The sequence below is a fragment of the Platichthys flesus genome, chromosome 3 (assembly GCF_949316205.1).
Source record: "Platichthys flesus chromosome 3, fPlaFle2.1, whole genome shotgun sequence".
NCBI lineage: Eukaryota > Metazoa > Chordata > Actinopteri > Pleuronectiformes > Pleuronectidae > Platichthys > Platichthys flesus.
The window spans coordinates 26,709,158-26,781,246 of NC_084947.1; the positions used below are offsets into that span (position 1 = coordinate 26,709,158).

Sequence of the window (72,089 nt, forward strand, 5' to 3'; positions counted from 1 at the left end):
CACTCTATTGAAAGAGAGCGGTTTACAATATTAATCATGGAAGGCCAGTTCAGTTAAAATCGAACATAACCCTGAGAAGTCAAATGAGTGCAAGGCTCCGGACCATCTCCTGCCAGCCCCTGGATTATGGATTATGTCCACATGAGTCCAGGTGAGAACACAGCAAGATATCTTTTGGAGGATCCACTGGGAGCCTGATTGCATGTTGATGATGTTTCTAATACAGGAAAAATGCAACAAAAGAAACAAAAAAACAAGAACAAAAGAAAACAAATATCTCATGATGAAGTAGCGGTGCCATGGACATAGAAGAAACCAACAAAGATGTCAAGAGAACTTTTGGTTATAAGTGCCGATTCCGGTATTGATGCGCTGTAAACAAAAACTAAAACTGCTCTCTACTATGGAATCAATATGTTACATTCTGCCTGCTGTGCCACCCCTTACTTGAATGCTCCAGAGATTTGGTTTCTGTGGTGAATCTCCTGCTGTGTTATTTATGTGTGAAAGGCAAACTCTTGTAAGTCTGGACCCCATTGTATAAATATTCTCCGGAGTTCATGTCTGACAACAGATTGTGAAAGTTTCAGATGTCCTTAAAGGGCTGCAATAGCGTCTGTTTAGAGATAATAAAAGAAGCTGTAAATAAAAGTGGGAGTGTCTGGGGCACAGAGATCTGCGTCCATTGGAAAATCTGGAACAACCAATTAAAGAGCAGCCTAAGGTCCTGTGGTTGCCAAAACTTTCAGGAGCAACAATCACAAATATTTGGCCGGCGCCCCGGACGTGGAAGCTATATTTTAGATGCAGTATTTAGACATAAATTAACCGCATACAATTTGAAACAAACTCATATTGAATGCTCACAGGCGATCACAGTCAACCAGGAGCATTGTACGAGATATTATTAAATATTTAAGTTGTGTTTAGCATTTTTGTACAGGCTTTTTTGTCTGGTATTGACCTGCCGCCACTGGCAGCCACTGGCAAAGAAGACAGCATAGTTGATAGCCTATGCATAACGAGACTGAAGGATATTTCTTGCTGGAGGGTATTAGATTAGAGAAGTAAGAGGATCACTCAGCTTTCACCATGTCATTAAGGGAGTCCACACATTCTCTGAAATACAGGCTTTCCACATTTGGGTCTAAAACTCCAGGTATTTTCAATGACCCATTAATAGTTTTTTTTGGAGGAGATTTAAGTAGGCCATTTTATCCAGGACTGTTGATTGTCAAATTTTTTGATGGACTTATTATTTCTTTACAACTTTTAAAACAATCTTGCTATCAAACAGTGGCAGCAAATATCCTGATTTCCATATGTGAGGTTTAACAGAGCTACAGCAGCTTATGCTATTTCTCACTTGGCAAAGACTAATTATAAAACTAGATTAAAGATGTATTCAAGAGGTTTTCCACACACGATAAAATGTGGTTTGTGGCTTAATGAAAGCATTGTTGTTGGCACAAATCTATTTTTAAAGTAGGTCAAATTAGACCATTCGCTTATGATATTTACCTAGGTTAATAGACTTAATTTTGGTTATATATATTGACAATAACATGAGCTATGTATGTTGTCAAGAGGAGTCATGCGAATGTAATAATATAAAAATGAAAGGGAAGACTTCAAGTTTTCTCAGAGAACCAAATTTGTAACATTTCGCTGTTTGCCTACCTTTGCTATTCGTCAGAGGAACTTTGCTACACATTCATGCTTATTCATGTTTTTATCAACGGCTTTTAAAGTGATACTCTTGCTGTAGAGGTGACCTTGTGATTAGATTCAAATGAATGTTTGACTGTATCGCTGCTTTCAGACAGCTGGATTCACCGTGAGGGAGTGGGGGAGTGGAAGCCTCCTACAAAGATGTCAAGAGATTTTGTGGCGATAAGAGCTGTTGACGGTGTTGGGGTGCTGCTAACAAATCCCATGATCTACCCAGCAAAGTTAATTCGTCACCTTCTGCCTCCGCCTGCTGCACCCATAAGCTCCACTACTCCACTGAATAATGCAGAGGATTTCTTGCTGTTGTAAACGTGTCTGTGCAGAGAACCTCCCGCTTTGGTTGCACATGTGTGAAAGTCAAACTCTCTGTAAACTCTGTAGCCAATTCTCTCGGTTTTTATCCAGTAGGTCATGTCTGAAAACGACTTATGTATTATCCCTACAAATTTTCTCTCCGCCTTCACTACAACTATAGAAAGACGCATAACGCTTGTCTCATGAGAGTAGGCTCAAAACCTTCCTTTTTGATAAAGCTTATAGTTAGAGCTAATTAGTGCGGCAGAATGTTACTTGTTCTATTTTATGACACATGACACACAGAGCTTCTTTTTCCAGCTTCTCCTTCCTCTTCTCCATCCCTGTCCCCCTTCCCCGGAATCCCTTTGCTTTATCACCCGCAGATCCAGGGCCTCTGTGGCCGCACCATGGATGTTGATCGCGCACCGGAGGTCGCGTTGGTGGATCCAGTGTGGCGGATTCTGTGTCGTGTGGTCTGATCGTGGTGGTGGTGGCAGACCCTGTGTGGCGGATTCTGTGTTGTGTGGGCTGATCGTGGTGGTGGTGGCGGACCCTGTGTCGCGTTGGTATCGGGTACGGGCATTGGACCAGGACCGCGGCGGCGGCTTGTGGTGGGTGGCGGTGGACGGTGACTGAGGACTGGAGTGGCGTTCTGGTCTGGATGGTGGATCGTGGTCCTGCTGGTTGCTGACCATGGACTGTGATTGCAGCGGGACTGCTTGGCATGTCATGTTGGGGTTGTCCTTCGGGATGCTTACCCTCATAAAATGCTGCTAGAGACTTTAATCTTTAATCTTGAAGACTTTAATCTTGATGATGTTTTCCTGCACTTGGCATCTATTGCACTTCTGTCCGTCCTGGGAGAGGGATCCCTCACATGTGGCTCTCTCTGAGGTTTCTACGTATTTTTACCCTGTTAAAAGGGTTTTTAGTAGTTTTGCCTTACTCTTGCTGAGGGTTAAGGACAGAGGATGTCACACCCTGTTAAAGCCCTATGAGATGAATTGTAATTTGTGAATATGGGCTATCCAAATAAAATTTGATTGATTGATATGCTAACATGGAGGGGTTGTGAATTATGACATGTTCTGCACCCAGCAGCCAAGGGGGGAATCGGGCCCCTTTAGCGTCACTTTTGGGGAGGAGTCCCATTATCTTTGTATACAGGCTATAGTTAAATGACTCACATTACAAAATTGAATCCTTCCTATTATGCGATAAAGCATGATCTTTTATTAGTACCTTTTATCTCAGGTTGATTGATGTCCTTGTCTTTCAACTGCACCTCCCCAGCTTGTAAAAAAGTGTATATCATAATAATCTGTATTCTCTAAACACAAGCCAACATAACTATGGTGACATCCTCAGGTTATTGTCTCATCCATGAAAAAAGCTCCCCCAGTGCCACATTGGACGTGAAAAAACTGTTTTCACAGACGACGGCAAGAAGAGTCAACTACAAGCAGAAAAGCACCCTTATAATTCCATTGACAATACATGTCCTCTTCCATTATCAGTCATTAGGGCCTCATTTAGATCTGTTTTTACATTTTTCATATCTGCATTTAGTTTAGCCTAGTAACCTTCAGTTTAGCTTAGTTGTTATGCTCGTTTGTTCTGTGTTAAATGGAGTTTGAATGCCTCCCCATCTGAGCACTGCAGCATTCTTTGTTGCCAGTTTTTTTTTAAAGGAGAAGGAGGGGGTGAGGTTACTCGCAAGGCAATTGGAGGTCTTTTGAAATGCCATTGTTGAGACGTGGAGCGATTGTGTGCAGGGGAGAGTGGGAGAGGGATTGGGTGAGATGGAGTGCCCAAAGCAAATCTCCTGTCTGGAACTTTATAAGGAGACATAAATTATAAACAGCCCTATCCCCCCTTTCACTAGAGAAGGTGGGAAATGTTATCTGGTAGTTTTTACAAAGAAAACAGAAAAGGCCTACTAGTGGTCAGACTGATAATAGAGTCACATCAGTGGGCAGTGATTGGCTGTTGTAAACTTCACTTTCTCTTCAATAGCAGAATTAGTACAGATGGCCCATTAGCTGCCAGCTGCTGCTCTTCCCACAACTTGTTAAATACCACCAACAGTGTTTCTTCTTTAACTGCTTTGTACCAGCGGAAACCTAAACAGCAGCGAGTGCATCTTACATCTGATGGATTAAAAGTACAACGTGTAAACATCTTTCAGTATAATTTAAAACACACATGGTCTGTGTATGGACTAAATCATTCTTAAATGGAATAGTATGTTCACACACACACACACACACACACACACACAAACACACAAACACACACACACACACACACATTTGTAAATTACCAGATACAAGGTATCAAATTTCCTGATGATTTACAGAACATATTTGCAAATTAATGAACCCTGACTTTCCCTTACAAGTTCAAAGTGTGGAGTAACTCCTTTCATGGTCCACGAAGAGAAAGTATCAGTGCATACAGTGGAATGGAGCATGCAGTGATTCAGTGTTTAATAGTTTAAAAATGCATCTCAAAAATTGTGATTAATTACTTTTCAAAAAAAACACAGAGAAAGATTGTGCAGATTCACTCACCGGTCAGAATACAAAAGTCCATGTTCCTGCTCTTACTGTAAACACACTCTTAGATGTTTGTTGATCTGTGAATCTTCCTGCTACACTTATTATAAGTCTCCCTCTAATACCATACTGTGCAGATGTAAAAGGAGAATATAAGTTAACATCTAATAGCTGTCATTTTTCAGGCATGACATCTATCATCGCTTGTGATTGAATTGTGTATTGTAAGCATGTTTGTTTCCCCACAGACCACTGCTCCATATGGTGCCATGTATAAGCTGAAAATACTCACTCAGAGGGACAGATTGTGTTGCTGTGAGTTAATCTGGACAGTATTTGTTTCCAGTGAAGATGACCCCCTGTCATGGTTTGTCTGTGCCCTGGAGGAAACTGGATTGAGAGAATACACCACGTTTGCATGGTTGCCCAACTGGTTAGGTGAAGCAAACCTAGTTTATCATCATGCACCTTGCAGACACATTATTCACATTATCAGTTCCTCAAAATGCCATTTTTAATGCATTAATAATAGAAACAAACATCAACGTTAAAATAGAACTCCATCCATCACTGCTTATGCTTTAGGGTTGGGGACAGGAGGCAGGGTTCAGCCTGTTCACTCCTGCTATGAACATCTGTCTCGCAAGATCTGATCACAAGTGGACGTGCAAGTGCTGCCAATGCCAGGTCAACAACCATTCGCTCCAGCTTCTAATGCATCATACAGGTCAGTCGGTGGGAGGTGGGTGGGAGTATACAAATAACTTTCTGAGAAGTTTTGACATTCTCTTTCTCTCTCTCTCTCTCTCTCTCTCTCTCTCTCTCACATGTTTTTGTGGATAGTGCAGATTGACTCCCAAATCGGTTGGGTTGTGTATTATTTTTGGGACTGTGCAGGAGCAAATTTTGTTTGTTCAAAAAGACATTGACTGACTTTAAAAGAGAAAACATTCAATTTGTTGCAATTACTATTTGATTTCCAATCAATTGTTTAACTGTTACGTTTCCAGTGTTGAGATGGATGGTTCCTGGCTGTGTTGTCTGTGTGTGGTTCCCCACAATAAATCATCCTGCCCACACACAGAGCGAGGACAGTTTTCACCTCAATAAACTTTAAACAATGTTGGTCTGTAGGGTCTGAAATGAGGTAACGACAGAATTTGGTGAGGAGTCACCTCTCTAGATGGATTGTCGGACTTTGTAGTTGTAACATAAAATTGATGACTAAATATTATAGAATATGCCATTTAAAGGGCTGATAGAATTTTTTTTTTAGTAGTTTTTCCTTATCCTTGTTGAGGGTTAAGGGCAGAGGATGCTACACCCAGTTAAAGCCCTATAAGACAAATTGTGATTTGTGAATATGGGCTATACAAATACTGCTTACCGATGCAGGTCTTTCTTTAATTATTTAGTTTTCTTCTTCGCGTTAGCTGCCTATTCTGTGGTGCTACAGCAGTTAGCTCTCAGGGCTCACACAGAATTTACAGATCAGCAGATCTTGGCAGAATGGGTAAATCAATTTATTTATGCTAACCCCACTTATAAGTAAAGTACAAATAATAGATAAATGTGCTAAACTAAAAGTACCACATTAATCTTTACCTGAGAAAGATGATTTTATATATAGCCTTCTTAAAGTATATTTAAGTGTTCTGTGCCCTAATGCAATAGGTAACTACATCAGTACGATTGCGTTTCAGTCGTGGTCTCTTCTGGGTTTCTGCACCGGTGATGCTGCTGCTGCAGATGCACTTTGCTCTTATCGAAGGAGGCGGGGTCTAATGTTCCCTGCCAGATCTGATTGGATCAGTAAACTAATTCCCCTCAGTTTGGATTACTTTGAAATATGTATATATAGTTTATATATATGAAAAACAATATAAACCAGTAATCAATGCAGTATATATATGTGGAGTAATTTTGAAAAAGAAATAAATGGAATTGAGTGAATGTTACATCCCACCATTTTTCTACTACGTGTCGACTCCCTTTTAGCAAGCAATACTGTCAGTCATGTGACCCTCACTTTGCAAATCACAGTGGTCGCTTGAGAGTCTAACAAATTTGAGGTGGTTATGAAGAGGTCTGATCCCTTCCCCTCTGTAAACTTTTTGTTTCTGTCATGTGTGCCTGATGAGTGTGAAGTGTGAGTCACAAATCTAAAATAAGAATTAAACTACAGTGAATATTAACCAAATGTGGCCCCTCATATTCCCTGACATACATACAAACTTGGGGCAGTTCTTTGTGTTGCAGACTGGTATGAGACTCTGTGTGAGCCGGCTGTCTATTTCTCTATTGTGTGGCAGCTTTAATGAAGGCAGCAGCCCGTCACTGAGGAATGTGGAGCTGTGGAGATGCTGTGAATCACCACTTTACACATTAGCATGTTGGTTGCTGAGGCGCTGAAGTGAGAGGGCCTGTCTCTCCTGAACGTGTCTGCTCCCTCCTCAGCACAGCTTTTTTTTAAATTAAACTTTTGTTGTTGATCGCAGCAGGTTGCAGTTAAGCCTTATGCTGTGCTCAGGACATAGGTTTGGGGTTGGACTGGGGTTTGGGGTTGGGGGTAGTGAGTGGGAGTGGGAATGGTAGTGGGAGTGAGGCATCATAGCTGGATAAGCTCCCTCCACATCTTTCCCCAAAGGTGGGGGTGGGAGGGACTGGGGATAAACAATTCATACACTCATACTAATGTTAGACCGGACTCAGAGGCAATGTTGCGGAGAAGTCATGACGAGGCTTGTTAAATATTAGTCCCAAACACATACACATGCACACTCATGCAGGTAGGGAAATGTAACCTCTGCTTTTGACCCATCTGGTGCAGGACACACAGAGCAGTGAGCGACCATGTACAGCGCTCGGGGAGCAGTTGTTGGGGGGGGTAAGGTGCCTTGCTCAGGGGCACTGGACAGGGTAGGGAGAATCCTCTTGGATTTTTGGACAGATCAATCCAGGTTCGTCTTTTGTTGTCTCTCTGTGGAGTCGAACCAGAGACAAACCAGAGACCTTCTCTGCCCATAGTCCAAGTTTCTGCCACTAGACCACCGCCTCTCTGAGGACAGGTGGTGGTGCCTGCTGTTGATAGTTAAGAGTCACAGAGTTGCTCATTTGCTGTGGAAGCTTTTCTTATTTTCTTAAGTTTAATAACAAATATCAAGATTTATTTAGGCACTCCATGCCTGAGATATTTTACTTATATCAAAATCACATGAAATTAGGCAAAATGGCTGAACTTGCACATTTACAAAACGATTATTAATGATCATTGTCCCTGTAATTTTAAAAACAAATAAAACATTACAAAAAATACAATACATTTATAAGCAACATAGACAATAAAGTATTAAAACGGATGAATTGGTATAAATTGAGTTTAAAAGTAAGTTCAAGTTGAAAAATAATACAAATAAAGTAAACAAAAATGTGTGTAACAATAAAATAAATACAATGATGGTATGAAGCTGAAGTAGTGAATATAAAAAAATCAAACTAGTTTTAAAAACAGCATAAAGATGAGGTGTGTCTGCTCTGAGAAATGTGGATGTGAAAATCTGTGAACAGTGTGTTCAGTTTTTGTTACAGAGTGAGAAAGATGCCATAAAATCAAACCAGTGGATGAATCAGTCTAATCCAGTTATCCATCCCATGTTTTCCTTCCCTCACCCTCTGCTGGGGTGATTACTATGCTTTACTCCAGCCAAGCTTGGTCCCCAGAGAGACTCACTCACTCTCCAAAACACACATTCACAATCATACACAGGGTCCCAGTGGTCCGGCATGAGGTGCTACCACTCACTCTGAGCAGCTAAGGTGAAGCCGCCTGGATGGAGAGCTGCAGTGTGCTGGATGGAGAACCTGTGGATTGATAGTGTTGTTCTGTACTGACTGGAAACAAACGGCTTTACTATGGAGTTGGGAAGAGTTTGGTCCCGACATCAGAGGACGTTGCTGATCACTGTGATGATGTTCAAACTGGGTAAGTCATTCTCTTCGGTGGAGCAGTTCACTGCAGCTCTTAAGATGGAAACAGCTTCTCTTAATACAAAACTTTGTAAATCAAAGTAGGAACACATTCAAACGTCATCCACAATCTTAAAGTGCATGTGTGCAGCCCTGTATGTTTATGTGTACACACTTCGTTTATACTGTGTGTTGAGAACCACTTCTCAGTCCATTCTTTCAAAGGGTGTTTAAGTCAATGAATAGCAAGTTAGAAATTGGCCAGTAACATGTGTGGAGAATAATAGAAAGGCAAAATATAAATGAACACTGAAATAGTTTATTCCCCTTGTGATTTTAAAAGTCCTTTTCATAAAACATCCTCTTAACTTATCGGTAAAAGATAGAACCAGAGGATGCATATTATTTATTTAAACAAAAGCAAATGCTATTGACTGAAAAGCAAGAACATGATCTTTAAAGGGAAGCTTCAGTGTCATTATTTTTGCAATAATTGTAATTATGTATCGGTAACTTAGAATCAAATGTTCGCAATCCTAAGGATTTCTGGGTAGGTAGGTCTTATCTCAAGCACAGCACATGTCTAAATGTTTGTGTTTACAACTCGTTAAACCAAGTTAACAGGCTCTAATCGGTTTGTTTCCTCACAGCTCCCTCATGTGTGATGAATGTGCAGCCAGTGCAGCCCCATTTGTTGGGTGTGTCTGAGCTGTGGGGGTTGCACGACCCCCATTACCTCATGAAACTCGGTTGACCCATTTTTCCCGCGACCTTCATTTATGTTAAGCGTCTGAACCTCATTTAAAAGGTGGTGGGCCGGCACCGTGGATTGGCTGGAGGATGGCATTGTTAAAGGTCACTATGGTAACGAGCTGAGTGTTCGGCTGCTCTGCTGCACAGCTTTTTTGTCTCATGTTTGAAAGGAGGGGGAGATGGGTATTAAGGAGCGTGGCAAGAGACCTGGCAATCTGAGCGCTTAAGGATTTAAAGAAAAAGGCTGCAGCTGAAAACAGGAATGGGAAGCAGAGTGCATTTGTTGATGAAGATGAGTGACAGGGATTCTGAGATGAAGGAAAAGGTTCCGACAAATACAGATTATTTTAATTTATTTTTTATCTTTGAACACATCAAGTCTGAACAACAGCAGTTTCAACAAAAGAGGAAAACACCAAAGGAACCATCCTCCTTCCCCGTCACAACTGCCATCTGCAGATGACAAACACAGACGAGTCAAGTGCTTTCATCCTCCAGTGGAAAACTGTGGCTAAATCAAGGAGAATTTGCTCTAATAGTTGTTTAGCGACAGAGAGATCTGGGGTCGAAATGGTCTCAGCTCATTAGTGAGGTATTTTACTCTTCAATGAAAAAATAACTCACTGGGATCACTAACCCTACTTTGTATGGATCAGTCAACTGATAATTATTTTGCTATGACTCTTTATTCTGAATACATGTACCAGAAACCCCAGCGATTTGAACTGTTAACTCTAATAATTTGCCTTATAATACGTCAAAGTAAAAGATAGAAGTGGTTTGACCGTAAAACACCTGTTTTGTCAGGTTTGCCCCCAAACTAGACACAGACAACGTGTTAGAAGTAACGCAGCCTTTGCAGCAGGAGACAAAAAGATATGTGTCTCAGACTTTTACTGATTCAAGGGGGTTTTGTGCTTATTTCTCCAAAACAAAGCAACCCACTGCTGTGGAGCCTTTGGAGCACAGGAAGAGCTGCCAGTCTCTTGTGGTGAATCAATAAAATTCCTCTGAGCTCAACTTGTGCGTTAGCCAGGGGCTTCCCTTCCTCTATGACTCACCCTGCAGTGTCTACCCTGCAGTGTGTTTCTCTACTGACTTTGTGTTGCTGTTGCCGTGATTATGAGCAAATACTCCCCCCCCCCCCCCCCCCAGACTGCCTTTTGCACCTGCAAAGACTGCAACAAAATAAAACATCTTGAATAGGAAGCATGGGCATTTCTCATTGATTTGCAGTCTATGCGAGTTGACATCTATCACAACACTCACAACACTCAAAGGTGAAACATGTTTTCACCTTTTATAAAATATTCTATATCATAATTTTTCTCTAAGCCCAAACTGTTCCAGAAAAAAATTCACCGCATCATCACACCACCAGCAGCAGGCTGGACTATTGACTCAAAGCAGGTTGTCACGAATTCATGCTGTTGACTTCAGATTGTGACTTCTCCATCTGCAGCCTCAGAAATTGTGTCCTGGCTGACAGGAGTGAACCTGACCTGTTCTCAGCTGTTATAGACCATCCTAACCTTAATTTCAAGGTTGGACACCTTCACTCTGACATGTTTTTCTGCTCAACACGGTTTTAAAGAGTAATTATCTGATAGACTGCAGCCTTTTTTTTTACTACAACCATTCTGACCATTCTCCTCTGACTTCTCTCATCAACACTGAACTGCTGCTCACTGGATGGTTTATGTTGTTTGGCTCCATTCTGAGTAAAAACTCTAGAGACTGTTGTGTGTGAAAATCTCAGAGGGTCAACAATTTCTGAATCAAACAACAATAGCGTCAGAGTGAAAGTCACTGAGTTCACATGTTTTCATCATATGGATGCTTGATGTGAACATTAACTGAAGCTCCTGACCTGTGTCTGCAGGTACACTGAGCTGCTGATCAGGTTATGTGTTAATAAGCAGTGTAGCCAGGTGTTCTCTATAAAGCGCTCACTGAGTGTAGATGAACAAATGGCGGGAATTCCTGCTTCACATCCATATAGGTTTATTGGGTCTTAAGACTTGTGTTCGATGTAGTTTTTGGAAATCCTGTTAATACAGATTCAAATAAAAGACTTCTCAATCAGAGGGTGCAGTAATATGTCTTATTGAACTAACCCCCTCTTGAAGAGATGCTTAAGTCTCTGGATAGTGTCATTGGTTTGATCAGTCAGATCTGCTCAGTGTTATTTTCTTGGCCTCAGATGCTGGTACCAGTCACTGCAGGGATCGGCCCTGTCCAGTAATAACCATGATCTATGAAGTGCTCTGAAGCTGGGGGTTGGGCTTTGTGTTGGAGGAGCGGTTATCAGCTCCCTGGAATGTGTGAGGGGTTGATTGGGTTTGGACAGAGGGGTGAAGAGTGAGGAGACCCTTGCTGCCCCTGTCAGCCTGCAGGACCCATGAGATTACCGTTAGTAGAGGTTTAAAGTGCGGCGTTTAGCTGGACAGACCAGGCCTGGAGAGGATCTAGGTTATCTTCGACAAGACAAAGAGGGAGACTTTTACAAAAAGATAAACAAAACATTCAGAAAAATGTCAGTACAAGTTAGAGCCAACAGAGGGAGATAAAACATAGAGGGATTCATATGAAGGTGATGTAAGACAGAGGAAATGACTATGAAAAAGAGATCACAGCTGGAGATGCAAAAAACACCACATTTATCCACAAATTAACAACTTCTTTATCATTTATCTTATCTGCTTTACTTCCTATTCTAACTTCAGGGTTCTAAGAAAAAACACCCATTGAGATTATTCACGTCTGTCTGTTTAGGTTGATATAGATACTAGTTAAATGTACCTTTGGAATAATCAAATACTCTTTGATTATAATTAATAATTAAAGAATATATGAATGAGTTATCTAATTTGCATTTAAATGTGCTCCTACTTGTTCCTGCTCAGGAAAAGATGAGTCAAAGGCAAATATGTTTATTGGTTGCTTTATCATTTTTGACAACACCTAATTATCTCATCAACTGTTGTTTGGATTTGTCCTATTAATGTCGTTTTGAGGATGAATCTAAATGTTAGATTTCTCCAGTAGTTTGGTTTACACTAATTTTAAACTAAGATCTGGACTCTTAGCTGCATTGTGAGCATTGTCATTTTGAACATTTTAGCAATTGGATGAGAAAGCCATGCTCAGAGTTCAATACATGATTTTAACATGAATCTTATTTGGTAAATAATTTATTTTTCCATAGTAGATTTTAAAACAACTTAAATTTGTAATGAAAAAACAACAGCAACAGAAAAACTACTTCAATGCACATCAGTGTACCTGTCAGCTTCGGTTATAAACACTATGCTGTTACCTCAGCATTTAAATATAACCAGAGCAAGCAGAAACAACACGGTACCTCTCAGGATGTAGCAGGTACGATGGTGGTGGTGGGAGGAGAAGTGAGACTGAAGAGGAAAGATCAGGTAAAAGGTGTGACAACAGATGCGTGTGAAAGGAACTGGAATTGTAATGAGTGGATGCAGAGGGAACACATTGTTAGTGCAAAGTTGTTTCTGACGAGTTGCCAGCAGAGAAACACATTAGAAATCACCCTAATTTCTAGAGGGGGGGGGGGGGGGGGGGGGGGACATTTCATCAAGAATAAAAGAAGGGGCTAACAAAACTTTCCTCCTAATGGCTGAATATATAAGACCTTAAATTCACCATTGCTCAGGTCAACACAGTTTTGTGCTGTAGCCTTACTTGGTTTTGCCTGAGAGCTCACAGCTATCAATCAATAAACGACATTAAACTTGTTTCTGGCCAATAACCAGGATTTCAGCTTGTGTGTAATGAAAACATGTTCACTCAACCTAATTAGTACAATTCACAATGTGATTCTTTGTTCAGATGCTAAACTATACATACTTCTATGTACTTGACAAATATTTTGGTACATAAACCTGATCTAGTAACAAGTCTTCCCTCTGAAAGTGATAATAAAGAAAAAAGTACAATAAGAAGTAACTCGATACTGACCCTTATCTTCTGGGTGAAAATACTCTGACCTCTGACCCCTTCACCCATCCGATCTTGAAAAAGATATGTACTGTCTCTTATCGTAACCCTCAACAAACCCTAAAACAAAAAATGAGTGAAAAATAATAGTGAACATAACAAAGCCATTGCATTTTTAAGTACTTTAATTTTCACGTCCATTCACCTTTTAAACAGTAGTGAGTTAAACGTTCACTGACAACCCTGACAGCTGCTTCCTCAGTCATATAATAGGTGTACTTCTTACACCATCTGCTGTGATCTTAAGTCCAGGGGAAAGAGGGGCTTCATCTCCTGAAGCACCTATAGCCTTTGAGTTGTAGGTAGCCCACTCTATAAGCCCTAATAGCCAATCTTACAGAGGTACAATGTACTGAGTTAGCCATACATTTTCACTTTAACCTTATATGTATTTCAGGCTCTTTAATTAATTCTTTGAAATATGTTTCATTATATTTATTTCTGGGTGCATAACAGAAAATAGATTTGTCTGTTTTTTTGAAAATTAGCACCCATGGATTCGGTGTTCAAATAGCGAATGCAGAGATTTGTTTTCACAGGGTGTTGTGATGTCTTTTTCCTTCATGTCAGATAACTCAAAAACAATTGTATCCATTGTCATACTGTGACAAAATATAAATTTGACTGAAGACTCATACGAATAGACAGCAAAAAAAATGGTCCATCCTGCTCAAACTCAAGTTAATATGCATTACAGCATGCAATCACAAGATGAACACAGTACAACTTGCACATGTACCTGCACCTGATTGTTTGTTTGGCATGAGGAAAGAACATTTGAAAGACTTACAACTTAATTACAAAGAAATCCCAACATCACAGAGTTGACTTCTACTGGAAACCAGAGGAACTGAGGAATCAAGATTTACTTTTGGTCAGACAAGAGACTTTGTTTTCTGGGCAAAATGCGCACTTTCATATGTTTAAGAAACTAGTTTGTATTTAATTAGCCGTTGCAATGGGAAACAATTGCACTGCATTCTAGTTTGGGAATTGTCAGGCGTGTTGGTTTATCCTAAATATGAGAAGATGAGCCGAACTCGGTTTGTTCAATCAAATATTTATTTAGAAAGCTATGACAGGGTATGAAAAGATCAGCAAAGCAATGGGCCTCCAACACACTACCCCAGAACTCTAGCAGCCCTGGGGAAGCCTCGAGTCGCATACCTGCACGAGACCAATTAGAACGCATCAAACAGCCGGCATCTGTATATCTTATAAGTAGGTAGAATCTTCCTCCTCGAAAGTGCGCACGCGGAGTCCATCCTAGTGGCATTGGAATAAGGAAGTGAACAGGAGACACTCCCAAGGCCTTGACACAGCTGATGCCATGAGGGCCAAACTGTTGTTGTTGGAGAAAATATATTATTGTGTTCCTGCTATATCGGCTGTACGTTCCGTTTGTACAGACATTCACAACAACTTAACCAAACAATGTCAACGTGAGTTTGCCCCAGATGGGACAAGGGAATTATGCTTTAATATCAGAAGTTAAAATTTAGAACAATTAATAGATTCATTACATTACATTACGCAGCAAGGGTTATTTATAAATCATTTGTGTGAAGGCCTTATCTGGGTCAAACTGCTTCTATCTTTATTGTTAAGAGTTCTGTCAGACAGAGACTATAGGTAAAATATTGAATTACAGATTCATGCTTGTAAAGACTAAATGTTTATAGGAAAACGTGGCATATTGCACCATTAATAGCAGCTTCCCTTCCCATTACAGGTCTTCTGTGCACAGTGGCAGCAGACAACTGTCTCTCATCTCCCTGCAACAATGGTGCCACATGTCTTGAGCACCTGGATGACTATGTGTGTCTATGCCCCAAAGGACCAGTATGGTTCATGGGCAAAAACTGTGAGGATCTGTATGATCCCTGTATTACTGCACCTTGTACCAACTGTACCAGCACCCTCGGGACTGACGAGTTCAGCTGCCTCTGTCCAGATGGATTCACGGGGCTAAACTGCAACCAGGATGTAGACGAATGTTACAGCAATCCTTGCAATGGTGTCAAGTCCTACTGTGTCAACGGAATCAACGGATATTCCTGCTACTGTCCCCATGGATTTGGAGGTGATGACTGCCAGGTTAATGTGACAACTTGTTCAGAGGAAACATGCCAGAATGGTGGTAACTGTGTAGACATCCTTGACACCGGGCCCCAGTGCCTGTGTGCTGCCGGGTACCAGGGGACGAACTGTGAGGAGGACACTGATGAATGTCAGTCACAGCCCTGTCAGAACGGAGCCATTTGTAAAGATGGGGTCAATGCCTACCAGTGTTTCTGTGTCCCTGGATTTCAGGGCTACCACTGTGATTTGGACATTAACGAGTGTGCCTCCCAACCCTGTCAGAACAACGGCACATGTCTGGATGAAGTGGATCACTACACATGTGACTGTGTCCCAGGCTTCAAAGGTAAGACACGGTCAGGGTTATGACTGGCTGGGTTTTTAAACCAAGAAAATTAACTTATCAGAATTAATAAGCTTTTTAGCTTATTAGACAATTTTATTTTCAGTTTCTGACGTAACAATTTCAATGTCAACAGTGTTACAGTACAGCTGACTGTCATGTATATATATGACTTAAATATAGCTACTAGCTCATTTACCTCTGCAGTAATAAAAGCCAATATGTAGTTTCTAGAACTTAGCAAAGCACATTCAAAACTCAAAGAGTGATGCTTTCAAACTGCCCCCCCCCCCCCCCCCCCCAGAGAGCGTGTGGGAGAGTTTAAATCATAATGGGAGCAACATGAGGCACATATAATAAACTGCTATAGACTGTGAAGGAGGTTTCATGGCTCTGTTTAAGTAGCATTAGTGTAGCTGTTGTCTGTCTGTAGCTTAGCTCTTGGCAGCTACAGTGTTATTCTGTACCTGCACTCATGCTAAGATAATTAGGTGTGTTGCCAACCTCATGCCTTGGCCCACTGCCATTCTTCCTCTGTTCCCACCAGGGTTTAACTGCGACGTGGAGATCGATGAGTGCGAGGTGCACCCTTGCCAGAACAGCGGCACCTGTTGGGACTACATTGCCATATACAGGTGTCAGTGCATGGCCGGCTTCCAGGGACAAGACTGCGAGGTCAATATTGATGAATGTGCCAGCGTGCCCTGTCTGAATGAGGGCAAGTGCATAGATGGGGTCAACAGGTATTACTCACGCACATGTTTACATTTTGAGAATGTTCCTACACATATAATCTGATTGTAGTGAGACTGATTCTGGGTTATGAAGGACAATGCAATTTATTAAGTATAATTTTGAAAATGAGTTCTTCAAACTTCAGCTGTTACCACGTACATCTGTGTTACATAAACTTAGAATAAATAGTTACAAAGGTGATGTTGACAAAATAGTCCCATCAACTTATTCTTCAAGTTTAATCAACAAGATTTTTGTTATACCAACAAAAGTAGGCCATGTCTCTTAATGTCTCAATCATAATTTTATGACATGATATGAAGGTAAGTACAAAAAGAAATAATGAATGAATCAGGAAATTGCCTTGGTGTGTTTGGTGCACTGTACATAAAACATCAATATCGAACAACAATATATACAGTAAGGGAGTTATGGGCACGTGCAGTGCTAAGGTGCAGAGATTGGTGATAGGCAATCATTTATAATCATAAATTATATGCAAGGGGGGGGGGGCAGAGTCAGTGTGATGCAGGGGGCTTGTTTGTGAGCCCCACTGCCATAGGGAAAAAACTGTTCAGATGGCACATTCCTTAGTTATCACATGTACAACTAATACAACAGAATGGTAAATACTAGTTTATTTATCCCAATCTACCACTCAATACTTGCCTCTCTTAAACCTTGGGAGACCGATGTGTCATCCAGCAGTGGGTTGTGTCGGCTCGAGGTTTCGCAGCAGACATTAAAGTTGACCAGGGATGAGAAGGAATCCAATTATCTGTGAGCCATTGTGATGAGTCATTAAAGCGCTGGAGGTGCTGACAATACCTGGTACAGTAGTAGAACTGATCGGACTAGCAGGGTGTGAGGAAGATGCTTGAAGGAAGGATGATAGTTCAATCTAACTTTCTGAAGCCACTGTGCTTTCTGGTTAAACCATTTTATATGAGAGGATTTGAGGCTTTAGGGTTAGGGTTAGGGTTAGGGTTAGGGTTCAGTTAACTGAGAAAGACACTTGAGGATGTTAACTTTGACTGTAGGATATTTGTATGGATAGAAAAATAAATAATAATCAAGAAAAATATCAGTCAGTAATGAAATAATCACAATAACCTCTTGTTCTCTGTATCGAAGTATCTGCATTGTGTCTATATTTTAGTGTTTTCTTTAGTATATCATCTGCTTATGGTTTATACATGACAGATATAAAAGGATTTCCACCAGGAAACACTCCAGTTACTCTTGCTCATGTGATTTTCAGGTGATAACATACTTTCAAGAATCTTGACAAATAATGGGAAATGTGTCATGTGCTATGTCATTTTGGATTGTTACCATAGTGACCAATATTCAGCCTTGAATCTTAGTTAACTGTTAGGTAACACATTCCGCCCCTCAATGTAAGCCACTGATTCAGAATGTTTTGATTTAATAGGGTGCTTTTTGCCATTTTGCAATCATTTTCAAATGAGAAGGAGAATGAGAAGGAGAAAAGATACTTGATAAAAAAATCAAACAGAAAATCTTGATATAGTGTGTTGGTCCGACTATCACAATACCAGACCGGCTTATTTGTATCTCTGTGTTTTTCCTAGCTATGAATGTGACTGTGAGGGAACAGGCTTTGTAGGCGACTACTGTGAAGATGATATTCCTGAATGTGCTTCTGACCCCTGCAAACATGGAGCCACCTGCTTGGAGGGAATCAACCAGTACAAGTGCCTTTGCTGGCCAGGTACACTGTAGTTCAAGACTAGGCCTGATACCAAACAACTTTTTGTGACTCAAAACCTAACATGTTTGTGTGCATGCTTGTGTGTGTGTGTGTGTGTCCAGGTTATGAGGGAGAGAACTGCCAGTTGGATACAGACGATTGTGAACAGCATCCCTGTGAGAATGATGGAGAGTGTTTCCAGCGATCAGATGCCAGGAACTATGGGATGCTGCCTGAACTCAGCACAGCCATCTTCACATATGAAGAGGCAGCTGGCTTCATCTGCCACTGTTTGCCAGGGTTCACCGGTAAGCTAGCTCACAGCAGGAACCTTTTAGTTTCTTTATATGTTGCCTTGTTAAAGGTTCCGTATCTGATCGGTTTCTTCCTCTCACAGGAGACAACTGCTCAGTCAATGTGGACGAGTGTGAGTCTGCTCCATGTCACCATGGAGGACAATGCCAGGATCTGGTCAACTCTTATCAATGTGTGTGTCCAGACGGCTTCACAGGTAGGAGGGACCACTTATCTGCTGTCCTATAATTTATCTCCTAACAAAACATCTTCATTAAGCTGCTCTTCCCCAACAAACAGACTTGTCCCTGTCAGTGTTCAGCCATAATACCAGTGATGTAAATGTGTAACTACTTAAATTACCATGGTTGTTTGTCTTTAACTTCTAATATAACGCATAGGAGTGTCTCCCATTGACACCGGCATGGGCCCTTAATGTTGACAAGACTGTGAGGTGTTAAAAGTGACATCAAGTCAATTGTGTTATTTCAACGAGTCTTCACAAAATTACTCTGACCTTTTTATTAAATTGTTGTAATGGCAAATCTAACACATAACTGTTCTATCATTTTATACCGACTGACAGGACTGTTGGCCAAACACCTCAAGACTTGAAAATATAGCAGGCTTTCAAAATTGAGATTTAAAAAAAAACTTTTATTTACTTTAGTAACTGGTAGAACAACGGATCGAATAAAAAAATATAATGCAAGGCAAATAAGCTAAATTAAACTCCTTGTAACTCTTTATCCCCCCCTTGGCCAGACAATAATGGGTTAATCCTCCTCCTGCTGATCATTCCCCATGGCCAGCCGAGGTATTTATTCCTCATTAGAGGAGATTAGTCTCTGCATCACTCAAAACAGAAGGAACAGCGTCAAACTCTGACCTTGAAGTGCAGGATCTGGACTTAGAAGTGAGGAATTGAACCAAAAGCTTTTGTCAACACACCAGGAAGCGAATATGCTAACACTATTATGGCTGCACAATGTTTAGGCCACAGCAGAGCATAGGGTGGGGGGGATGATGGGGCATATGGTATGGATGAGCACAGTGGAAAACAACAAAGCCAATAAAAGTGCCATATGTCAGGTGTCCGTTTTGGGCATTAAACAAGGGTCTCCTTAGTAAATTGCCCCGGGGTTGGGGGGATTACAAAAAGCTGCTTAACAGACTAATTAATGCCCGATGAAAAACGACAAGGATGATGTAAAACATTATGAACAGCACAAGGCCATTTTTCGAAATGATCTGTATTTCATTACAGTGGTATGTTACATCATAAACAAATCACTGTTTGACACAGCAGCAAAAATAGAGAGAATATCCTTAGGGCACAAAATTATAATCCTGTTAACTCTGTACCGCACATGTGCAACAGGTTGACCTTCCACGTGTATGAAGTGGTCGACACTGGTTGTTGATCCACTAGAGACGACCTTGTGTGCCCTCTTCATAGCACCATGGCCATGTTAACAGTTTTATAATGGTTGGAGCTGACATAGGACATTTCGTATTGAAAATAACTTGGATATGGTTACAGTCATTAGTTCAGTCATGTTAACAATTCTGTGGGATGAGTGAACAGCTCATTGTAGCCTCCTTAGCTTTGCTGATCACATTGTCAGTAACAGGCAAAGCTCATGGTAACAGCTAATTCTGTCAATCACAGATGACAGAAGAAGATGTCTGATTATTCAAAAGGTTTATGTCCCTGTTTTCTGTTTCTCTCTTTTTTATGCTAGTTTACATTCTCTGCTACTGCTAATGCCTTTTTTTAAAAGGCTAAATTAAAAAACATTCATATCACCACATCTGTGAAGGAATATTGTACGTATATTACCAATATGGAGGAAGTTTGTTTCTGAGGTGAATCTTGCATTATGTGAATGAAGGTAGAAATAATGGATAAATATGAAAGGATAAATAAAGAAGTATGAAATTAAAGCAAATTATGAGATTTGTGTTATAAAAAGATAAGTATTAATAAAAGATTTTTTTTACAAATAAATTTCATGCAGAATCCTGAAAACTAAATGTCTAGTAACAACAAAAACACTAAAAAAAAGGGAAAAAGGGAATAGGGATTCCCTTTATTATTTAATCTTGATTTGTAATTCGATATGGTTTGATTTTTGGTAACATGGAATAAAAAAAAAAAATCACAATCACATGCTACAATCCTCTTTATTTGTCTCTATACCAAAGCATATACTAGTGCTGAATCTAAAAACCTTGCTTGCAATGGTCTTTCAATAGTATTCTATTGCTATTGCCAATAAATACAAATTATCAATATTAGCCCCATGTATTGATGCAGCCATGCTCAGGTCTAACCCACCTGAAGCCCTGAATCTGCAGCACCACCTGTGGGGTGGTTTTATCAGCACCTCCTGCCACTAGTGGGCATCCACAGGCCAGCACATGGAGCACAGAGGGGAACGCAGCACTGCATTCCTCTTGTCAAACACTGACAGGAGCCAGCTAGAGCCTGGAAGCTTACCACTCTGCTTGGGCTGGGCTGCAGACAGGAGAGGAGAAGTGGGTGTGAGGGAGGGAGGGATTCAAGGGAGATGGAGGAGGCAGAATGAAAGGGAGGAAAAGAAAAACTGGGCAGGGCTGCAGTTTAATCACTCCTGCCTTTCTGCCTGGTACAGAGAGGAGGGGCGACACTTCTGCTTTGTAAGCTAGAGAGAGAGAAGTAGAGTTTGTGTGTGTGAGAGAAAGAGGACTTGGTTGTGTCATTTCTGCCACCCAGCATTGTGAAGAATGTGTTGGCTGTTGACTCATCAGTGGATCATGGGGGGCAGCAGGTTGATGCTCCTGCTGCTGATGTGCTGCTGCTGTGGGCCCTGGGGGCTGACAGGTACAGTATGGTACAGCACTTTTGAATACTACATTAACAGAGAAGAAGGTTGCGTGCTAGGAAGCATGGCACGGGAGTCTTGGCACGGGAGAGGACGAACAGCTTTAGGGTTCCTTGAGTGTAGAGCATTTTAAAGGACTATGTTAATGCAAGCTGACTGCTGCTGCCAGGGCTTAATGTTAGATGCGGTGTGATAAGACGGCTTTGACTATAGAAATCAGAAGGATAGACCTGTTTGTATGTGTGTTTTTGTGTGTGTGCGTGTGTGTTTGTGGGGGGGAGCATATAGGGTAATATTTCAGTGTCTAGCTGATACGATCAGTATGACATATACTTAATTGCATTAAGGAGGACTGTTCATCTCTAATTGTTGCTATTAACATCTATTTCCTCCAGTCATTTCCTCATCTGCTGATGACACTGATGGAAATATTGATGCTGTCCCCCAAGCACATCTGTTTGTTCCTCTACATGTTTGCACATCATGCTCTCTCTCTCTCCTAGTGCTGTACACTTGTTGCTGGATTGAATTTCAAGTTTTTAAATGTGACTGGAGTTTTGAAGGTTGTGTAATTAAGTGAAAAGGTAAATCTCTGTTGTTAAAAGTGAGTGTCTCTCCATGCTGCAGGTGTATACTGTGAGGTCGACATCAACGAGTGTGATCGCAATCCCTGCCAGAATGGCGCGACGTGTGAAGATGCTGCCAACTCCTATAGGTGTCACTGCCCGATGCCCGAGCCTGACCAGGAACCCTTGGGGGGGCGAGACTGTGACGTCCGCCTAGTCGGCTGCCAACATCACCAGTGTCAACACAAAGCAGGTTGTGACCCAATGCTGACAGATGATGGAGAGCACAGCTACACCTGCAAGTGTCCATCCGGCTGGACTGGAGAACGCTGCAACACCTCAACTACCTTCTCCTTCAACTCGGAGGGCTACATTCACATGCAGCTGCCTATTCCTGCAAACAAGACTAGGCGTGAGGTTCATGGCAATGACCATGGGATCCACATGCAGCTCAGATTCAAGAGTACTCTGCCTGACATGGTGCTGTACTACCGGGGCATTAAGGAGCGCTTTTTCTCATTGGAAATTATTAGTGGCTCCCTCCAGGCCAGGGTCAAGTCAGGGAAGGTAATGCAGGCCATTTACCCTGGCCCTGTCAATGATGGGGAATGGTACCAGGTCTCTGTGACCATGGATGAGAGGCTGGTCCTGACTGTGAAAGGACTTGGCTGTGAGGAAGGGTGCCAGGTGAAGAATGAGGGCCACAACCATCTGACCTTCCTCCAGCCCAGCTCCTTTCTGCAGCTGTATGTAGGAGGGGCACCACAGGAATACTTACGCCATACTTCCAGTGGGAGGGGGTTCATTGGCTGTATGGAGGACCTTCATGTTGACCATAAGCTGCTTCTGCCTCAGGACCTCATCAGAGAGGAGAACCAAGGCCTGGAATTGGGATGCACCAAAAAAGACTGGTGTCATGAAGACCCATGCATGGAACGTGGGCAGTGTGTGGACATGTGGGTTCGTGCCAGATGTCAGTGTCACCGGCCCTACTACGGAGAAAGCTGTGAGGAAGGTGAGAGTAGTAACAAGTTAGCAAAATAATACTTTAACTGCAACTATACTAGTGGGTTACTGAAAAAGTTATATTGTGGCTAGTGTCACAGGTGGTTGAAAACAATAATGATGATATGGTTTAAATAATGCAGCCATTAATTAATTTCATGGCTACTTTGGCTTTATATGACATATTATCACTTCATAAAGTTTCTGATGTTTAAACTTTACTCATCCAGCAAACAAACAGCAGCATAAATAATTATTTCAATCTATTGCCAACCCCTATCTACATGATACAAAGTTCCACCTAGTCTAGTTTGGATGGCAACAACTCATGAGACCTTTCTTTAGCTGCTAAATGCTCCACATTGATAACCAGCAAGTTGCTAACTTTGTCTTTGTCCAAGATTTTTGCTGCTGAGCAGATATTGGCCAGACGTCTGACTGATAACATCTGCCTGCTGTTGTTAAAAACACAACAGAGAGAACGAGACTTGAATCATGATAGTTACATTGAATGCTGTCAAAACAAAACAGTTATTTGAAATAAGCTTAACTAAAATAGATCTGAGGCGAAGAGAGGAGTTGGTCATAATCATTATTAGTATAGGTCTAGCTTCAAAAGCAGTTGACCACACTGCCCATTAAGCAAGTTTTAATCTTTTAATTGAGACCCTTCACTGTGTCTTTTATTTCTGTTAAGAATTCATACTGCTGGGGTAAGAGCCCCTGGAGGTACATCCTCCTCCTGAAATCGTCAGGCCTGTAGATATCATAAAAAAACTTTAAAAGTCAAATATTGCTGATGCAGGTATTTACCAGTGTTTTTCAGTGAGATGTAAGTGTGACATCCTTTTGCTTTCAACTCCCATATTAGAGTACCCGTCCTGGACCTTCGGCCATGAGAACATCACCAGCTACTCAACCTTCAATATCTCAGAAACCCATGGAGACAACTTCACCATCTCCTTTTTAATGCGCTCCCTCAAACACAATGGCCTCCTCCTGCAGCTCAGTCGAGAAGGAAAGTCCTACCTGACGATCTATCTAAGGGAAGGCACTGTTGCTATCTACAGTCTTTATACCACATTGCTGTCTGAGGCAAAGTTTGTCACTGATGGCAACAATAATTTGGTCACTATCAAGGTACGCTTCGGCCATGTGGTCTTCCCCAAAGCGGGGAATCATCGTTCCTTAGGGAATGTGAGTGTGGAGGCAGGAGATGTAGCGTATGTTGGCGGGCTCCCTTTGGACAAGAGCATAAACAATTGGGGTGGAAACTTCAAGGGCTGCCTGCAGGACATTCGGCTGGACCACAAGTATCTGACCATTGAGGATCATCCAGACAGCCTGGAGGTTTACCAGGCAAGCACAGAGAATGTGCTGCGAGGATGTCAAAGTGATGACACATGCAAGGTAAAAGGGATATACAGAAGATACTTGATCAGCACTTGTACCAAAGAGCAGTAATTCCTAACAGCATTTGGATCAGGGATCAGTAACCCAGAAAACTACTTACCCCACCAGAATTACTGCTCAGCACATCTACATGTGCTATTTTTCTAATATCAAATTTACTAATATCAAACTACTCCTGGAAATCATGCAGTTTCTAGAATGTATGATTTCTGTTTTTACCAAGGTCTGACTTAACAGATCATGTTGTTGTCTAAATCCATCAGGACTTTCTTCTTTTGAAATAACATCAAGTAAATAAAGTCAGAATAGCAAAAGAATAGCATTTTCATCAACTCAATCTACAACCACTGGATGCCAACATGATATTTTAGCATTTCTGCAAAAGTACAAGTCAGGCAAATGAGAATTTGGTTACATGTTAGCTGCTGGTGGCAGTAGATGTGGGGATTTCAATAACCCTTAGAAATCCGTGTCAAATTTAATTTCTGTCTATCTGACTCAATGACCAATCAACACAAAAGATTATTATCACTACAGCCACTATGGCATGGATACATGTCAACAAAATGGTATGGCAAGTTAGCATTTATAATGAAAATCCCCATGTTTAACCAATGCAAGGCTCTAACAAGGAGCTCATGCTAATTGTTTTAGTTCTTTGCACTGTTTGACAGATTTTTTGGCTCTACTTTCTCATCCAAACCCTATTAACACTGACCTGGTTTTGAATGCCTCTGGTCTGTAAGCTATCACTCAGTCCTCTCTGCAGTTTTAACCCCTGTGGTCACATCTGGTGAGAGATTTTACAAGTGATCTTGTAATCCATCCCCTTGCGTTTGTCTTTGCATAGGATGAGCCCTGTACTAATGGTGGACAGTGTCACATCACCTGGAATGACTTCATCTGTGACTGTTCCATTCACTACACTGGCCGGCTGTGTGAGACACGTCTATGGTGCGTCGACAACCCTTGTTTTGATGGAGTGGACTGTGTGGACCTACATGATGGTTATGAGTGTAAGTAATCCTTTGGTAGTGATTATCACTGCATTCATCAAGGCAGGGCAAGTCAAGTCAGGCCAGGTCAAGTTTATTTTTTAAGCTTTAATCTTAGTGGTCAACAGATTTTCCGAAGGGCCATTTCTCAATAAATGCTACAGACAACCTGACAACCTGACCGCAAGTGAAAATACCTGCAAAGATCAAAGTGAAAAATGTCCTGCAGTTTGCAAGTATGAAGAAAAGCATCATGATGAGTTTGCTACAGTGGGATTTGAACTACTGATGGTGCTAGTTGTAGTTTTTTAACACTTTAGGTGAGATTAAGCAAGGTCCTCTATATAAATCATTTTTAAATTTGCCTTAGACTGTTTCTCAAATGACCCTATCTTGGATTTTAAAAGCCAATGTTGTAGGATGCATTGTGGGATATTTGGGCATCTGTTTATGTCTTTTGAGAATGGTTTTCATTTAGGGTTGTGATGATTGATGGTGCCATTTTGCTCTTCATCAATGCCTGTTCAGAATCGAAAAAGAATGGTCGATGTAACACAAAAGTCTTCACCCAAAATGCTAAACTTGACAGATTCCAACTTTATAGTTTAGAAATTAATTTGACCTATGCATGGGAAATGTTCATGTCCTTAAAAATTTACAAATACAGTTGGAAAGACTGACTTTCCAATTAACCTCAGTCAGCCAGACTTCTTCAAATCAATACAGTGATTTGACTTTTATGTAAAACAGCACACTGACAAGAAATGTCTGCGTTTGATGGTGGAGCAGCTAAAAAAAACTCCAATCAAAGCTTGATGCATACTTTAATATACAATTCAAACGATTCCATTAATGTCATCATACTGATACTATATGAGAAAAATGTCAGTGTTGAGAAGCTTCAATAGTGGATTCAATTTGATCAATTTGATCGACTTTAATAGATGGATAGTATGATAAAGACCTACACTTTACAACAACAGCGAAGCAGGAAGTATAGAACACATGTAACACTACGGTGCTAACATGGTCTTCTCCTCAAACAGGTTTAACTGAAGCACTTTTCCAGGACAACTCTCTCCGATATGTTGCCAACAGCTCCCTACTGAGCCCTGTAACCAACATCACCATGGACATAAGAACGCGAGACGAGAACGGGATCTTGTTGCGAACCACCAGCGGAGCCGTGGTCTTCTGCCTGGGTCTACTCAACTCCTCTCTGCTGGTCAAGCTGGATAGCGGGGAGAGTACAGAGCTTCTGGCATTCACAAGTGACAGGGTCATCGCAGATGGGGTGTGGCACCGTATCCAACTGACCATGGTCGACCCCACACAGTCAATGTCCCGCTGGCGCCTAACCATGGATGGGCAAAGAGTGGGGGCCAGCTTTGGTGTTGGTGGTACCCTCAACTTCCTCAACGATACTGAAATCTGGCTGGCAGAGAAATACACTGGATGCTTAGGGGAGGTGAGAGTGGGTGGAGTCTATCTGCCGCTCATTAATGTACCAGACGCCCCTCAAGTGAGCCGCTTCTCCAGAATGGGAGGCCATGAGCCAATCATAGGATGCCAAGGTGCACCAATTTGTGATTCCCAACCCTGCCTAAACCAGGGTGAGTGCCAGGACCAATTCTTTGAGTTCAACTGCAGCTGCAAAGCTGGATGGGAGGGGGAGCTTTGCGAGATAGAGATAAACGAATGCTCTTCAGGTACCTGTGTCTATGGTACATGCAAAGACCTCCTGGCTGACTACCAGTGTGACTGTGAGCCTGGATACACAGGAAAATACTGTCAGAAGGAGGTGGATAACTGTCTGGAGTTCAGTTGTGTGAATGGAGGAACCTGCGGGGAAACAGTGGGAACTCACACGTGTTTTTGTCCTCCTGGCTATGTCGGCAAGCGCTGCCAGTGAGTACACACCTTAACATTTTCTCTGTTACAACTTTTTAGACGTTTAATGTTTGTTTAAAAGTCTGAAAACCTGTATTTTCCTCTCAGTTCTGTTTCCTATCAATCATTGCCTTTACCTTCTTAAGCCCTTAACCCTCCCTTTTGCTAGCATGCAAGTGTTTTCCTCCCAGTAATGCCATTTTTACATTATTCTGCAGTCACAGGGATACTATGAAAGCAAAATAGTTTTAGTATGAACTTGTAGAGTAGTAATATTGGAGATATTAATTGGACTATCCTCTGATTTACATGTCACAGTATTGCCATCACTGACCTTAGAGCTAACAAACAATTTGCAAAAACTAAACTTTTTGTTTACTTTATTTTTTTACTCTACAATTGAGCTTCATTGTACAATGAATCCTCCTTCATAAAATGGTTAGAATGTTTACTTTGTTTGAGAGATGTACTGATTATCATTATCCTTATTTTGGAGGCTGTAGTTTATGTTGCTTTGGAACAACTCTGCATTATACAGAAAGGTATGGGAGCAAAATGATAAAAACTATTATACAGTGTAACACCAATGATTTAGTTGAGTCAGCACTTCCCATAGACAGTATCCACACAATGTGAAAATTACAGTCTTCACGAATCAGGTTCTTATTACAGGAGTGTTTTATAAGACTGCATTAGTTTTAGCTACCTAATGAACTGTCAACAGAGTGCATATTGTAAAAGGGAGTATGTTTTTGTATCCATTAGGTGGCGTTTCCCCCCAATGGCATGTGATGCATACACAGATTGTCTTAATGGAGGGGTTTGTATAGGAGGAAGCTCTGGAGGAAATTGCACCTGCAAGCCTGGATACACTGGAGCCAGGTGAGAGCGGCACACTGCCAACACTATCAATCCTCAGTACACTCCTGCAGCTGAGGAGAAAGTCTATCTGAGCCACATCCAAAGTGTAAAGGTCAAGAAAGAATGAGGCTGTGTTTGTGTGTGTGTGTGTGTGTGTGTGTGTGTGTGTGTGTGTGTGTGTGTGTGTCTGTGTGTGTGTCTGTGTGTGTGTGAGCGTGAGCAGCTGCTCTGTCAGTCAGCATTGTGTTAAAACCCTGCTGATGTGTTTCAGGTGCGAGACAGAAATAGACGAGTGTGAGTCCAACCCTTGTCTCAACGGTGCCACCTGTCTGGACAGACTCAACCACTTCCAGTGTGTGTGTGTGCTAGGCTTCAGCGGCATACGGTGTGAGAGCAATGTAAGTCACTCTGACACTGAGGTAATTTACTTTCACGTCACATGCTCAATTAGAGCCTGGATCTGAACAGAAGGTTTGAGATGCATGGCTTCGATTCAGGCCTCTTGTTGCTGGCACGGGTTCCATAATCTGGAAATAATTAGTGACACAGACACACATGATAAAGTGTGCTTCTAAACAAAGGCAAAGCGAATACATTTATGTTAATCTTATAATTTATTGCCCTGGTCCAGTGATCTAAAGTATATTTATTTTGGCATGTAGCGTGTATGCCCATGTGGTATGTGCTTTGAAGATTCAGCGATCAGGTTTCCCAACATCCAGTGTTTTTAAACATGAGTGTAGAGATCTGGAAAGTGGACAACAGGATTGACAAGTATGAAAAACGTCAAATGTAGACTGTGCCAACAAAAGAACCTAACAATATCTATGTTAAACAAAATGTGTACAATTTGAAAAATATGCACATTCAGATGCAAAATATATTAAATAAAGTGAAAGTGCTTTGAATTTACAAATATGATGTTCTTGAGGAATCTAGAGTATGATGTTGAGCCGAATAGTTAGCATTTATATTAGCTTTTAAGTTTGACACTTTTCCTCTTTTTAAAAACTTAGTTTAGTTTTTATTTTATTTTAATCTTTGACAAGTTTAACTGCTTCATACATTCTCTCACAGCACTTGATTATTTTGACACTTTACTGTATGGCTTGTGGTTTTACAGAAAGAGGACTATATGGAACGAGTTCCCTGGCTTGCTGTGACCATCCCTCTGATCACGCTGTGTATGTTAGTGGCCATCCTGGTGGTATTTTTCCTCATTATGACGGCCCGGAAGAAGCGTCAGTCGGAGGGCACATATAGTCCGAGCTCACAGGAAGTAGCTGGTGCCAGGCTGGAGATGGGCAGCGTCCTCAAAGTTCCTCCAGAGGAGCGGCTCATCTGAGTCCTACAGCTCTGCCTCACAACTTCACATCCTGTGGATGTACTGTATCTATGTACAGGGCCTAGATAACATGTGTTCTGCATTGTGACACTGCTGAGCTCTCCTGCCCTATACAAGAAAAAGATAGAGTATAAATCAATGACTGATAATCTGCCTGGGAAAACTACTGATTTTGAAGCCTGCGAGGTGGACAAATAAAGACCAGATGTGAGAGATGGACAGTCACCTTATATCTGAAGCTGTCCTGTTGCTGGGAGTGTGGTCAAAGCATGCAATGGCCCTGGATCTCCCCTTGTAACTGTGATAAAAACTCAAACTTGGTTTGCATGGGACCAAAGGCCAATGAGGATTATATGAACTAAAGGAAAGCCCGAAACCTGTGGAAACTGAGCAATGTATTCATTCAGACGGAAAGTCACTGAAACTGTTCATGCAAAGCAAAACCTTTTTGGAGCTGAAAACCTGCCTCTGCAGATTTCACATCTGACTCTGTTTTACATGACAGGGGAGAGAGGAATGTGTAGAGGGCGAAAAATACACCTGAAACAATTCCGTCAATACCATTTTAAACTGCACGAAAATCTATTGCAAATTATTATCAGGAGAGGATTTCTTCACAAACTCACTTCTTGTAATAGTACTACCTCCATATACAAGTAGTTCATGTTAAGGAATCTATATAAATTCTGGCTCTATCTGGTCCGATCCCCCTGGTCATGCTTACCCTGAATTTGTTCTACTCTGATGCCATGTGGGCTTTGCCACTTTATTTTTATCTCCTTGCAAATTTGTAATTTCATCTTTTTTCTCAGAGTTAATTAATTTTAAATGAAAACAGTGTTTTTCTTTGCTGGATCGTAAGTGTTTGAAATGTACACTGTTGTCTCGTTCACTGATTCTTTCATGGGGAGCTTTCACTCCTCCAAGCCTCTGTCCCTCCTTGTCTGACCTGCTGCAGTCGTCACTGTGAATGAACAAATGTTAAAAGTAATGAACCTTCCTGAATGTGCAGATGGAGATCACTGCTGCTTCTGCAGGCATCAGGAAGTGTTGTGTTAATACTTTTTGTATTATATTGTCTGTGTGCACTGTATGGCTAACAGGTTAACCACTATACCCATGTTTGTTAGTGTGAAAGTATGCTGTGAGCGTCTTGGTCTTGTCTTGTGTAGAATGAGTAGCTCAAGTTCAAGCCACTGTATTTTATAATGTTTGTTATCTTCAATGAAAACAGTATTTAATTGTAGAGATCTTGTTTTTATGAAAGGTGGTCACATCAGTTTTTATGGCCGTTAATCATTTCAAGTTTCAAATGTTAGAATTAAGAACTCAAGTAATTTAAAAAAGTTCTTCAATATTTTTGGAATTTACTCTAGGTGTGAGATAAGACGTGTAAGTTTAGCTAGGCTATCTTAGAGGATCACCTGACCTGCCACTGTTGAGAATGTAAAAGTACATGTATCATAGCTCATCTAGATCTACAATCCACACAAACAGAAAGTTCAAATTAAAAGCTCCTCGTAAGGAACTGTTTCATGACACACAGATTGATCCAGTAACTGTGCTCACTGCACAGTGAGGTTGACACACCACATTTGATTCTGTGTGGTGTGACACTCCTTAAAACCAGAGGATTTGATTTCTTTACATATCTGATGATTAAACAGATAAGATATCCCACCACTCACCTGCCTTCCACTTTGAACTCACCAGGGCTGCTAACTGCTATTGTACCAGCCAACCTGAAAGCTTTACAGATGTTTGTAAGATGTTGATGTGACATGAAGTCAGACGGACACATTGTACCAGTTGAATGTTCATGGTAAAATTTGAGAAACATTTTGTTAAAGGAAAGTCACAAACAAGTGACACCTGAACATGAATTAGAATTTTGATCATGATCTGTCATATTTACTGTGGGGTTTGCACCATTGAATTATTTATTACCCAACGTTTGTATTGACTTTATTTCCTCTGACGCGGTGCTTCTGTCCTGATGTTGCATGTGGCAAAGATTAGACTCCATATAAGGGCAAAATAATGCAGACAACACTGTCCACAAACTGCAGTGTACTTTTTGTGTGCTGTTTTATTGCAGAGGCCTCTCAGTTCCAATGGAAAAAGATTATTCCACGGCAGGTCCTTAAAGAATTGGTTTCCACTGTTTGGTGTGGAAGAAGAAGACTGACCGACTTGGGCTGAGTCTTCAGCCCAACTCCAACCTACATGTGACTGGATGACTGTGAGCCAGACCTTATCAGCCAACATAAGTGAGACTTAACTAAAAGGCTCCCTTGGCTAGGAGCAAATCACGCATTGGTTTTGGAATGTGATATTCAGGAGTTAGATATGGTTGGAATGTTACAGTGTCAATACCTCTAGCCATGAATGTGGAGTGATGCCAAATCTACAACAGGCCATGATCCACTCATGGCCTGTTGTTTTACCTATTACAGAAGGTTGCATGGCTGTACGTTTTAAGTTTCACTGTAAATGTAGAAATCAGACATGAGGAATGGGAGCAGAACAATTATAAATGTTCTTAAAAGATCTGAGAATGGAATGTCGATGCACCATTATTTAAGTGGATTCTTAATCATTTATTGTAAACTCTGAAAAAGTCAATGTGAATTGTATTTATCTTCTGGTGGCAGAGCAACAGGACTATTTGTCATATTAGAGAAACATGTTCTAATGTCTCCTGCTTCCCACAGTCAATGGAAACTCAAATATGTCCTCCATGTTTACTTGCTGGTTTGATAAAGGGTAATGTCTACTTCCATGATAGTTCCATCAGCAAGGAGTCATGTCTTAGATATGTGAATGAAACTAGGCTACCTTAAATGAAACTCCTCACAACTTTCACAATATTCAAATAAAGGTTTTGCAGCCATCTGTTAAAAGATATGGTTATAATGTAACTAGCTTGCCATTGATTAGAGAACTGCAAATAAATAACAACTGCACACAAGTGGAATCAAGAAAAACAATGTCATCTTTGCTGAGAATTTGTGGTCTCTTAATTCTTAGCCCGAGCAGCTAAGTGGTTTTCTTGTGCATTAACCGCAGCTTCAACTGGGTCCTGCTAACTCAACTAAATCATGGTCGGCTGGTGTATTTTCTTTAAGATCTCCAGCTTCCTGAACCAGAGGTTCTGTAATTATTTTTGGGTATTTTAAAGTTTTGCTTTGAAATTATCTGCAGTTCAGCATTTCTAGTATGATTCCGAAAAGTATTTAACACTGTTAAGGTAAAAAAATATATAATACTGTTGCTTTAATTGGAGTTTTAACACAATGTAACTCAGATCAGTGGAGTTAATATAACTGAGGGAAGTTAAAAAGATGGCCACCACGCTTTAGTTCACCATGCATGTAATTCCAAAAGGTCAAGGGACAATGAGAGATAATATGCATCAGTCTCCATGCAGGGATGTACATGATGAGACAGTATGGGCCTTCACGTGCACCTGCATCTGCAGAACCCAATGTCAGACTGATTCACGTCTTTGTTTTAACGTAGCTGTAGGCCACTGATATAAATCGCATTGTAAAAAGTGTTATTCTGCTCAAATATCCAAATTGTGCTCAACCCATGATGGTGTTAAACAGGCATACATTGTTACATGATACTGATGCTATGTGGTAGTGATTTTACACTGGAGTTTTTTTTACTGAAGCTGTACCATGTACAGCAAACTGCACTGATCAGTACATGAGGAGTTGTCTTCCAAAGTATTCCATTAAACCTCAGAGTAATCATTGCTGGAATTTTCTAATTCCACATTGTAAGTGATACTAGAGCTATGACTTTTATTCTGTAACACACTAACATTCATATATGAATCATAGTGTCTTATATTTAACAACTTTTTGGAGCTGAACGTTATTAGCAGTATTTACAGCTATTTCCCACATTTTTTCTCGTTTTGGAATAGAATTCTTCATTTGTTCTGAGAAGTCTGTATATATGACAAGGAATTTGTGATTCGTCTGTAAAATAAGATGTATAATTCTCATTAAAAGTGTATAATTCCTCTTTAATGTGTTTATTCTGAGAAATCATGCTTTAATTGGAAATTCAAATTAATAGATAAGATAATACAAAATACAAAATAACCAATATTGATAATTTCACTTCCTCAGAACAGTCGCCTGAGACGTTTTACTTTTAGGTTGTCCATCCCATTCTTCATTCATTTTCAAAGATTAATGGATTTGATTCTGATTGTTGATTCTGAACCTTATATTTCAAGAACACCCATAGGAAAGGATATTACCTCTAGCACAAACATTTATTTGGAATCAAGGATGACGTCATTATTAGGGCCCGAGCACCGAATGGTGAGAGGCCCTATTGAAATTGAAAGGATTATAAGGGCCCGAGCACCGAAATCGGTGGGAGGCCCTATTGAAATTTAAATGATTATTAGGGCTCAAGCACCGAAATCGGTGGGAGGCCCTATTGAAATTGAAATGATTATTATTAGGGCCCGAGCACCGAATGGTGAGAGGCCCTATTGAAATTGAAAGGATTATAAGGGCCCGAGCACTAAAATCGGTGGGAGGCCCTATTGAAATTGAAATGATTATTATTATTAGGGCCCGAGCACCGAATGGTGAGAGGCCCTATTGAAATTGAAAGGATTATAAGGGCCCGAGCACCGAAATCGGTGGGAGGCCCTATTGAAATTGAAATGATTATTATTATTAGGGCCTGAGCACCGAAATCGGTGGGAGGCCCTATTGAAATTGAAATGATTATTAGGGCCCGAGCACCGAAATCGGTGGGATGCCCTTTTGAAATTGAAATGATTATTATTAGGGCCCGAGCACCGAAATCGGTGGGAGGCCCTATTGAAATTGAAATGATTATTATTATTATTAGGGCCCGAGCACCGAAATCGGTGGGAGGCCCTATTGAAATTGAAATGATTATTATTATTATTATTAGGGCCCGAGCACCGAAATCGGTGGGAGGCCCTATTGAAATTGAAATGATTATTATTAGGGCCCGAGCACCGAAATCGGTGAGAGGACCTATTGAAATTGAAAAGATTATTATTAGGGCCCGAGCACCGAAATCGGTGGGAGGCCCTATTGAAATTCTCATCTCATCTCATCTCATTTTCATCCGCTTATCCGGGGTCGGGTCGCGGGGGGAGCAGCTCAAGCAGGGGGCCCCAGACTTCCCTTTCCCGGGCCACATTGACCAACTCTGACGGGGGGATCCCGAGGCGTTCCCAGGCCAGTGTTGAGATATAATCTCTCCACCTAGTCCTGGGTCTTCCCCGAGGTCTCCTCCCCACTGGACGTGCCTGAAACACCTCCCAAGGAAGGCGCCCAGTGGGCATCCTTACCAGATGCCCGAACCACCTCAGCTGACTCCTTTCTAAGTGAAGGAGCAGCGGCTCTAATCCGAGTTCCTCACGGATGGCTGAGCTTCTCACCCTATCCCTAAGGGAGACGCCAGCCACCCTTCTGAGAAAACTCATCTCGGCCGCTTGTACCCGTGATCTCGTCCTTTCGGTCATCACCCAGCCCTCATGACCATAGGTGAGGATAGGAACGAAGATCGACCGGTAGATCGAGAGCTTTGCCTTGCGGCTCAGCTCTCTTTTCGTTACAACGGTGCGGTAAAGCGAACGCAATACCGCCCCCGCTGCTCCGATTCTCCGGCCAATCTCACGCTCCATAGTACCCTCACTCGCGAACAAGACCCCAAGGTACTTGAACTCCTTCACTTGGGCTAAGGACTCATTTCCTACCCGGAGTAAGCTATCCATCGGTTTCCTGCTAAGAGTCATGGCCTCAGATTTAGAGGTGCTGATCCTCATCCCAGCCGCTTCACACTCGGCCACCAGCCGATCCAGTGAGTGCTGAAGGTCACAGGCCGATGATCCAATGAGGACCACGTCATCTGCAAAAAGCAGTGACGAGATCCTCAGACCACCGAACTGCAACCCCTCCCCACCCCGACTACGCCTCGATATCCTGTCCATGTATATCACAAACAGGATTGGTGACAAGGCGCAGCCCTGGCGGAGACCAGCATCCACTGAGAACGAAACTGACTGGCTGCCGAGGACGCGAACACAGCTCTCGCTTTGGGAGTACAGGGATTGGATGGCCCTGAGGATAGACCCCCTTACCCCATACTCCCGCAGCACCTCCCACAGTTTCTCCCGGGGGACCCGGTCATACGCCTTCTCCAGATCCACAAAACACATGTAGACCGGATGGGCATACTCCCAGGCCCCCTCCAGGATCCTTGCGAGAGTGAAGAGCTGGTCTGTAGTTCCACGTCCGGGGCGAAAACCGCATTGTTCCTCTTCAATCTGAGGTTCGACGATCGGCCGAACCCTCCTTTCCAGCACCTTGGAGTAGACCTTACCAGGGAGGCTGAGAAGTGTGATGCCCCGGTAATTGGCACACACTCTCTGGTCCCCCTTTTTGAACAGGGGAACCACCACCCCAGTTTGCCACTCCTTTGGCACTGTACCCGACTCCCACGCGATGTTGAATAGGCGTGTCAACCATGACAGCCCCTCAACACCCAGAGCCTTTAGCATTTCTGGCCGGATCTCATCAATCCCTGGGGCCTTGCCACTGCGGAGATGTTTGACCACCTCAGTGACCTCCACCAGGGAAATTGACGATGAAACACCATCAACCTCGAGCTCTGCCTCCAACATAGAGGGCGTGTTATTCGGATTCAGGAGTTCCTCAAAGTGTTCCTTCCAACGTCCGACAACCTCCTCAGTTGAGGTCAACAGAGTCCCATCCTTACTGTACACAGCTTGGATGGTTCCCCGTTTCCCCCTCCTGAGGTGCCGGATAGTCTTCCAGAAACACTTTGGTGCCGACCGAAAGTCCTTCTCCATGACCTCTCCGAACTTCTCCCACACCCGCTGCTTAGCCTCCAACACGGCAGCAGCTGCAGCCCTTCGGGCCTGTCGGTACCCTGCAACCGAGTCAGGAGTCCTCCAGGATATCATATCCCGGAAGGCCTCCTTCTTCAATCGGACGGCTTCCCTGACCACCGGTGTCCACCACGGTGTCCGAGGGTTACCGCCCCTTGAGGAGCCTAAGACCCTGAGGCCACAGCTAGCCGCCGCAGCTTCAGCAATGGAGGCTTTGAACACCGCCCACTCCGGCTCAATGCCCCCAACCTCCACAGGAATGCCAGAAAAACTCAGCCGGAGGTGTGAGTTGAAGATACCTAGGACGGGGGCCTCCTCCAGACGTTCCCAGTTCACCCGCACTACTCGTTTGGGCTTACCAGGTCTATCCGGAAATTTCCCCCACTCCCTGATCCAACTCACAACCAGATGGTGGTCGGTTGACAGTTCCGCCCCTCTCTTTACCCGAGTGTCCAAAACATGCGGCCTCAGATCAGATGACACGATCACAAAATCGATCATTGATCTTCGGCCTAGGGTACTCTGGTACCAGGTACACTTATGAGCACCCTTATGTTCGAACATGGTGTTTGTTATGGACAATCCATGGCTAGCACAGAAGTCCAATAACAAACGACCGCTCGGGTTCAGATCAGGGAGGCCGTTCCTCCCCACCACGCCTCTCCAGGTGTCTCCATCGTTGCCCACGTGGGCGTTGAAGTCACCCAGCAGAACTACGGAGTCCCCTACTGGAGCCCCATACAGGACTCCATTCAGGGTCTCCAAGAAGGCCGAGTACTCTGAACTGCTGTTTGGTGCATACGCACAAACAACAGTCAGAGTTTTCCCCCCTACAACCCTTAGGCGCAGGGAGGCGACCCTCTCGTCTACCGGGGTAAACTCCAACACCGCGGCGCTCAGCCGGGGATTTATGAGTATCCCCACACCCGCCCGACGCCTCACGCCCTTGGCAACTCCGGAGAAGAATAAAGTCCAACCCTTATCCAGGAGTATGGTACCAGAGCTGAGACTGTGCGTGGAGGTAAGCCCCACCAGATCTAACTGATAGCGCTCCACCTCCCTCACAAGCTCCGGTTCCTTTCCCCACAGCGAGGTGACGTTCCACGTCCCCAGAGCCAGCTTCTGCCGCCCGGGTCTGGTCCGTCGAGACCCCCTACCTTCGCTGCCACCCATGTGGCTGCGCACCCGACCCCAACGGGTCTTCCCACAGGTGGTGGGCCCATGAGATGAAAAGAGGGGGGGTGCCACGTAGTTTGTTCGGGCTATGCCCGACCGGGCTCCGTGGCAAACCCGGCCACCAGACGCTCGCCATCGAGCCCTCCGTCTGGGCCTAGCTCCAGACGGGGGCCCCGGGCTTCCTCCGGGCTGGGTCCCATCTCCTCTTTCGTCGATATTCATTGAGGGTTTTGAACCATTCTTAGTCTGGCCCCTCACCTGAGACCACTCTGCCATGGGAGACCCTACCAGGAGCACAAGGCTCCAGACAACACAGCCCTCAGGTTCACGGGGACACGCAAACCTCTCCACCACGATAAGGTGACGGTTCAAGGAGAGGCCTATTGAAATTGAAATGATTATTATTATTATTAGGGCCCGAGCACCGAAATCGGTGAGAGGACCTATTGAAATTGAAAAGATTATTATTAGGGCCCGAGCACCGAATGGTGAGAGGCCCTATTGAATCTGTAAAGATTTTTATTATTAGGGCCCGAGCACCGAATGGTGAGAGGCCCTATTGAATCTGTAAGGATTTTTATTATTATTATTATTATTATTAGGGCCCGAGCACCGAATGGTGAGAGGCCCTATTGAATCTGTAAGGATTTTTATTATTAGGGCCCGAGCACCGAATGGTGAGAGGCCCTATTGAATCTGTAAGGATTTTTATTATTATTAGGGCCCGAGCACCGAATGGTGAGAGGCCCTATTGAATCTGTAAGGATTTTTATTATTATTATTATTATTATTATTATTATTTCCCTTTGGGGGGCTTTTTCAGGGTCTAGTTATTATTATTATTATTATTATTATTATTATTATTATTATTATTATTTCCCTTTGGGGGGCTTTTTCAGGGTCTAGACATGCTCAAAAAGTTATGAAACTTTGCAGGAAATTCAAGGTCTGCGGATATTTTAGTATTCTGGAGTAATTGGAATTGGGCGTGGCAAAATGGCTCTACAGCGCCCCCTGGAACCAGCCCCTAGGTTTCCACATAACGGATTTTCATCAAAATCTGGATATAGGTGTATCGTGACCAGTCATGAAAAAAAGTCTCATGGAGCATTATGAAAAACGCAACAGGAAGTCCGCCATTTTGCTTTTAGTGGCCATTTTGGCAATATCCCACATTTTTACTTTTACGTACTTGTCCCAGGGCTTTCATCAGATCAACTTCAAATTCAGATGAGTGTCATCACAACAAGATGGAGATAAAAAATGATTGAGGGATTTTTTTTTTATCACACCGTGTGACCGTGGCATGGCGTTAAAAATTGGTTACACGCCATCAAAACACGGGCATCTGTATCTCGGACATACATGTTCCAATCAAGTCCAAACTAGACATGTAAGACAATAGTCCCCGCCTGATGACATCTATGCATAAATGATGACTTAAAACCGCAGCGCCCCCTGGTGGCAACAGGAAATGTCTTGTTTTTTGCTTGTCTTACACTTGGATGAATTTCTCCTCATCCACTGACCTCAACCATGTCAAACTGTATCAAATGGGTCAAAAGACATTGACAATGAAGACATAAGATTACCGTGACTTTTCGTCAAACGCCATATGAATGGCGTGGCATTAAAGTTCATCAACTCGCTGTGAAACACGAAATTGCTGTAACTTCAGTGTTCATGATTCTATCTCTCTCAAACTACATGTGTGTAACAACAGCCCCCCCCTGAAGATATTCATATGGTTTTAAGAAATGGGCGTGGCAAAAAAACTGACCAGCGCCCCCTATAGGGCAACCCCGGCACTACGATGGCCGACATTTATACAAATCTATCGGGACATGTGTCGTTTCATAACAAACAAAAAAATATCTTGGATAGGTATGCTTGACCAAACAGGGAGGCCGCCATTTTGGATTAAGTGGCCATTTTTTTTCCATATTCCACATTTTGACTTGATGCACCTGTCCCAGGGCTTTCATCAGATTAACTTCAAATTAAGATCAGTGCCATCACAACAAGATGGAGATAAAAAGTGATTAAGAGATTGACCTTTCGTCACACCGTGTGACCGTGGCGTGGCGTCTTGAGTTTGATTAAACGCCATCAAAACACGAGGTTCTGTATCTCGGACATACATTGTCCAATCGAGTCCAAACTAGACATGTAAGACAAGGGTGCCATCCTGATGACATCTACACAGAAATTATGACTTGAAATTACAGCGCCTCCTGGTGGCTACAGGAAGTGACATGTTTTATACTTTGATGAACTGCTCCTGGCTGATTTACAATATACAGCTCAAAGCAGATCAGTCAAGTCATTAGATCATGGTCAGAATTGTGACGTTTCCTCAAACCGTGTAAACATTGATGTGCGGCGAAGGATTTTCCTTCGCCAAAGGACACGATGTTATCATAACTCCACTGTGCATTGTCCTATCACTACAAAACTTCTGTCACATGGTCAGAGTCCAAGCCTGAACAGCTCTATGTGTCAATATTTCCTCAGTGTCATAGCGCCACCTACTGATTCGCCAGGAAACAGGAAGTACACTGTTAATCCACTCTGCATTATCCAACCGGCTCCAAACTACTGACCTATGATCACAATCCTGAATAGAACAGCTCCATATATGAATATTAGTTCAGGATCATAGCGCCACCTATTGATCAGTGTGAAAATTAAGTTGCGGAAACATTGTCCAATTGACACAAAATTGCTCACGCTACATCAGAGTGCCTACTTGAACAGATATATATGTCTGTGCGTAATAATAGTGATGGCGCCACCTACTGGCAAACCTACTGCCGCAGAGCGCAAAACGCATGCAACGTGGAGAAGTGCATGCTCGATCGATGATGTGCGCTTGGTCATCGATCGCTCTCTCCACCGACCGCAACAGGCTTCAACGTGCGGGTGCTCGGGCCCGCAAGTGCTACAACGTAGCCCTACTTATTATTATTTCCCTTTGGGGGGCTTTTTCAGGGTCTAGACATGCTCAAAAAGTTATGAAACTTTGCAGGAAATTCAAGGTCTGCGGATATTTTAGTATTCTGGAGTAATTGGAATTGGGCGTGGCAAAATGGCTCTACAGCGCCCCCTGGAACCAGCCCCTAGGTTTCCACATAACGGATTTTCATCAAAATCTGGATATAGGTGTATCGTGACCAGTCATGAAAAAAAGTCTCATGGAGCATTATGAAAAACACAACAGGAAGTCCGCCATTTTGCTTTTAGTGGCCATTTTGGCAATATCCCACATTTTTACTTTTACGTACTTGTCCCAGGGCTTTCATCAGATCAACTTCAAATTCAGATGAGTGTCATCACAACAAGATGGAGATAAAAAATGATTGAGGGATTTTTTTTTTATCACACCGTGTGACCGTGGCATGGCGTTAAAAATTGGTTACACGCCATCAAAACACGGGCATCTGTATCTCGGACATACATGTTCCAATCAAGTCCAAACTAGACATGTAAGACAATAGTCCCCGCCTGATGACATCTATGCATAAATGATGACTTAAAACCGCAGCGCCCCCTGGTGGCAACAGGAAATGTCTTGTTTTTTGCTTGTCTTACACTTGGATGAATTCCTCCTCATCCACTGACCTCAACCATGTCAAACTGTATCAAATGGGTCCCAAGACATTGACAATGAAGACATAAGATTACCGTGACTTTTCGTCAAACGCCATATGAATGGCGTGGCATTAAAGTTCATCAACTCGCCGTGAAACACGAAATTGCTGTAACGTCAGTGTTCATGATTCTATCTCTCTCAAACTACATGTGTGTAACAACAGCCCCCCCCGGAAGATATTCATATGGTTTTAAGAAATGGGCGTGGCAAAAAAACTGACCAGCGCCCCCTATAGGGCAACCCCGGCACTACGATGGCTGACATTTATACAAATCTATCGGGACATGTGTCGTTTCATAACAAACAAAAAAATATCTTGGATAGGTATGCTTGACCAAACAGGGAGGCCGCCATTTTGGATTAAGTGGCCATTTTTTTTCCATATTCCACATTTTTACTTGATGCACTTGTCCCAGGGCTTTCATCAGATTAACTTCAAATTAAGATCAGTGCCATCACAACAAGATGGAGATAAAAAGTGATTAAGAGATTGACCTTTCGTCACACCGTGTGACCGTGGCGTGGCGTCTTGAGTTTGATTAAACGCCATCAAAACACGAGGTTCTGTATCTCGGACATACATTGTCCAATCGAGTCCAAACTAGACATGTAAGACAAGGGTGCCATCCTGATGACATCTACACAGAAATTATGACTTGAAATTACAGCGCCCCCTGGTGGCTACAGGAAGTGACATGTTTTATACTTTGATGAACTGCTCCTGGCTGATTTACAATATACAGCTCAAATCAGATCAGTCAAGTCATTAGATCATGGTCAGAATTGTGACGTTTCCTCAAACCGTGTAAACATTGATGTGCGGCGAAGGATTTTCCTTCGCCAAAGGACACGATGTTATCATAACTCCACTGTGCATTGTCCTATCACTACAAAACTTCTGTCACATGGTCAGAGTCCAAGCCTGAACAGCTCTATGTGTCAATATTTCCTCAGTGTCATAGCGCCACCTACTGATTCGCCAGGAAACAGGAAGTACTTTGTTAATCCACTCTGCATTATCCAACCAGCTCCAAACTACTGACCTATGATCACAATCCTGAATAGAACAGCTCCATATATGAATATTAGTTCAGGATCATAGCGCCACCTATTGATCAGTGTGAAAATTAAGTTGCGGAAACATTGTCCAATTGACACAAAATTGCTCACGCTACATCAGAGCGCCTACATGAACAGATATATATGTCTGTGCGTAATAATAGTGATGGCGCCACCTACTGGCAAACCTACTGCCGCAGAGCGCAAAACGCATGCAACGTGGAGAAGTGCATGCTCGATCGATGATGTGCGCTTGGTCATCGATCGCTCTCTCCACCGACCGCAACAGGCTTCAACGTGCGGGTGCTCGGGCCCGCAAGTGCTACAACGTAGCCCTAGTTATTATTATTATTATTATTATTATTTCCCTTTGGGGGGCTTTTTCAGGGTCTAGACATGCTCAAAAAGTTATGAAACTTTGCAGGAAATTCAAGGTCTGCGGATATTTTAGTATTCTGGAGTAATTGGAATTGGGCGTGGCAAAATGGCTCTACAGCGCCCCCTGGAACCAGCCCCTAGGTTTCCACATAACGGATTTTCATCCAAATCTGGATATAGCTGTATCGTGACCAGTCATGAAAAAAAGTCTCATGGAGCATTATGAAAAACGCAACAGGAAGTCCGCCATTTTGCTTTTAGTGGCCATTTTGGCAATATCCCACATTTTTACTTTTACGTACTTGTCCCAGGGCTTTCATCAGATCAACTTCAAATTCAGATGAGTGTCATCACAACAAGATGGAGATAAAAAATGATTGAGGGATTATTTTTTTATCACACCGTGTGACCGTGGCATGGCGTTAAAAATTGGTTACACGCCATCAAAACACGGGCATCTGTATCTCGGACATACATGTTCCAATCAAGTCCAAACTAGACATGTAAGACAATAGTCCCCGCCTGATGACATCTATGCATAAATGATGACTTAAAACCGCAGCGCCCCCTGGTGGCAACAGGAAATGTCTTGTTTTTTGCTTGTCTTACACTTGGATGAATTTCTCCTCATCCACTGACCTCAACCATGTCAAACTGTATCAAATGGGTCCCAAGACATTGACAATGAAGACATAAGATTACCGTGACTTTTCGTCAAACGCCATATGAATGGCGTGGCATTAAAGTTCATCAACTCGCCGTGAAACACGAAATTGCTGTAACTTCAGTGTTCATGATTCTATCTCTCTCAAACTACATGTGTGTAACAACAGCCCCCCCCTGAAGATATTCATATGGTTTTAAGAAATGGGCGTGGCAAAAAAACTGACCAGCGCCCCCTATAGGGCAACCCCGGCACTACGATGGCCGACATTTATACAAATCTATCGGGACATGTGTCGTTTCATAACAAACAAAAAAATATCTTGGATAGGTATGCTTGACCAAACAGGGAGGCCGCCATTTTGGATTAAGTGGCCATTTTTTTTCCATATTCCACATTTTTACTTGATGCACTTGTCCCAGGGCTTTCATCAGATTAACTTCAAATTAAGATCAGTGCCATCACAACAAGATGGAGATAAAAAGTGATTAAGAGATTGACCTTTCGTCACACCGTGTGACCGTGGCGTGGCGTCTTGAGTTTGATTAAACGCCATCAAAACACGAGGTTCTGTATCTCGGACATACATTGTCCAATCGAGTCCAAACTAGACATGTAAGACAAGGGTGCCATCCTGATGACATCTACACAGAAATTATGACTTGAAATTACAGCGCCCCCTGGTGGCTACAGGAAGTGACATGTTTTATACTTTGATGAACTGCTCCTGGCTGATTTACAATATACAGCTCAAATCAGATCAGTCAAGTCATTAGATCATGGTCAGAATTGTGACGTTTCCTCAAACCGTGTAAACATTGATGTTTGGCGAAGGATCATCCTTCGCCAAAGGACACGATGTTTTCATAATTACACTGTGCATTGTCCTATCACTACCAAACTTCTGTCACATGATAAGAGTACAAGCCTGAACAGCTCTATGTGTCAATATTTCCTCAGTGTCATAGCGCCACCTATTGATTCACCAGGAAACAGGAAGTACTTTGTTAATCCACTCTGCATTATCCAACCGGCTCCAAACTACTGACCTATGATCACAATACTGATCTGAACAGCTCCATATATAAATATTAGTTCAGGGTCATAGCGCCACCTACTGATCAGTGTGAAAATTAAGTTGTGTTAACATTGTCCAATTGACACAAAATTGCTCACGCTACATCAGAGCGCCTACATGAACAGATATATATGTCTGTGCGTAATAATAGTGATGGCGCCACCTACTGGCAAACCTACTGCCGCAGAGCGCAAAACGCATGCAACGTGGAGAAGTGCATGCTCGATCGATGATGTGCGCTTGGTCATCGATCGTTCTCTCCACCGACCGCAACAGGCTTCAACGTGCGGGTGCTCGGGCCCGCAAGTGCTACAACGTAGCCCTAGTTAGGGCCCGAGCACCGAATGGTGAGAGGCCCTATTGAATCTGTAAGGATTTTTATTATTATTATTATTTCCCTTTGGGGGGCTTTTTCAGGGTCTAGACATGCTCAAAAAGTTATGAAACTTTGCAGGAAATTCAAGGTCTGCGGATATTTTAGTATTCTGGAGTAATTGGAATTGGGCGTGGCAAAATGGCTCTACAGCGCCCCCTGGAACCAGCCCCTAGGTTTCCACATAACGGATTTTCATCAAAATCTGGATATAGGTGTATCGTGACCAGTCATGAAAAAAAGTCTCATGGAGCATTATGAAAAACGCAACAGGAAGTCCGCCATTTTGCTTTTAGTGGCCATTTTGGCAATATCCCACATTTTTACTTTTACGTACTCGTCCCAGGGCTTTCATCAGATCAACTTCAAATTCAGATGAGTGTCATCACAACAAGATGGAGATAAAAAATGATTGAGGGATTTTTTTTTTATCACACCGTGTGACCGTGGCATGGCGTTAAAAATTGGTTACACGCCATCAAAACACGGGCATCTGTATCTCGGACATACATGTTCCAATCAAGTCCAAACTAGACATGTAAGACAAAAGTCCCCGCCTGATGACATCTATGCATAAATGATGACTTAAAACCGCAGCGCCCCCTGGTGGCAACAGGAAATGTCTTGTTTTTTGCTTGTCTTACACTTGGATGAATTTCTCCTCATCCACTGACCTCAACCATGTCAAACTGTATCAAATGGGTCCCAAGACATTGACAATGAAGACATAAGATTACCGTGACTTTTCGTCAAACGCCATATGAATGGCGTGGCATTAAAGTTCATCAACTCGCCGTGAAACACGAAATTGCTGTAACTTCAGTGTTCATGATTCTATCTCTCTCAAACTACATGTGTGTAACAACAGCCCCCCCCTGAAGATATTCATATGGTTTTAAGAAATGGGCGTTGCAAAAAAACTGACCAGCGCCCCCTATAGGGCAACCCCGGCACTACGATGGCCGACATTTATACAAATCTATCGGGACATGTGTCGTTTCATAACAAACAAAAAAATATCTTGGATAGGTATGCTTGACCAAACAGGGAGGCCGCCATTTTGGATTAAGTGGCCATTTTTTTTCAATATTCCACATTTTTACTTGATGCACTTGTCCCAGGGCTTTCATCAGATTAACTTCAAATTAAGATCAGTGCCATCACAACAAGATGGAGATAAAAAGTGATTAAGAGATTGACCTTTCGTCACACCGTGTGACCGTGGCGTGGCGTCTTGAGTTTGATTAAACGCCATCAAAACACGAGGTTCTGTATCTCGGACATACATTGTCCAATCGAGTCCAAACTAGACATGTAAGACAAGGGTGCCATCCTGATGACATCTACACAGAAATTATGACTTGAAATTACAGCGCCCCCTGGTGGCTACAGGAAGTGGCATGTTTTATACTTTGATGAACTGCTCCTGGATGATTTACAATATACAGCTCAAATCAGATCAGTCAAGTCATTAGATCATGGTCAGAATTGTGACATTTCCTCAAACCATGTAAACATTGATGTTTGGCGAAGGATCATCCTTCGCCAAAGGACACGATGTTTTCATAATTACACTGTGCATTGTCCTATCACTACCAAACTTCTGTCACATGATAAGAGTACAAGCCTGAACAGCTCTATGTGTCAATATTTCCTCAGTGTCATAGCGCCACCTACTGATTCACCAGGAAACAGGAAGTACTTTGTTAATCCACTCTGCATTATCCGACAGGCTCCAAACTACTGACCTATGATCACAATACTGATCTGAACAGCTCCACATATAAATATTAGTTCAGGGTCATAGCGCCACCTACTGATCAGTGTGAAAATTAAGTTGCGGAAACATTGTCCAATTGACACAGAATTGCTCACGCTACATCAGAGCGCCTACATGAACAGATATATATGTCTGTGCGTAATAATAGTGATGGCGCCACCTACTGGCAAACCTACTGCCGCAGAGCGCAAAACGCATGCAACGTGGAGAAGTGCATGCTCGATCGATGATGTGCGCTTGGTCATCGATCGCTCTCTCCACCGACCGCAACAGGCTTCAACGTGCGGGTGCTCGGGCCCGCAAGTGCTACAACGTAGCCCTAGTTAGGGCCCGAGCACCGAATGGTGAGAGGCCCTATTGAATCTGTAAGGATTTTTATTATTATTATTATTATTATTATTTCCCTTTGGGGGGCTTTTTCAGGGTCTAGACATGCTCAAAAAGTTATGAAACTTTGCAGGAAATTCAAGGTCTGTGGATATTTTAGTATTCTGGAGTAATTGGAATTGGTCGTGGCAAAATGGCTCTACAGCGCCCCCTGGAACCAGCCCCTAGGTTTCCACATAACGGATTTTCATCAAAATCTGGATATAGGTGTATCGTGACCAGTCATGAAAAAAAGTCTCATGGAGCATTATGAAAAACGCAACAGGAAGTCCGCCATTTTGCTTTTAGTGGCCATTTTGGCAATATCCCACATTTTTACTTTTACGTACTTGTCCCAGGGCTTTCATCAGATCAACTTCAAATTCAGATGAGTGTCATCACAACAAGATGGAGATAAAAAATGATTGAGGGATTTTTTTTTTATCACACCGTGTGACCGTGGCATGGCGTTAAAAATTGGTTACACGCCATCAAAACACGGGCATCTGTATCTCGGACATACATGTTCCAATCAAGTCCAAACTAGACATGTAAGACAATAGTCCCCGCCTGATGACATCTATGCATAAATGATGACTTAAAACCGCAGCGCCCCCTGGTGGCAACAGGAAATGTCTTGTTTTTTGCTTGTCTTACACTTGGATGAATTTCTCCTCATCCACTGACCTCAACCATGTCAAACTGTATCAAATGGGTCCCAAGACATTGACAATGAAGACATAAGATTACCGTGACTTTTCGTCAAACGCCATATGAATGGCGTGGCATTAAAGTTCATCAACTCGCCGTGAAACACGAAATTGCTGTAACTTCAGTGTTCATGATTCTATCTCTCTCAAACTACATGTGTGTAACAACAGCCCCCCCCTGAAGATATTCATATGGTTTTAAGAAATGGGCGTGGCAAAAAAACTGACCAGCGCCCCCTATAGGGCAACCCCGGCACTACGATGGCCGACATTTATACAAATCTATCGGGACATGTGTCGTTTCATAACAAACAAAAAAATATCTTGGATAGGTATGCTTGACCAAACAGGGAGGCCGCCATTTTGGATTAAGTGGCCATTTTTTTTCCATATTCCACATTTTTACTTGATGCACTTGTCCCAGGGCTTTCATCAGATTAACTTCAAATTAAGATCAGTGCCATCACAACAAGATGGAGATAAAAAGTGATTAAGAGATTGACCTTTCGTCACACCGTGTGACCGTGGCGTGGCGTCTTGAGTTTGATTAAACGCCATCAAAACACGAGGTTCTGTATCTCGGACATACATTGTCCAATCGAGTCCAAACTAGACATGTAAGACAAGGGTGCCATCCTGATGACATCTACACAGAAATTATGACTTGAAATTACAGCGCCCCCTGGTGGCTACAGGAAGTGACATGTTTTATACTTTGATGAACTGCTCCTGGCTGATTTACAATATACAGCTCAAATCAGATCAGTCAAGTCATTAGATCATGGTCAGAATTGTGACGTTTCCTCAAACCGTGTAAACATTGATGTGCGGCGAAGGATTTTCCTTCGCCAAAGGACACGATGTTATCATAACTCCACTGTGCATTGTCCTATCACTACAAAACTTCTGTCACATGGTCAGAGTCCAAGCCTGAACAGCTCTATGTGTCAATATTTCCTCAGTGTCATAGCGCCACCTACTGATTCGCCAGGAAATAGGAAGTACTTTGTTAATCCACTCTGCATTATCCAACCGGCTCCAAACTACTGACCTATGATCACAATCCTGAATAGAACAGCTCCATATATGAATATTAGTTCAGGGTCATAGCGCCACCTACTGATCAGTGTGAAAATTAAGTTGTGTTAACATTGTCCAATTGACACAAAATTGCTCACGCTACATCAGAGCGCCTACATGAACAGATATATATGTCTGTGCGTAATAATAGTGATGGCGTCACCTACTGGCAAACCTACTGCCGCAGAGCGCAAAACGCATGCAACGTGGAGAAGTGCATGCTCGATCGATGATGTGCGCTTGGTCATCGATCGCTCTCTCCACCGACCGCAACAGGCTTCAACGTGCGGGTGCTCGGGCCCGCAAGTGCTACAACGTAGCCCTAGTTATTATTATTTCCCTTTGGGGGGCTTTTTCAGGGTCTAGACATGCTCAAAAAGTTATGAAACTTTGCAGGAAATTCAAGGTCTGCGGATATTTTAGTATTCTGGAGTAATTGGAATTGGGCGTGGCAAAATGGCTCTACAGCGCCCCCTGGAACCAGCCCCTAGGTTTCCACATAACGGATTTTCATCAAAATCTGGATATAGGTGTATCGTGACCAGTCATGAAAAAAAGTCTCATGGAGCATTATGAAAAACGCAACAGGAAGTCCGCCATTTTGCTTTTAGTGGCCATTTTGGCAATATCCCACATTTTTACTTTTACGTACTCGTCCCAGGGCTTTCATCAGATCAACTTCAAATTCAGATGAGTGTCATCACAACAAGATGGAGATAAAAAATGATTGAGGGATTTTTTTTTTATCACACCGTGTGACCGTGGCATGGCGTTAAAAATTGGTTACACGCCATCAAAACACGGGCATCTGTATCTCAGACATACATGTTCCAATCAAGTCCAAACTAGACATGTAAGACAATAGTCCCCGCCTGATGACATCTATGCATAAATAATGACTTAAAACCGCAGCGCCCCCTGGTGGCAACAGGAAATGTCTTGTTTTTTGCTTGTCTTACACTTGGATGAATTTCTCCTCATCCACTGACCTCAACCATGTCAAACTGTATCAAATGGGTCCCAAGACATTGACAATGAAGACATAAGATTACCGTGACTTTTCGTCAAACGCCATATGAATGGCGTGGCATTAAAGTTCATCAACTCGCCGTGAAACACGAAATTGCTGTAACTTCAGTGTTCATGATTCTATCTCTCTCAAACTACATGTGTGTAACAACAGCCCCCCCCTGAAGATATTCATATGGTTTTAAGAAATGGGCGTGGCAAAAAAACTGACCAGCGCCCCCTATAGGGCAACCCCGGCACTACGATGGCCGACATTTATACAAATCTATCGGGACATGTGTCGTTTCATAACAAACAAAAAAATATCTTGGATAGGTATGCTTGACCAAACAGGGAGGCCGCCATTTTGGATTAAGTGGCCATTTTTTTTCCATATTCCACATTTTTACTTGATGCACTTGTCCCAGGGCTTTCATCAGATTAACTTCAAATTAAGATCAGTGCCATCACAACAAGATGGAGATAAAAAGTGATTAAGAGATTGACCTTTCGTCACACCGTGTGACCGTGGCGTGGCGTCTTGAGTTTGATTAAACGCCATCAAAACACGAGGTTCTGTATCTCGGACATACATTGTCCAATCGAGTCCAAACTAGACATGTAAGACAAGGGTGCCATCCTGATGACATCTACACAGAAATTATGACTTGAAATCACAGCGCCCCCTGGTGGCAACATGAAGTGACATGTTTTATACTTTGATGAACTGCTCCTGGCTGATTTACAATATACAGCTCAAATCAGCTCAGTCAAGTCATTAGATCATGGTCAGAATTGTGACGTTTCCTCAAACCGTGTAAACATTGATGTGCGGCGAAGGATTTTCCTTCGCCAAAGGACACGATGTTATCATAACTCCACTGTGCATTGTCCTATCACTACAAAACTTCTGTCACATGGTCAGAGTCCAAGCCTGAACAGCTCTATGTGTCAATATTTCCTCAGTGTCATAGCGCCACCTACTGATTCGCCAGGAAACAGGAAGTACTTTGTTAATCCACTCTGCATTATCCAACCGGCTCCAAACTACTGACCTATGATCACAATCCTGAATAGAACAGCTCCATATATGAATATTAGTTCAGGATCATAGCGCCACCTATTGATCAGTGTGAAAATTAAGTTGCGGAAACATTGTCCAATTGACACAAAATTGCTCACGCTACATCAGAGCGCCTACATGAACAGATATATATGTCTGTGCGTAATAATAGTGATGGCGCCACCTACTGGCAAACCTACTGCCGCAGAGCGCAAAACGCATGCAACGTGGAGAAGTGCATGCTCGATCGATGATGTGCGCTTGGTCATCGATCGCTCTCTCCACCGACCGCAACAGGCTTCAACGTGCGGGTGCTCGGGCCCGCAAGTGCTACAACGTAGCCCTAGTTAGGGCCCGAGCACCGAAATCGGTGGGAGGCCCTATTGAAATTGAAATGATTATTATTATTATTAGGGCCCGAGCACCGAAATCGGTGGGAGGCCCTATTGAAATTGAAATGATTATTATTATTATTATTATTATTTTTCTTAGCTTAAATGAATTGGCTTTTTGAGGGCTTTAATGTGCTCAAAAAGTTGTAGGAGTTTGCAGCAAATTCGAAGGCGGCGTAAAATTACGTATTCTGGAGTATTTTGAAAAGGGCGTGGCAAAATGGCTCAAGAGCGCCACCTACGGAAAAGCCCCTCATTTAGCATTCACCGATCCTCAAAAAAAACAAAGATTATTGTGTATCATGACTAGATGCACAAAAAAGTCCATCAGTGCATTATGAATAACGCAACAGGAAGCCCGCCAGTTTGACTTTAGTGGCCATTTTGGTCATATTCCATATTTTTTCTTTGATGTACTTGTCGTACAGCTTTCATCAGATCAACTTCAAATTTAGACGATCGTCATCACAACAAATTGGAGATCTAAAGTTATTGAAGGATTACGTTTTAGCAAAACCGTCTGACCGTGGTGTGGCGTTAAAGTTTGATGAAACGCCATCAAAACACAAGCTTCCATATTTCAGACATATTTTGTCCAATTGAGTCCAAACTAGACACATACGACAAGAGTCGCCACCAGAAGACATCGGTGCAGAAATTGTAACTTACAATCACAGCGCCCCCTGGTGGCAACAGGAAATGTCTTGTTTTTGGTACGTGTTATGTTTTTATGTACTTCTCAGACAGCTTTCATCAGATCAACTTAAAAATTAGATGAGACTCTACAAAACAAGATGAAGATCTAAAGTTATCAATATTTAAACTTTTCATCATACCGTGTGACCGTGGTGAGGTCTCAAAGTTCGACTAAACGCCAATATAAGCGAGCTTCTGTAACTTAGACATATTTTGTCCAATCGACTCCAAACTACACATATAAGACAAGAGTCGCGACCGGAAGACATCTACCTAGAAATCATGACTTAAAAGGAAAGCGCCCCCTGGTGGCATCAGGAAATGTCTTGTTTTGGTCATCTTACTCTTTGATGTATTTCCCTCCAGCCACTTTACTAAACCATGTCAAACTGTGTCAAATTGGTCTCAAGATATTGATAATGTAGGCATAACATTATTGTGACTTTTCATCATGCAGATTGTTAATGGCGTGGCATCAAAGTTCATCAGCTCATCATGACCTATGAAACCCATTTTAACAGAGTTACCCTGAACGCAGCATGAGACCGCTTTCGGTTTGTTACGTCTCACACTTGGATGTATTTCTCCTCATTCACTTTGCTAAACCATGTCAAACTGTGTCACATGGGTCTCAATATATTGATAATGTAGGCATAACATTGCTGTGAGTTTTCATCATGCGGATTATTCATAGCTTTGCAGCAGACTTCTTCAACTCGCCATGACAAACGAAGCTGCATTTAACACAGCTGCAAGTGAACGCCTCATGAGTTACGTCGTCACAAGCTGCGGAGCTGTGTATCACGAAGAACCGGAGAACGGTTGGCGAGTCTGGATGAGAGGACGGCGGCGGAGTCACTGTGGACGTTGTTCGCTCAGCAGGTTAGAGTGTGGGACTCAAAGCTTTTTTCCCCCGTCCGTCGTGTCTTTTCCTGTGTGAACTCTGCCGCTCTCAACAGCAGCACTGGCTATGAGCTAGCTCCTGCTACCTCCAACGAAGCATCTCTCAACTGCTACGTAAGTTAAACGGACACTTCTGACTGACTGTGATGATAAGCAAAAGAGACACTGTGGATGTGTGATGTGTTGTACTGCATTTGTTTGATCTGTTTACTAATACTAGCTCTAATAAATACTGTATAAATTATATTTTGCTCCTGAATTGAACTGTGTTAAAGGGGTTCACATGGAAAATATATGTTCAATTATGTAAAGGGTGATTTTTGTTACTATTATACTAATGGAGATTTAGCACTTGCTACACATTGTAAGAGCAGCTGTTCAAAGGAGCACTACGTCTTTTAAGGCTCTTTATTCAGAGTCACGGTGTTGATGTCCTGTCACGTGTTACAGTGAAAAATAACCGTGTCTCCCACCTTCAGTATTTAAATCGTTAATCTCAGACAGACTTCACTGAATTCTTTTGTTAAATATGAGTAAGTCATAGCCTTGTAACTTTACTAGAACAGACAGTGTCATACAGAGTTGTGGGTTTATATGCACTACCTATTTCCTAATCTGAAATGATTATGCTCTGATTAACTTTGAACTAATATTTTATTTTTACCATTTAAAAGTCTGTTAATTACTTAACCTGGCCCATGTATGACTTTACATATCTGTGTATTGGTTTCATGTTCCTCTAGAAGGTCCAACTTGACACACAACTTGAATCCAACCAGACTGAACACTGACTCCAGGTACAGACCTGATTTCATTACTTAAAAACAATCAAAGTATTGCACATAATACATAATGTATTAAATTATAATGCAATACTTTTAATGTGAAATAGCTCCATTAAAAACATTCATTGTCATGGTAGTGCACGTTTTAATCCAAAAGCATATTCAAATACACAGTTGAATATCCACAGAAAATAAGATTACACACTTTGTTCATATGTAACTCTTCCTCTACAATAATGACGATCACTTTCATGTTTCCTATCATTTTATTAGGGACAGACGAGCCTGAAGGACACAGCTGTGATGACCATGTTCTGTCTCTTATGGCAAAGCAGAAATATAAAACTACGTAAGTTAAACGGACACTTCTGACTGACTGTGATGATAAGCAAAAGAGACACTGTGGATGTGTGATGTGTTGTACTGCATTTGTTTGATCTGTTTACTAATACTAGCTCTAATAAATACTGTATAAATTATATTTTGCTCCTGAATTGAACTGTGTTAAAGGGGTTCACATGGAAAATATATGTTCAATTATGTAAAGGGTGATTTTTGTTACTATTATACTAATGGAGATTTAGCACTTGCTACACATTGTAAGAGCAGCTGTTCAAAGGAGCACTACGTCTTTTAAGGCTCTTTATTCAGAGTCACGGTGTTGATGTCCTGTCACGTGTTACAGTGAAAAATAACCGTGTCTCCCACCTTCAGTATTTAAATCGTTAATCTCAGACAGACTTCACTGAATTCTTTTGTTAAATATGAGTAAGTCATAGCCTTGTAACTTTACTAGAACAGACAGTGTCATACAGAGTTGTGGGTTTATATGCACTACCTATTTCCTAATCTGAAATGATTATGCTCTGATTAACTTTGAACTAATATTTTATTTTTACCATTTAAAAGTCTGTTAATTACTTAACCTGGCCCATGTATGACTTTACATATCTGTGTATTGGTTTCATGTTCCTCTAGAAGGTCCAACTTGACACACAACTTGAATCCAACCAGACTGAACACTGACTCCAGGTACAGACCTGATTTCATTACTTAAAAACAATCAAAGTATTGCACATAATACATAATGTATTAAATTATAATGCAATACTTTTAATGTGAAATAGCTCCATTAAAAACATTCATTGTCATGGTAGTGCACGTTTTAATCCAAAAGCATATTCAAATACACAGTTGAATATCCACAGAAAATAAGATTACACACTTTGTTCATATGTAACTCTTCCTCTACAATAATGACGATCACTTTCATGTTTCCTATCATTTTATTAGGGACAGACGAGCCTGAAGGACACAGCTGTGATGACCATGTTCTGTCTCTTATGGCAAAGCAGAAATATAAAACACTGGGTTCTTATCTAAAGTGTATCAAATCAGATCTCCACCATGTTGCTGCTGAGGACATCAGGTGCTGCAGTTCTTCATCTATGAAGAGAAAAAACGCACTGTTAAAGAATGTTTTGTGTTGTGTATAAAGCACAACAGATTTCAGATAGAACTGTTGTACTGTGGTCTTGGTTTATATCCTCATGGTGAAATGTACATATTTTAAGTCCCTTCTGATAAAAGTGCTGAAAGAAATACAACATTGTACAAATACATAAAATGTCTTTCTACCTCATCAGTACTATTCAAGGTGATAATCTCCCACAGACCTATTGATAACAGTCCAAATCAAGTCTTTCCACTTCTCTCAGTGTGAAAACATAATTCTATAATTAATTTGAGAACTGTTTACAACACTGATGTGTGGAGATTAAAATCATACCTAAACTGTCTAATTCACTGTAAAACTCCATGACATTCGCAGGCCATCTGTAGTTAAGGGAGCAACGCATGGAGTGATGTGTAGATTACTAGTTTGATGATGCATGAGGAGAGGCGGTGGTCGAGTGGCAGAAACTTGGACTATGGGCAGAGAAGGTCTCTGGTTCGTCTTTGGTTCGACTCCATGGAGAGACAACAAAAGTCGCACCTGGATTGATCTGTCCAAAAATCCAAGAGTCTCCCTACCCTCTCTAGTGCCCATGAGCAAGGCACCTCACTCCCCCAACATCTGCTCCCCCGAGTGCCGTACATGGTCGCTTACTGCTCTGTGTGTCCTGCACCAGATGGGTAAAAAGCAGCGATTAAATGTCCCTACCTGCATGAGTGTGCCTTTGCATGTCTGTGCATGTGTTTTGGATGAATACATGGATTTTAATCTTAATCTTTTAATCTTAATCAGTTGTCTTCCAGTTGACCAGCATGAAGCTGCAGATCTCCACCATGTTGCTGCTGGGGACATCAGGAGCTGCATTAATGAGGAGCAGAAGCGTACTGTTATGAATGTTTTGTGTTGTTTATGAAGCACTACTTATTTCAGCTAGAACCGATGTACTAGGGTCTGGGTTTGTATCCTAATGGTTAAATGCACATACTTTAAATCGCTTTTGATAAAACGTGACAAAGAAATACAACATTGTACACATAGATAAAATGTCTTTCTACCTCATCTGTAATATTCAAGGTGATGATCTCCCACAGAGCTGTTGATAACAGTCCACATCAAGTCTCTCCACTTCCCTCAGTGTGAAAACATAATTATATAATTAATTGGAGAAGTGTTTACAACACTGATGTGTGGACATTATAATGTTATCACTACTGTCTAATTCACTCTACAACTCCATGACAGACTAAATAAACGATGTGAAAATAGTAATGGTGGATATACCATCCTGTATCAGAATATTGGTGAAACAGTTACTATCACATGAAACGTACACGTGTAGCGTATTGATAGTAACTCATTAAAAAAAATAATGTCACAACCAAAACAAGACTGTCGAGTTATCTTGCTTCAATCTGTTCATTAGACGTGATAAATAAACGGTAACTTTTATAACAATTACATATTACAAAAAACTTGAGGCATGTAAGCATATGATGATAGATAAAGCAATAGGTTATGTTGGATAGTTTCAAGGTTACTTACCTCTAGTTCAGCACCAGCGGCTGGCCAGAAGAAGTGGAGCGATCTTCCTTGCCGCACAGGGCAAACGCAGGCAATGTGGAGACGAGCGCTTGGTCATCGAACGTTCTCTCTTCCCCGACCGCAACAGACTTGAAATTGCCTGTGCTCGGGCCCGTTAGTGCTACAACGTAGCCCTAGTTATTATTATTTTTCTTAGCTTAAATGAATTGGCTTTTTGAGGGCTTTAATGTGCTCAAAAAGTTGTAGGAGTTTGCAGTAAATTCGAAGGCGGCGTAAAATTATGTATTCTGGAGTATTTTGAAAAGGGCGTGGCAAAATGGCTCAAGAGCGCCACCTACGGAAAAGCCCCTCATTTAGCATTCACCGATCCTCAAAAAAAACAAAGATTATTGTGTATCATGACTAGATGCACAAAAAAGTCCATCAGTGCATTATGAATAACGCAACAGGAAGCCCGCCAGTTTGACTTTAGTGGCCATTTTGGTCATATTCCATATTTTTTCTTTGATGTACTTGTCGTACAGCTTTCATCAGATCAACTTCAAATTTAGACGATCGTCATCACAACAAATTGGAGATCTAAAGTTATTGAAGGATTACGTTTTAGCAAAACCGTCTGACCGTGGTGTGGCGTTAAAGTTTGATGAAACGCCATCAAAACACAAGCTTCCATATTTCAGACATATTTTGTCCAATTGAGTCCAAACTAGACACATTCGACAAGAGTCGCCACCAGAAGACATGGGTGCAGAAATTGTGACTTACAATCACAGCGCCCCCTGGTGGTAACACGAAATGTCTTGTTTTGGTACGTGTTATGTTTTTATGTACTACTCAGACAGCTTTCATCAGATCAACTTAAAAATTAGATGAGACTCTACAAAACAAGATGAAGATCTAAAGTTATCAGAATTTAAACTTTTCATCATACCGTGTGACCGTGGTGAGGTCTCAAAGTTCGACTAAACGCCAATATAAGCAAGCTTCTGTAACTTAGACATATTTTGTCCAATCGACTCCAAACTACACATATAAGACAAGAGTCGCGACCGGAAGACATCTACCTAGAAATCATGACTTAAAAGGAAAGCGCCCCCTGGTGGCATCAGGAAATGTCTTGTTTTGGTCATCTTACTCTTTGATGTATTTCCCTCCAGCCACTTTACTAAACCATGTCAAACTGTGTCAAATTGGTCTCAAGATATTGATAATGTAGGCATAACATTATTGTGACTTTTCATCATGCAGATTGTTAATGGCGTGGCATCAAAGTTCATCAGCTCACCATGACCAATGAAACCCATTTTAACAGAGTTACCCTGAACGCAGCATGAGACCGCTTTCGGTTTGTTACGTCTCACACTTGGATGTATTTCTCCTCATTCACTTTGCTAAACCATGTCAAACTGTGTCACATGGGTCTCAATATATTGATAATGTAGGCATAACATTGCTGTGAGTTTTCATCATGCGGATTATTCATAGCTTTGCAGCAGACTTCTTCAACTCGCCATGACAAACGAAGCTGCATTTAACACAGCTGCAAGTGAACGCCTCATGAGACTCTGAAAAAGTTACGTCGTCACAAGCTGCGGAGCTGTGTATCACGAAGAACCGGAGAACGGTTGGCGAGTCTGGATGAGAGGACGGCGGCGGAGTCACTGTGGACGTTGTTCGCTCAGCAGGTTAGAGTGTGGGACTCAAAGCTTTTTTCCCCTCTCCCGTTGTGTCTTTTCCTGTGTGAACTCTGCCGCTCTCAACAGCAGCACTGGCTATGAGCTAGCTCCTGCTAGCTCCAACGAAGCATCTCTCAACTGCTACGTAAGTTAAACGGACACTTCTGACTGACTGTGATGATAAGCAAAAGAGACACTGTGGATGTGTGATGTGTTGTACTGCATTTGTTTGATCTGTTTACTAATACTAGCTCTAATAAATACTGTATAAATTATATTTTGCTCCTGAATTGAACTGTGTTAAAGGGGTTCACATGGAAAATATATGTTCAATTATTTAAGGGTGATTTTTGTTACTATTATACTAATGGAGATTTAGCACTTGCTACACATTGTAAGAGCAGCTGTTCAAAGGAGCACTACGTCTTTTAAGGCTCTTTATTCAGAGTCACGGTGTTGATGTCCTGTCACGTGTTACAGTGAAAAATAACCGTTTCTCCCACCTTCAGTATTTAAATCGTTAATCTCAGACAGACTTCACTGAATTCTTTTGTTAAATATGAGTAAGTCATAGCCTTGTACCTTTACTAGAACAGACAGTGTCATACAGAGTTGTGGGCTTATATGCACTACCTATTTCCTAATCTGAAATGATTATGCTCTGATTAACTTTGAACTAATATTTTATTTTTACCATTTAAAAGTCTGTTAATTACTTAACCTGGCCCATGTATGACTTTACATATCTATGTATTGGTTTCATGTTCCTCTAGAAGGTCCAACTTGACACACAACTTGAATCCAACCAGACTGAACACTGACTCCAGGTACAGACCTGATTTCATTACTTAAAAACAATCAAAGTATTGCACATAATACATAATGTATTAAATTATAATGCAATACTTTTAATGTGAAATAGCTCCATTAAAAACATTCATTGTCATGGTAGTGCACGTTTTAATCCAAAAGCATATTCAAATACACAGTTGAATATCCACAGAAAATAAGATTACACACTTTGTTCATATGTAACTCTTCCTCTACAATAATGACGATCACTTTCATGTTTCCTATCATTTTATTAGGGACAGACGAGCCTGAAGGACACAGCTGTGATGACCATGTTCTGTCTCTTATGGCAAAGCAGAAATATAAAACACTGGGTTCTTATCTAAAGTGTATCAAATCAGATCTCCACCATGTTGCTGCTGAGGACATCAGGTGCTGCAGTTCTTCATCTATGAAGAGAAAAAACGCACTGTTAAAGAATGTTTTGTGTTGTGTATAAAGCACAACAGATTTCAGATAGAACTGTTGTACTGTGGTCTTGGTTTATATCCTCATGGTGAAATGTACATATTTTAAGTCCCTTCTGATAAAAGTGCTGAAAGAAATACAACATTGTACAAATACATAAAATGTCTTTCTACCTCATCAGTACTATTCAAGGTGATAATCTCCCACAGACCTATTGATAACAGTCCAAATCAAGTCTTTCCACTTCTCTCAGTGTGAAAACATAATTCTATAATTAATTTGAGAACTGTTTACAACACTGATGTGTGGAGATTAAAATCATACCTAAACTGTCTAATTCACTGTAAAACTCCATGACATTCGCAGGCCATCTGTAGTTAAGGGAGCAACGCATGGAGTGATGTGTAGATTACTAGTTTGATGATGCATGAGGAGAGGCGGTGGTCGAGTGGCAGAAACTTGGACTATGGGCAGAGAAGGTCTCTGGTTCGTCTTTGGTTCGACTCCATGGAGAGACAACAAAAGTCGAACCTGGATTGATCTGTCCAAAAATCCAAGAGTCTCCCTACCCTCTCTAGTGCCCATGAGCAAGGCACCTCACTCCCCCAACATCTGCTCCCCCGAGCGCCGTACATGGTCGCTCACTGCTCTGTGTGTCCTGCACCAGATGGGTAAAAAGCAGCGATTAAATTTCCCTACCTGCATGAGTGTGCCTTTGCATGTCTGTGCATGTGTTTGGGATGAATAAATGGATTTTAATCTTAATCTTTTAATCTTAATCAGTTGTCTTCCAGTTGACCAGCATGAAGCTGCAGATCTCCACCATGTTACTGCTGGGGACATCAGGAGCTGCATTAATGAGGAGCAGAAGCGTACTGTTATGAATGTTTTGTGTTGTTTATGAAGCACTACTTATTTCAGCTAGAACCGATGTACTAGGGTCTGGGTTTGTATCCTAATGGTTAAATGCACATACTTTAAATCGCTTTTGATAAAACGTGACAAAGAAATACAACATTGTACACATAGATAAAATGTCTTTCTACCTCATCTGTAATATTCAAGGTGATGATCTCCCACAGAGCTGTTGATAACAGTCCACATCAAGTCTCTCCACTTCCCTCAGTGTGAAAACATAATTATATAATTAATTGGAGAAGTGTTTACAACACTGATGTGTGGACATTACAATGTTATCACTACTGTCTAATTCACTCTACAACTCCATGACAGACTAAATAAACGATGTGAAAATAGTAATGGCGGATATACCATCCTGTATCAGAATATTGGTGAAACAGTTACTATCACATGAAACGTACACGTGTAGCGTATTGATAGTAACTCATTAAAAAAAATAATGTCACAACCAAAACAAGACTGTCGAGTTATCTTGCTTCAATCTGTTCATTAGACGTGATAAATAAACGGTAACTTTTATAACAATTACATATTACAAAAAACTTGAGGCATGTAAGCATATGATGATAGATAAAGCAATAGGTTATGTTGGATAGTTTCAAGGTTACTTACCTCTAGTTCAGCACCAGCGGCTGGCCAGAAGAAGTGGAGCGATCTTCCTTGCCGCACAGGGCAAACGCAGGCAATGTGGAGACGAGCGCTTGGTCATCGAACGTTCTCTCTTCCCCGACCGCAACAGACTTGAAATTGCCTGTGCTCGGGCCCGTTAGTGCTACAACGTAGCCCTAGTTAGGGCCCGAGCACCGAAATCGGTGGGAGGCCCTATTGAAATTGAAATGATTATTATTATTATTAGGGCCCGAGCACCGAAATCGGTGGGAGGCCCTATTGAAATTGAAATGATTATTATTATTATTATTATTATTTTTCTTAGCTTAAATGAATTGGCTTTTTGAGGGCTTTAATGTGCTCAAAAAGTTGTAGGAGTTTGCAGTAAATTCGAAGGCGGCGTAAAATTACGTATTCTGGAGTATTTTGAAAAGGGCGTGGCAAAATGGCTCAAGAGCGCCACCTACGGAAAAGCCCCTCATTTAGCATTCACCGATCCTCAAAAAAAACAAAGATTATTGTGTATCATGACTAGATGCACAAAAAAGTCCATCAGTGCATTATGAATAACGCAACAGGAAGCCCGCCAGTTTGACTTTAGTGGCCATTTTGGTCATATTCCATATTTTTTCTTTGATGTACTTGTCGTACAGCTTTCATCAGATCAACTTCAAATTTAGACGATCGTCATCACAACAAATTGGAGATCTAAAGTTATTGAAGGATTACGTTTTAGCAAAACCGTCTGACCGTGGTGTGGCGTTAAAGTTTGATGAAACGCCATCAAAACACAAGCTTCCATATTTCAGACATATTTTGTCCAATTGAGTCCAAACTAGACACATTCGACAAGAGTCGCCACCAGAAGACATGGGTGCAGAAATTGTGACTTACAATCACAGCGCCCCCTGGTGGTAACACGAAATGTCTTGTTTTGGTACGTGTTATGTTTTTATGTACTACTCAGACAGCTTTCATCAGATCAACTTAAAAATTAGATGAGACTCTACAAAACAAGATGAAGATCTAAAGTTATCAGAATTTAAACTTTTCATCATACCGTGTGACCGTGGTGAGGTCTCAAAGTTCGACTAAACGCCAATATAAGCAAGCTTCTGTAACTTAGACATATTTTGTCCAATCGACTCCAAACTACACATATAAGACAAGAGTCGCGACCGGAAGACATCTACCTAGAAATCATGACTTAAAAGGAAAGCGCCCCCTGGTGGCATCAGGAAATGTCTTGTTTTGGTCATCTTACTCTTTGATGTATTTCCCTCCAGCCACTTTACTAAACCATGTCAAACTGTGTCAAATTGGTCTCAAGATATTGATAATGTAGGCATAACATTATTGTGACTTTTCATCATGCAGATTGTTAATGGCGTGGCATCAAAGTTCATCAGCTCACCATGACCAATGAAACCCATTTTAACAGAGTTACCCTGAACGCAGCATGAGACCGCTTTCGGTTTGTTACGTCTCACACTTGGATGTATTTCTCCTCATTCACTTTGCTAAACCATGTCAAACTGTGTCACATGGGTCTCAATATATTGATAATGTAGGCATAACATTGCTGTGAGTTTTCATCATGCGGATTATTCATAGTTTGGCAGCAGACTTCTTCAACTCGCCATGACAAACGAAGCTGCATTTAACACAGCTGCAAGTGAACGCCTCATGAGACTCTGAAAAAGTTACGTCGTCACAAGCTGCGGAGCTGTGTATCACGAAGAACCGGAGAACGGTTGGCGAGTCTGGATGAGAGGACGGCGGCGGAGTCACTGTGGACGTTGTTCGCTCAGCAGGTTAGAGTGTGGGACTCAAAGCTTTTTTCCCCTCTCCCGTTGTGTCTTTTCCTGTGTGAACTCTGCCGCTCTCAACAGCAGCACTGGCTATGAGCTAGCTCCTGCTAGCTCCAACGAAGCATCTCTCAACTGCTACGTAAGTTAAACGGACACTTCTGACTGACTGTGATGATAAGCAAAAGAGACACTGTGGATGTGTGATGTGTTGTACTGCATTTGTTTGATCTGTTTACTAATACTAGCTCTAATAAATACTGTATAAATTATATTTTGCTCCTGAATTGAACTGTGTTAAAGGGGTTCACATGGAAAATATATGTTCAATTATTTAAGGGTGATTTTTGTTACTATTATACTAATGGAGATTTAGCACTTGCTACACATTGTAAGAGCAGCTGTTCAAAGGAGCACTACGTCTTTTAAGGCTCTTTATTCAGAGTCACGGTGTTGATGTCCTGTCACGTGTTACAGTGAAAAATAACCGTGTCTCCCACCTTCAGTATTTAAATCGTTAATCTCAGACAGACTTCACTGAATTCTTTTGGTAAATATGAGTAAGTCATAGCCTTGTACCTTTACTAGAACAGACAGTGTCATACAGAGTTGTGGGCTTATATGCACTACCTATTTCCTAATCTGAAATGATTATGCTCTGATTAACTTTGAACTAATATTTTATTTTTACCATTTAAAAGTCTGTTAATTACTTAACCTGGCCCATGTATGACTTTACATATCTGTGTATTGGTTTCATGTTCCTCTAGAAGGTCCAACTTGACACACAACTTGAATCCAACCAGACTGAACACTGACTCCAGGTACAGACCTGATTTCATTACTTAAAAACAATCAAAGTATTGCACATAATACATAATGTATTAAATTATAATGCAATACTTTTAATGTGAAATAGCTCCATTAAAAACATTCATTGTCATGGTAGTGCACGTTTTAATCCAAAAGCATATTCAAATACACAGTTGAATATCCACAGAAAATAAGATTACACACTTTGTTCATATGTCACTCTTCCTCTACAATAATGACGATCACTTTCATGTTTCCTATCATTTTATTAGGGACAGACGAGCCTGAAGGACACAGCTGTGATGACCATGTTCTGTCTCTTATGGCAAAGCAGAAATATAAAACACTGGGTTCTTATCTAAAGTGTATCAAATCAGATCTCCACCATGTTGCTGCTGAGGACATCAGGTGCTGCAGTTCTTCATCTATGAAGAGAAAAAACGCACTGTTAAAGAATGTTTTGTGTTGTGTATAAAGCACAACAGATTTCAGATAGAACTGTTGTACTGTGGTCTTGGTTTATATCCTCATGGTGAAATGTACATATTTTAAGTCCCTTCTGATAAAAGTGCTGAAAGAAATACAACATTGTACAAATACATAAAATGTCTTTCTACCTCATCAGTACTATTCAAGGTGATAATCTCCCACAGACCTATTGATAACAGTCCAAATCAAGTCTTTCCACTTCTCTCAGTGTGAAAACATAATTCTATAATTAATTTGAGAACTGTTTACAACACTGATGTGTGGAGATTAAAATCATACCTAAACTGTCTAATTCACTGTAAAACTCCATGACATTCGCAGGCCATCTGTAGTTAAGGGAGCAACGCATGGAGTGATGTGTAGATTACTAGTTTGATGATGCATGAGGAGAGGCGGTGGTCGAGTGGCAGAAACTTGGACTATGGGCAGAGAAGGTCTCTGGTTCGTCTTTGGTTCGACTCCATGGAGAGACAACAAAAGTCGAACCTGGATTGATCTGTCCAAAAATCCAAGAGTCTCCCTACCCTCTCTAGTGCCCATGAGCAAGGCACCTCACTCCCCCAACATCTGCTCCCCCGAGCGCCGTACATGGTCGCTCACTGCTCTGTGTGTCCTGCACCAGATGGGTAAAAAGCAGCGATTAAATTTCCCTACCTGCATGAGTGTGCCTTTGCATGTCTGTGCATGTGTTTGGGATGAATAAATGGATTTTAATCTTAATCTTTTAATCTTAATCAGTTGTCTTCCAGTTGACCAGCATGAAGCTGCAGATCTCCACCATGTTGCTGCTGGGGACATCAGGAGCTGCATTAATGAGGAGCAGAAGCGTACTGTTATGAATGTTTTGTGTTGTTTATGAAGCACTACTTATTTCAGCTAGAACCGATGTACTAGGGTCTGGGTTTGTATCCTAATGGTTAAATGCACATACTTTAAATCGCTTTTGATAAAACGTGACAAAGAAATACAACATTGTACACATAGATAAAATGTCTTTCTACCTCATCTGTAATATTCAAGGTGATGATCTCCCACAGAGCTGTTGATAACAGTCCACATCAAGTCTCTCCACTTCCCTCAGTGTGAAAACATAATTATATAATTAATTGGAGAAGTGTTTACAACACTGATGTGTGGACATTACAATGTTATCACTACTGTCTAATTCACTCTACAACTCCATGACAGACTAAATAAACGATGTGAAAATAGTAATGGCGGATATACCATCCTGTATGAGAATATTGGTGAAACAGTTACTATCACATGAAACGTACACGTGTAGCGTATTGATAGTAACTCATTAAAAAAAATAATGTCACAACCAAAACAAGACTGTCGAGTTATCTTGCTTCAATCTGTTCATTAGACGTGATAAATAAACGGTAACTTTTATAACAATTACATATTACAAAAAACTTGAGGCATGTAAGCATATGATGATAGATAAAGCAATAGGTTATGTTGGATAGTTTGAAGGTTACTTACCTCTAGTTCAGCACCAGCGGCTGGCCAGAAGAAGTGGAGCGATCTTCCTTGCCGCACAGGGCAAACGCAGGCAATGTGGAGACGAGCGCTTGGTCATCGAACGTTCTCTCTTCCCCGACCGCAACAGACTTGAAATTGCCTGTGCTCGGGCCCGTTAGTGCTACAACGTAGCCCTAGTTATTATTATTATTTTTCTTAGCTTAAATGAATTGGCATTTTGAGGGCTTTAATGTGCTCAAAAAGTTGTAGGAGTTTGCAGTAAATTCGAAGGCGGCGTAAAATTACGTATTCTGGAGTATTTTGAAAAGGGCGTGGCAAAATGGCTCAAGAGCGCCACCTACGGAAAAGCCCCTCATTTAGCATTCACCGATCCTCAAAAAAAACAAAGATTATTGTGTATCATGACTAGATGCACAAAAAAGTCCATCAGTGCATTATGAATAACGCAACAGGAAGCCCGCCAGTTTGACTTTAGTGGCCATTTTGGTCATATTCCATATTTTTTCTTTGATGTACTTGTCGTACAGCTTTCATCAGATCAACTTCAAATTTAGACGATCGTCATCACAACAAATTGGAGATCTAAAGTTATTGAAGGATTACGTTTTAGCAAAACCGTCTGACCGTGGTGTGGCGTTAAAGTTTGATGAAACGCCATCAAAACACAAGCTTCCATATTTCAGACATATTTTGTCCAATTGAGTCCAAACTAGACACATTCGACAAGAGTCGCCACCAGAAGACATGGGTGCAGAAATTGTGACTTACAATCACAGCGCCCCCTGGTGGTAACACGAAATGTCTTGTTTTGGTACGTGTTATGTTTTTATGTACTACTCAGACAGCTTTCATCAGATCAACTTAAAAATTAGATGAGACTCTACAAAACAAGATGAAGATCTAAAGTTATCAGAATTTAAACTTTTCATCATACTGTGTGACCGTGGTGAGGTCTCAAAGTTCGACTAAACGCCAATATAAGCGAGCTTCTGTAACTTAGACATATTTTGTCCAATCGACTCCAAACTACACATATAAGACAAGAGTCGCGACCGGAAGACATCTACCTAGAAATCATGACTTAAAAGGAAAGCGCCCCCTGGTGGCATCAGGAAATGTCTTGTTTTGGTCATCTTACTCTTTGATGTATTTCCCTCCAGCCACTTTACTAAACCATGTCAAACTGTGTCAAATTGGTCTCAAGATATTGATAATGTAGGCATAACATTATTGTGACTTTTCATCATGCAGATTGTTAATGGCGTGGCATCAAAGTTCATCAGCTCACCATGACCAATGAAACCCATTTTAACAGAGTTACCCTGAACGCAGCATGAGACCGCTTTCGGTTTGTTACGTCTCACACTTGGATGTATTTCTCCTCATTCACTTTGCTAAACCATGTCAAACTGTGTCACATGGGTCTCAATATATTGATAATGTAGGCATAACATTGCTGTGAGTTTTCATCATGCGGATTATTCATAGCTTTGCAGCAGACTTCTTCAACTCGCCATGAAAAACGAAGCTGCATTTAACACAGCTGCAAGTGAACGCCTCATGAGACTCTGAAAGAAGTTACGTCGTCACAAGCTGCGGAGCTGTGTATCACGAAGAACCGGAGAACGGTTGGCGAGTCTGGATGAGAGGACGGCGGCGGAGTCACTGTGGACGTTGTTCGCTCAGCAGGTTAGAGTGTGGGACGCACTCAAAGCTTTTTTCCCCCGTCCGTCGTGTCTTTTCCTGTGTGAACTCTGCCGCTCTCAACAGCAGCACTGGCTATGAGCTAGCTCCTGCTAGCTCCAACGAAGCATCTCTCAACTGCTACGTAAGTTAAACGGACACTTCTGACTGACTGTGATGATAAGCAAAAGAGACACTGTGGATGTGTGATGTGTTGTACTGCATTTGTTTGATCTGTTTACTAATACTAGCTCTAATAAATACTGTATAAATTATATTTTGCTCCTGAATTGAACTGTGTTAAAGGGGTTCACATGGAAAATATATGTTCAATTATGTAAAGGGTGATTTTTGTTACTATTATACTAATGGAGATTTAGCACTTGCTACACATTGTAAGAGCAGCTGTTCAAAGGAGCACTACGTCTTTTAAGGCTCTTTATTCAGAGTCACGGTGTTGATGTCCTGTCACGTGTTACAGTGAAAAATAACCGTGTCTCCCACCTTCAGTATTTAAATCGTTACACAGACAGTGTCATACAGAGTTGTGGGCTTATATGCACTACCTATTTCCTAATCTGAAATGATTATGCTCTGATTAACTTTGAACTAATATTTTATTTTTACCATTTAAAAGTCTGTTAATTACTTAACCTGGCCCATGTATGACTTTACATATCTGTGTATTGGTTTCATGTTCCTCTAGAAGGTCCAACTTGACACACAACTTGAATCCAACCAGACTGAACACTGACTCCAGGTACAGACCTGATTTCATTACTTAAAAACAATCAAAGTATTGCACATAATACATAATGTATTAAATTATAATGCAATACTTTTAATGTGAAATAGCTCCATTAAAAACATTCATTGTCATGGTAGTGCACGTTTTAATCCAAAAGCATATTCAAATACACAGTTGAATATCCACAGAAAATAAGATTACACACTTTGTTCATATGTAACTCTTCCTCTACAATAATGACGATCACTTTCATGTTTCCTATCATTTTATTAGGGACAGACGAGCCTGAAGGACACAGCTGTGATGACCATGTTCTGTCTCTTATGGCAAAGCAGAAATATAAAACACTGGGTTCTTATCTAAAGTGTATCAAATCAGATCTCCACCATGTTGCTGCTGAGGACATCAGGTGCTGCAGTTCTTCATCTATGAAGAGAAAAAACGCACTGTTAAAGAATGTTTTGTGTTGTGTATAAAGCACAACAGATTTCAGATAGAACTGTTGTACTGTGGTCTTGGTTTATATCCTCATGGTGAAATGTACATATTTTAAGTCCCTTCTGATAAAAGTGCTGAAAGAAATACAACATTGTACAAATACATAAAATGTCTTTCTACCTCATCAGTACTATTCAAGGTGATAATCTCCCACAGACCTATTGATAACAGTCCATTCAAGTCTTTCCACTTCTCTCAGTGTGAAAACATAATTCTATAATTAATTTGAGAACTGTTTACAACACTGATGTGTGGAGATTAAAATCATACCTAAACTGTCTAATTCACTGTAAAACTCCATGACATTCGCAGGCCATCTGTAGTTAAGGGAGCAACGCATGGAGTGATGTGTAGATTACTAGTTTGATGATGCATGAGGAGAGGCGGTGGTCGAGTGGCAGAAACTTGGACTATGGGCAGAGAAGGTCTCTGGTTCGTCTTTGGTTCGACTCCATGGAGAGACAACAAAAGTCGAACCTGGATTGATCTGTCCAAAATTCCAAGAGTCTCCCTACCCTCTCTAGTGCCCATGAGCAAGGCACCTCACTCCCCCAACATCTGCTCCCCCGAGCGCCGTACATGGTCGCTCACTGCTCTGTGTGTCCTGCACCAGATGGGTAAAAAGCAGCGATTAAATTTCCCTACCTGCATGAGTGTGCCTTTGCATGTCTGTGCATGTGTTTGGGATGAATAAATGGATTTTAATCTTAATCTTTTAATCTTAATCAGTTGTCTTCCAGTTGACCAGCATGAAGCTGCAGATCTCCACCATGTTGCTGCTGGGGACATCAGGAGCTGCATTAATGAGGAGCAGAAGCGTACTGTTATGAATGTTTTGTGTTGTTTATGAAGCACTACTTATTTCAGCTAGAACCGATGTACTAGGGTCTGGGTTTGTATCCTAATGGTTAAATGCACATACTTTAAATCGCTTTTGATAAAACGTGACAAAGAAATACAACATTGTACACATAGATAAAATGTCTTTCTACCTCATCTGTAATATTCAAGGTGATGATCTCCCACAGAGCTGTTGATAACAGTCCACATCAAGTCTCTCCACTTCCCTCAGTGTGAAAACATAATTATATAATTAATTGGAGAAGTGTTTACAACACTGATGTGTGGACATTATAATGTTATCACTACTGTCTAATTCACTCTACAACTCCATGACAGACTAAATAAACGATGTGAAAATAGTAATGGCGGATATACCATCCTGTATCAGAATATTGGTGAAACAGTTACTATCACATGAAACGTACACGTGTAGCGTATTGATAGTAACTCATTAAAAAAAATAATGTCACAACCAAAACAAGACTGTCGAGTTATCTTGCTTCAATCTGTTCATTAGACGTGATAAATAAACGGTAACTTTTATAACAATTACATATTACAAAAAACTTGAGGCATGTAAGCATATGATGATAGATAAAGCAATAGGTTATGTTGGATAGTTTCAAGGTTACTTACCTCTAGTTCAGCACCAGCGGCTGGCCAGAAGAAGTGGAGCGATCTTCCTTGCCGCACAGGGCAAACGCAGGCAATGTGGAGACGAGCGCTTGGTCATCGAACGTTCTCTCTTCCCCGACCGCAACAGACTTGAAATTGCCTGTGCTCGGGCCCGTTAGTGCTACAACGTAGCCCTAGTTAGGGCCCGAGCACCGAAATCGGTGGGAGGCCCTATTGAAATTGAAATGATTATTATTATTATTATTATTATTTTTCTTAGCTTAAATGAATTGGCTTTTTGAGGGCTTTAATGTGCTCAAAAAGTTGTAGGAGTTTGCAGCAAATTCGAAGGCGGCGTAAAATTACGTATTCTGGAGTATTTTGAAAAGGGCGTGGCAAAATGGCTCAAGAGCGCCACCTACGGAAAAGCCCCTCATTTAGCATTCACCGATCTTCAAAAAAAACAAAGATTATTGTGTATCATGACTAGATGCACAAAAAAGTCCATCAGTGCATTATGAATAACGCAACAGGAAGCCCACCAGTTTGACTTTAGTGGCCATTTTGGTCATATTCCATATTTTTTCTTTGATGTACTTGTCGTACAGCTTTCATCAGATCAACTTCAAATTTAGACGATCGTCATCACAACAAATTGGAGATCTAAAGTTATTGAAGGATTACGTTTTAGCAAAACCGTCTGACCGTGGTGTGGCGTTAAAGTTTGATGAAACGCCATCAAAACACAAGCTTCCATATTTCAGACATATTTTGTCCAATTGAGTCCAAACTAGACACATACGACAAGAGTCGCCACCAGATGACATCGGTGCCGAAATTGTGACTTACAATCACAGCGCCCCCTGGTGGCAACAGGAAATGTCTTGTTTTTGGTACGTGTTATGTTTTTATGTACTACTCAGACAGCTTTCACCAGATCAACTTAAAAATTAGATGAGACTCTACAAAACAAGATGAAGATGTAAAGTTATCAGAATTTAAACTTTTCATCAATCCGTGTGACCGTAGTGAGGCTTCCAGTTTGAAGAATGAAAACAGCCATAACTGGCAGATGTGCTGCAATATTTAGTCACTAGATGGCAGTGTCAGACAATGGTTTGTGTTATCTATGCATTAACAGACTGTGTTTACAGGGTGGCCAACTTCAGCGGAGAATTAAACCTTTTACAGCATTGCTCAAACTTTGGTTTTAGTCTCAATCGCTAAGTTCTTCCTTCATGACAACTCTGAGGGGGGTGTATTTTTTTTTAACTCCCTGGTTTAAGCGATATAGATGTTTGAAATTCACGTGACGTCACAGGGACGAGCGGTACTTCCTGGTGCCTGCGGTTTCAGCTCAATAGAGTGAGCAGCACACGCCTCATCAGACTGTGCGCGGCTTCCACTCCCATATCGTATGAGAAACACGGTTTGAAGTTCAGCTTGTTCTCCTGAGGGACACGTTAAAGACGTCTGCGCTGCTGTTTCTGTGGTAAGTCACGTAGAGTATTTTATTTCCATGTGTTCGCAGTGATTCGCAGGGTGCCTTTCAATCAGGCTTGCTAGCTTAGCAACGCTAATTCGTAAGCTATATAACAGCTGCGATCGTGTTAGATGCAAATGGCAGCTGTCACTGACACACCACCATGAACGCAGGTCAACAAAGCAGAGACAAGCGTTAGTTTATAAGGATGAATCTGAGACAGGAGACTGTATGTCGGTTTGTTAGTTAGCTTAGCCCGGAGGCTAAATAGTTTCCGGGCTGAAACCTGAATCTGCCACCTACACTCTTTAAATCGTTAATCTCAGACAGACTTCACTGACTTCTTTTGTGAAATATGAGTAAATCATAGCCTTGTAACTTTACTAGAACAGACAGTGTCATACAGAATTGTAGGCTAATATGCACTACCTATTTCCTAAGCTGAATTGATTTAACTTTGAAGTAATATTTTATTTTTACCATGTAAAAGTCTGTTAAGCAGTTGACCTGGCACATGTATGACTTTACATATCTGTGTATTTGTGGTCAATGTTCCTCTAGGGTGTTCAGCCTGAGACACAACTTGAATCCAACCAGTTTGAACATTGACTCCAGGTACAGACCTGTTTCA

At 41.6% G+C, this 72,089-nt stretch overlaps 1 protein-coding gene across 1 annotated transcript; it reads left to right on the forward strand.

Annotated features, from left to right (window-relative positions):
* Positions 1 to 8,459: 8,459 nt before the first annotated feature.
* On the forward strand, positions 8,460 to 33,422 carry LOC133950861 (protein crumbs homolog 1-like). Its single transcript, XM_062385015.1, has 13 exons — positions 8,460 to 8,568; positions 15,064 to 15,759; positions 16,304 to 16,499; positions 18,087 to 18,226; positions 18,328 to 18,513; positions 18,603 to 18,716; positions 21,994 to 22,947; positions 23,809 to 24,347; positions 25,201 to 25,366; positions 26,392 to 27,253; positions 28,001 to 28,117; positions 28,368 to 28,494; positions 29,220 to 33,422. The coding sequence occupies exons 1-13, from the start codon at positions 8,499 to 8,501 to the stop codon at positions 29,439 to 29,441; spliced, it is 4,389 nt and encodes a 1,462-aa protein (XP_062240999.1). The 5' UTR covers positions 8,460 to 8,498; the 3' UTR covers positions 29,442 to 33,422.
* The last annotated feature ends 38,667 nt before the right edge of the window (positions 33,423 to 72,089 follow it).

Bases quoted from the DNA above. Each gene is read 5' to 3' on its own strand.
- LOC133950861 (XM_062385015.1), top strand. From the start codon at position 8,499: ATGGAGTTGGGAAGAGTTTGGTCCCGACATCAGAGGACGTTGCTGATC. The intron at 15,760-16,303 runs GTAAGACACGGT...TGTTCCCACCAG, and splicing joins CTGTGTCCCAGGCTTCAAAG to GGTTTAACTGCGACGTGGAG. The intron at 18,514-18,602 runs GTAAGCTAGCTC...TTCCTCTCACAG, and splicing joins CTGTTTGCCAGGGTTCACCG to GAGACAACTGCTCAGTCAAT.